We start from the raw sequence: 72,089 nt of genomic DNA on the forward strand, positions 1-72,089 counted from the left end.
ATATTAGTGACGAATTTGTAATTCGTCACTAATACCCTACTATTAGTGACGAATTTGAGTTTACCCGTTCTATAATTTATAGTAACGTTATTAGGGTTTTAGTGACGATTACAATCCGTCACTAATACTCCATTATTAGTGACGAAATATTTAATTCGTCACTAAAAGTTAGTAGTAACGTTACATATAGCAACTATTCTAAAACCGTCACTAATACTACTAGTGACGAATTGATGGGTATTAGTGACGGATTTAATCCGTCACTAATACCTTAATTTTTTGTAGTGGTAGGGGGCTTTTGCAGAAATCAAGTAAGGGGAATATACTATACTAGTAAATCAATTATTTTCACTAGAAAAATATAGTATTTGTTTATGATTTTTCTAGAGCAGGAGTTTTATTGATTATGGTTCATAAGTGTTATTTATCTGTGTGGCATGAGAAATACTGGTATAGTACAATGTTCTACGCAGTTTTTACAGAATTACAAGTATACAGATTTATAGAATTATTTTTCATAGAATAAACGATTTTGAATTATAGAATTACAATTATTCAGATATACAGTTTTATTCAGAAATATAGTCTCTATAGTTTCATAATTTACAGTTATAGCACAGGAAGATGTTTTTACAGTTTTCATAAGTACCATGATTATACAGTTTTACAGAACCATGACATACAGAATTACAGTTCGTACAGAAATATAGTTATTTATAACGTCACGGTTAATACAAAGTTTTACAGAATCATGGTTAATACAGTTGATATAGAATCATGATAAAACAGATATATTTTATATAGAGATGTATTATATAGTATCAGACCCTGATGAACCATTACAAATCAGTTTATAAAGCACGGTATTGTAACTATTTACAGTTTAGAGTGCAACCGCATAACTTAGACAGAATGTGGATTTATAGCAGTCGATCGAGCTTATGTTGTGGACAGGCTCCCTGTCAATTAGGGTTAAGAAGGCTCATCTGACTTTCATAATATAGTGATTTATCCTAGTAGGCCAGCCAGTGATAAGTCCAGCTTACAGGCCACACAACCCTGTCATAAGGGGTTAAATCATGACATACGACCATCTAGGGAATTTTTATTAATTATTATATGTATAATCAGATTTACAGAAACAGTGGATGTACTTATGAATATTAGAAGTATTATGAATATAAAATCATGGAAATAGCTTTGTTAAGTATCACATATATGAACTATGCAGTACTTTATTTATACACGTTTTCTCAGATTTAGTTATTTATAGTATTTCTAAATCAGGTTTTACGAATATGTAACTCATTTGCCACACACTAACAATAGCATATTTCGTCTTATTGAACGTTGTCTCATCCCATTACTTTAACATTTTTCAGGTGAACCAGTTAGGCGAGCGGATCAGGCTCGCAGATAGAGGGGGCTACTATTTTGCCCCATCAATAGGGTGAGTATTTTGGGAGGTTATTTTTGTATTGCCCTAGTTTCAGTTGAGGGTATTTTTGGGAATAGTTGTATATGTATATTTTGGGAAATATACTAGTACACTGGTATTGTATATTTATGGTTATGGTTATATGAATTTAGTTTCTCACTGCTTAGGTTGATGGTTTGATTTAAATTAAAAGGTATTAGAGCGGTGGAATTTCATAGTATTTATTATAAGGAAAAAAATAGATAAGGGATAAATATGGCAGTTAAATCAGGTTGTTACAGTTTGGTATCAGAGCTTAGGTTGTTAGTTTTTGTAGACTTTAGAGTGCAGCGGAAGCAATACCAGAGTATAGGAAAGGATTGAGGTTTTGTTCCGTAGTCTGGGTACATGATTTTGGTGATGGTTTTTGTGTCTTTCTTGGGGTGACGATTTCAGGAAAGCCATAGTAAACTATTTCTGGGTCGTGTGTCTGGGTTACAGGATTTGATTTTGAAATTTAGTATGAGGGGAGACAATTAGGTGTGAATATGGGATTTCAGTTAAATGGAATAGTATAGGTTTGCACGGGAGATAAAGTCTTTAAAAGGGTGCTCTTCGTTTTTTCATGATGGAACTAGGAAGTAGTGGCACAAACACTGGGGAAGATAGACCAGGACCTTCCAGTATGGGAGGTGGAGATATTGATGCAATACTACGCAACGTCACCCAACAGGTGATGGCTGAGATGGCCAGGAGCTCAGGGGAGCATAGCTGCACGATCGAGTAGTTTACGCGGATGAAACCCCCATTTTTTGCCAGAGGAGATAACCAGATTATAGCTGAAAATTGGGTCTAGAACATTGAGGAGACATTGACAGTGCTTCCATGTACAGATGAACCAGAAGGTGGTATTTGCGGCGTTTAAACAGACATAAGAGGTGAAACGCTGGTGGAGATCAGCGCAACTGATTGAGGAGCAGAGGTCGGTTCCAGTGCCGGTGACGTGGGATCGATTCAAGAAGCTGTTCTTCAAGCGATATTTCCCTGCTATTGTTCGAAGCACGAAGGCAATAGAGTTTGTGCACCTAGTACAAGGGCAAATGACAGTATCTCAATACATAACTCGATTTATTGAGTTGTCTCGATTTGCCCCACATTTAGCACCAGATGAAGAGAAAAAGGCAAGAAAGTTTGAAGAAGGTCTAAGGACGAATTTGTTTGAGTAGGTGAATGGTTTTAGGGCCCAAATATTTGTGGAGGTCATAGATAGGGCTACGATTATTGAGAGTAGCATATAGAGAGATATCGCAGCTCAGAGTTAGAGAAAGAGACTCGCACCTCAGGATTTTCAAGCAAGTTCTAGTCAGGGCCCATGGAGAGGAGGCCATGATAGGGGAGATCAGAAATGGACGGTAGGACCCCATGAGAATCAGGGTGTGCAGACCTACCCAGTATGTCAGACGTGCGGGAGACGACATTTGGGGGAGTGCCGAGTAGGGAATGATATATGTTATCGTTGTGGGAGACCCGGCCATAAGACACGTGCATGCCCAAGACCGCCAGTTCAGGTCCCAGCTCCCAGACCCTATCGAGGAGGTTATTAGGCGGCTCGTGGAGGCCAATAGAGGAATGCAGCCCTGGCAAGGGTTTACGCTTTCACCGGGTGACGCTGAGACTACCGCGGATGTGGTGACAGGTACTTTTACTGTTCTATCATATCTAGTTATTGTTTTATTTGATTCAGGTGCTACTCATTCCTTTGTTTCTGCGACCTATGTCAAATTTTCTGGAAATGAGACCCAATTATTAGATGTGGAATTGTCAGTAGCTACACTATCAGGATCAGTAATGAGGTGTCAAAGGGTACTTAGAGGCTATCCAATAGAAATTCAAAGGAGGGTGTTACCAGCTGACCTCACCGTATTGGATATGTGTGGGTTTGATATAATACTGGGTATGGATTGGTTGACAGTGAATCACGCCAATATTGATTGTCATTAGAAAGAAGTGATTTTTAGACCCCCTAGAGAGAAGGAATTTAGATTTGTAGGTTCACGTGTGCGTGCTTCGGCGCAGTTAGTGACAACCATGCAGGTAAGCAGACTGCTCCTGGATGGAAGTTAGGGGTTTGTGGCTTTTGTAAAGGAAGTGTCAGAAAATGATTCGAAGTTTGACAGTACACCAGTGGTACGAGAATTTCAAGATATTTTTTCAGAAGAGTTACCTGGGTTGCCTCCCGAGCGAGAGGTAGATTTTGCTATAGATTTACCTCCATGGACAGCGCCGATTTCTAAGATTCCTTACCGTATGGCTTCAACTGATTTGGAAAAATTAAAGGATCAGTTGCAAGACTTGCTGCACAAGGGATTTATATGACCTAGTGTATCGCTGTGAGTAGCTCCAATGTTGTTCATAAAGAAGAAAGACGGGTCTATGAGGATGTGTATTGATTATAAGGAGATAAACAAGGTTACTATTAAGAACAGATATCCTCTACCCCGTATAGATTATCTATTTGATCAGCTCCAGGGTACACGAGTATATTCCAAGATTGACCTTAGATCAGGTTATCATCAAGTAAGGGTAAATGCAGAGGATGTTTCGAAGACAGCCTTCAGGACTAGATATGGGCACTATGAATTCCTCATTATGCCATTCGATTTGACAAATGCGCCAGCTGTGTTCATGGACTTGATGAATAGAGTCTTTCACCAGTATCTAGACCAGTTTGTAGTGGTTTTTATTGATGATATACTGGTTTACTCGAGGAGTTATGAGGATCATGAGGTGCATTTGAGATAGGTACTGCAGACGCTCAAGGAGAAGAAGTTGTATGCCAAGTTTAGTAAATGTGAATTTTGGCTAGAAGAAGTGTCGTTTTTGGGTTATGTGATTTCAGGGGATGATATTTCCGTGGATCCCTGTAAAATTGATGTGGTAGTGAATTGGGCCAGGCCGAAGAACGTTCAGGAAATTAGAAGTTTCTTGGGACTGGCAGGTTATTACCGTCGATTTGTTGAGGGGTTTTCAGCCTTATCAGGGCCTTTCACCTGTTTGACAAATAAAAATGCTAGATTTGTGTGGGATAAAGGATGTGAGAAGAGTTTTTAGAAATCAAAGCAGCAGCTCGTCACTGCACCAGTACTAACGATTCCATCAGGAGGTGATGGTTATGTAATTTACAGTGACATGTCTTTGAAAGAGCTCGGTTGTGTATTGATGCAGCCTGGTAGGGTGGTAGCGTATGCTTCCAAGCAGTTGAAAGAGCATGAAAAGAACTAGCCTACTCACGATCTGGAATTAGCTGCAGTGGTGCATGCACTGAAGATTTGGAGACATTATTTATATGGTAAGAAATGTGAAATATTTTCTGATCATAAGAGTCTAAAGTATTTCTTTATGCAAAAATCATTGAATATGCGACAAAGGAGATGGTTTGGAACTCATCAATGATTACGATTACACCATCAGCTACCACCCAGGTAAAGCAAATGTGGTGGCTGATGCACTAAGCCGTAAATTAGATAGTACAGTGCAGTTAACTGCAGTAATTCAGCACCCGATTCAGATAAACTTGGAAAGGCTTGGGATGGAGTTAGTGGAAGATGATCCTCGGGCATTTATTGTCAGCCTGATTTTACAGCCTACTCTATATGAAAGGATTAAAGCTGCTTGGGGGAAAGATCCAGAATTAGCAGAAGTAATAGCCAGAATACAGGATGGTCAGGGAGAGGAATTCAGCATTTCTGACGACGGGGCTTTAAGATTTCGCACCAAATTGTAAGTGCCTGCGGATGATAGCATTAGGAGAATGATTTTAGAGGAGGCTCACAGGTCACTATACATAGTTCATCCTGGTAGTATGAAAATGTATAGGGATTTACGAGAGTATTTCTAGGGGAGTGGCATGAAGAGGGAAATTGCAGAATTTGTACAGTAGTGCTTGACGTGCGAGCAGGTTAAGGCTAAGCATTAGAGGCCGGTAGGACAGTTGCAGCCACTTTTCATTCCTGAGTGGAAGTAGGATCACATATCCATGAATTTTATTACTGGGCTACCGCCGGTGCCGCATGGTCAAAATGCAATTTGGGTAGTTGTGGATAGGCTGAAGAAAATAGCTCATTTTTTACTCATTAAAATTAGCTATCCTATGAACAGGTTAATAGAGATTTACATACATAAGATGGTTAGATCCCATGGAGTGCCAATATCTATAGTCTCAGACCGTGATCCACGCTTTACATCACGGTTTTGAAAAAGCTTGCAGAAGGCTTTAGGACCTCAATTAGCATTTAGCACTGCTTTGCATCCTCACACAGAAGGACAGACAGAGAGAACGATCTAGGTACTTGAGGATATGCTGCGAGCATGTATGTTGGATTTTGGGGGTACCTGGACCCAATATTTGCCACTGGTGGAGTTTGCCTACAACAATAGCTATCAGACCAGCATAGACAAGACACCTTATGAAGCGCTTTATGGTAGGAGGTGTCGTTCTCCTTTATACTGGAGTGAGCTTGGTGAGAGGCAAATTTTGGGGCCAGAAATAGTGCAGTAGCCATACGATAAAGTCTGACTTATTTGAGATAGAATCAGTGCAGCACAGAGTCGGCAGAAAAGTTACGCAGATACTCGCCATCGAGAATTGGAATTTCAAGTAGGTGACCATGTATTTTTGAAAATAGCAACACTGAATGGAATTGAGGTTTGGGAATAAAGGTAAGTTGAATATTAGGTTTATTGGTCCATTTGAGATACTTGAGAAAATTGGGCTAGTTGCCTATCGGCTAACTTTACCACCAGCTTTATCCAAAATATATGACGTATTTCATGTTTTTATGTTAAGGAAATACGTTCCAGACCCTTTCCATATTATTAGTTATGCAGAATTGGAATTCAGTGATGCTCTAATATATGAGGAAGCTCTAGTGCAGATCTTAGATAGAAAAGAACATGAATTGCGCAATAAAAAGATACCACTAGTAAAAGTCCTGTAGAGGAATCACGCGATAGAAGAAGCTTCTTGGGAACTTGAAGATGAGATCAGACAGAAATACCCCCACCTGTTTAGTGGGGTATAGTTATGACTTGTAAGCTAAAGTAATGGTAATTTTATTTTGATTTAGTCCAGTGTAATTGTAATGTAGAGTATAGGATTGGTAGAGTATTCGGTTTTGGGAGATTTTTTTTTTCTTTTATGGTATAATTATAATCTCTCAGAACTACCTATGTAGTCACAGTATTCCTCCGCCATAAGTGAGGATAAGTAATAAAATAAGTAGACCGTTTATATTAAAGGATGATGAATCATATGGATAGCAAATTTTGAGGATGAAATTTTTATAAGGAGGGAAGAATGTACAAACCTGAATAATTATCATAGTTTAATAACAGAAGGAAGAGAGGAAAGAAGAATTAAAGAAAGAATATAACCCTGTTTGCTCTGCACTTTATCCCTAATCTTTACCAATTCTGCATCTTGCATCTGAGCAGTCTTAAATATATCTAGTATAGTGGGTTGTAGTACTACATTAGTAATAAAAGCCTGGTGATTACCCTCTATCAGTTCCACACCAAGTCCTTCTAAATCCCTTATAATTTGATGTTGCGCAACCACTGCTGATACTGAGGTAGTTCCTGACTTTCGGCTTAAGGCATCAGCTACCACATTAGCCTTCCCCGGGAGATAACTAATGGTACACTCATAATCTTTAATCAATTCCAGCCACCTCCTCTGCCTCATATTCAACTCTTTTTGCGTGAAGAAATACTTCAAACTCTTATGATCTATAAATATTTCACACTTTCCACCATACAAATAATGTCTCCAGATTTTCAATGCATACACCATTGCTGCTAACTCCAAATCATGCATAGGGTAGTTCTTCTCAAACTCTATAAGTTGTCGAGAAGCATATGCTACAACTTTTTCCTGCTGCATTAGAACACACCCTAGTCCTTTTTTAGATGCGTCACTATAGATCATGAAACCATCATTTCCTGATGCTTATCTTGGAAAACTCATCATATTTCAGTATAGTATATTTTTCATAGAAATATTTTACTTATGGCACACAAATGTACTTAGTCTTATAAACTCATAATTAATTCTGAAATCATATTTCCATATAAAATGTGTTAAAATCATTTCCCTATTCAACAACAGTATTTCCAAACATAATTCTATATCATACATATCTTCCTGAAAATAAATGCTCTTTAATTCATAATAATTTCATGAAAAATACTGACTTAATTTATCCTCTTAATTGACTTACTGAGAAGCCTACAAAATATTCCAAACCTACACCCATGTGTTTCACAACTCAACACTCTGAAATTGTATTTTCCCCAACTAAACCTCAGTATTATTCTATCTAAAGCATTTTCCTCAGTCCATAAATACTAAATACCCTATAAAACTTAAAATACTCAACTTATCCAGATTTTGGGATGGTGCCCAAGTTGGCCTAACCAGCGAACTACTCCAGCAGATTTGAAGAGAATCTTCCCAAGAGTAGCATGATGGCTCCCAATCATCAAACCGGTGAAGGATGAAGCCAGAAACTTAGAGAGAAGGAGGGGGAGACGTTTGAGAGAGAGAGAGAGAGAGAGAGAGAGAGAGTTTCCTAAAAATTCTAACGTTGAAATCCCAAATTTGACATATTTATACAGGTGAATTTGTCGATGAGACACGTCACCTCATAGACGAGTCCATGAAGGGAGTTCGTTGACGAACACGTACTCCTCGTCGATGAGTTTTAGGCCCCGAAAACAACCCTCTCGGTAAATTCTCGTCAACGAGACACGCATCCACATCAACAAGCACTCTGCACTCGTCGACAAGACCCTGCTGAAACCCCTTTTTGAAAAATCTTTTTCTCTCATTTCTTTTATTATTTAATTACTATAATTCTTTGGGTCTCTACACCAAAAACAGCGGTTTAATTATCTCCACCATTTATTTAACTCAAAATATGTATTTAAAGGAAAAACATAGATAACCAACCCTACTCACTTTAATTCTTTACAAAATACGTGTAATGACCTGAAGAATAATTGTATTTAAATAATGATGAGATAGGAAAAATGGAAATAATAAAAGGCAGCATCAAACTTCGTCGACGAACACGAAAGGCTCGTCGATGAGGGTACGCTTCGTCGACGAGAAAATATCGAGAGGATGTCTTTGGCAAATCTAAATTTCATCGACGAGAGGGAGAGTTTGTCGACAAGATGCCTTCTTGACCTCGGCGATGAAGCCCATAGTATAAATGGTGTTAAACTCAGATTTTACGCATGAATTCAGTGGAACTCTCTCTCTCTCTCTCTTCTCTCTTTACGGTTCCTCTTCCCTCTCTCTTAGATTTCGGCCCCGTCATTTGCCAGATCGACGATCTGAGGCCACCACGATGCTCTTAGAAAAGTTCTCTCCAAGTCTGCTGGAGCAGATCGTCAGTGGGACAGAGTTGAATTTCATCCCAGATTTAGGGTAAGATCTTTTTGTTAAAATTTGGTTTCCCAGCAATTGTAGAAAATGTAGTAGACAAGGAAATAATCATATTTTGTTTTGGGTTATATGGTTTTCAGGGTGTTGAGTGGGAAGCCCTGCGGGTGTAGGACCCATCACAGTAAGGGATATTAGCAAGAATCAGGTAAGAGAAATATGATATGCTAGGCAATTTTATTATGATATAGTACAAATCATATGTTTTTAGCAAATTATTATTTAGACCATATATACAGTTTTTAGAGCCTGATAATATTGATATTTAAGTTGTGTGGCATGAGTTTAATATTAGATCAGTACAGGGTTTATATAATGTTTAGAATACCATGATTTATAATATACGTATAGAAACTTGTATTTTACAGTATTTTTAGAATATTATGTTATACAAACCTTAGAACCATAACTGTAACGACCTGCTTATTTTAATATAAAATGAAACATAATAAATAAAATGGTCAACCCGAACCCGTGGGTATCGAGGACACCTGTCAAACACAGCAGAAACCTAAGCAATAGTAAATTTAAATCACATTTTCATAACCATAAAATCCAAACACCAAAGTTAACTACATTCCCAAATATCTGTGTGTATATACAATCTCCCAAAAATACCAAAATAAACCTAGGATCTCATAACAAAAATCTCCTGATCCTAGATCAGAACTTACCCTTCTAGCAAGAAAGCTTAACTCACTCAGCGGCGCCCTTGACCAGCTGGTTTCTCCGGTTTCCTAAAAAATTAATTAATATTCAGGTGGGTGAGACACCTCTCAGTAAGGGTAGATAAATTAAATTCAGCTGTGTGGTAACAAGAATATTTAATGTTGTAATACATATACCATACATTTCACATACCATAAACATAAATCATAATATGATTAGATAAACATATAATTTCATACTTTCAAATAATCATACTAATCATGTGTTATTTGATATAATCTATAATACTGAAAACTACCTAGGATGTATAGCTAGCTGATGTCATGTATTACCCCCCATAACGGGTTGTGCAGCCCGAAGGCGGGACCCGACAATGGCTGGCCGACCACTGCCGAGTCAAAAATATCTGTATGTACGATGGGCCCGCCACACCTTGGTCTAGACTGCCAGGTGGACATCTACACTCTACACTGAAAGCCACATCGACTATCCATTTCCCACCCCTTCGTGGGGTGGTTAGCACCAATATGATCATAAATATCTGATCTATAAGCTACGGTACTGTGCTCTTGAAACTGTACTAAACTAACATCTGGGTTCTGATAACATATAGTACATAATCATATACTGTTTATCGTAAATCAAATAATGGCATTTTCTGAATTCTACTTTAACATAATAATTACGGCCTAGTGCCGAAAACATGAATAAATACGGCCTCGTGCCGAATAACATAAGTAAATACGGCCTCATGCCAAATAACATGAGTAAATAGTGCCTTGCGCCAAACATCAATCATGGCCTTGCGCCGAACATATCATATATCTCAAAATTATAATTTACTATGTTTATGATGTTATTCCTGAAAATATCTATCAACATGCTTTATATTGTAAATCTAACTTAACATGGTATAATATATACATAAAATAATATTCACCCCACACGAATTAATTGAAACCATAAATTCTGTTTTGAAACACATTTCTTGTATAATTGCAGTATTTTCCCAAACTTACATTTTCTCAATTATACTCATATATACTCGCATGCTTTCTGAAAATTATTCTACTATTAAATAATAATAATTTTAATAAAAAATAACTGTTTTAATTTATCCCCTTACCTGGCAACTGAAAAGCCCCTCTATAATACTGGTTTTACACCCATAGGAAACCCTAAGCAGTACCCTGAAAATGATAATTCCCAAAACTAAAGTTTAGTATTTATTCGAGTGCATCATTTCCTTCAACAGTGGATAAAAGTTTTACCTCAACTCAGGGATGAATTCCAACTTGCTTCTACCAACGATCTGCTCCGGCGGATTTGGAGAGAACTTCCTCGGAGCGTCGTGGTGGCTTCAGATCGTCGATTCGACGAACGATGAAATCGAAATCGAAGAGAGGGGAGAGAGAAACCGTAGGGGGAGAGAGAAAGAGAGAGAGAGTGATTTCTATTTTTCTATGTTAAAAATCCAATTTATAGCTATTTATAGGGCTGGATTCGTCAACGAGATACGTCACCTTGTCGACGAGTCCTGTAGAAAGTTCGTCGACGAACCTGCACCCTCGTCGATGAATTTCAGACTTCCAAAAATTCTCTCTCGGTATCTTCTCGTCGAAGAAACTTGGCTTCATCGATGAAACCCTCTTCTATCCTCGTCGATGAATCCCCTGTGTTCGTTGACGAGGACTTGATAAATTTTCTCAGTTATTACTCCCAAAATGCAATGTCGTCAACGAAGTTTGCTACCTCTTTCTGTTTCTGTTTCCATTTCCCTTTCTCTCTATTTAAATACCATTTTTATTATTCGGGTCATTACAATAACATTTAGCTACTACAGTTAATCAGATATTTCAGTTATTATAGTTTATTCAGATCAGTTTATATAACATTATGGTTATTTCAGTTGTTACAAAATCATGTTAAAAGCAATATTTTAGAAATATCAGTTGTATATATATAGTATTAGACACTGATGGACCATATTTAGCCAACAGAGCACGGTACCGTAGCTATATACAGTTCAGAGTGCAACCACTACTCAGACAGTATGTGGTATTCAGAAGTCAATCGTGCCTATGTTGTGGACAGGGTTCCCATCAGATATGGGTTGAAGGGGCCGATCTGACTGTCGGAGTTCAGTTGACTTACCCTGGTCGGCCAGCCAGGTTAGGTCCCACCTTCAAGCCACACAATCCTGTCATGAAGGGTTAAATCATGACTTTCAGTTATCCATCTAGGGAATTTTCTCAATTATTATACATATTATGATCAGATTTACAGAAAACAGTTATACTTATAAATATTATCAATATTATGAATAGAACATCCTTATAAATCAGTTTATGTTAAGCTACATTAGCATGTTTTATATTGTAACATGTATACATGTTTTTCCAGTATTGTTATTTATGATAATTTCTAATCAGATTTTACAAACATATGACTCACTTGCTACAAACTAGTGATAGCATATTTCGTCTTTTTGAGCATCGTCTCATCCTAATAAATTGACATTTTTCAGGTGATCTAGTTAGGCGAGCAGATTAGGCTCACAGATAGAGGGGGTTACAGTGCAAGCTTGTCAGTAGGGTGAGTCTTTTGGGGAAAGGAAGTACTATTTGTGTAGTCTTGTTCAGTTATGTATGTGTATCTTGAGAATAACCTAGCACTCTGGTATTGTAATGTAAATATATATATATATATATATATATATATATATATATATATGGTTGTGGATATATGAAATCAGCTTCTCACTGCTTAGGTTGATAGTTAGATTTATATTAGAAGGTATCAGAGCAGTGTAAACTTCAGTTATATATATATATATACGTATTGTAACGACCGCCTGCTTCCTACTGTGTTTATATATATGTATAATAAATCAAACCAATAATTTTAACTAGTCAAATCATTCAGAAAATCCACTAAAATAATCTAGAAATCAAATACTCTAATTCAATCCATTAAACTTTGAAATATAATTATTATAAAATTCCTAAACTCACAAACACCAGTTTAATCAACTAATAATAATAATAATAATAATAATAATCCAAAATTCAATTTTCATATGCCAAAATATTCAGGAAAAACATGTATATAATTCCTGTAATCTTATATTACAATTTAATCGATTAATTTATATAAATTCCTGACATAATCTATTCCCCCGACCTCACCCTAGGAGTGGTGCCTACGACGCTTCTACGAAAAATTCACTCTGATTAAAATGTTGGTGGTTGAAAATGGAATTCAGTGGTATTTTCCGTTTTCAAATCAGCCGAGAATCGGAGAAGAAATTGAAGAGAGAGGGAGACGGGCGGAGGAGAGAGAAAGAGACGTGAGAGATGAAGAGAGAGAGAGAGAGAGCTCTCTGCTCTTTGGATTGAAAACAATCCCGAAGGAATTTGATTCCTTCAGGTGTAAGTTTGTATATATATATATATATAATATCATTTTATTATATTATATTATTTAATTAATAATTATTATTAATTATATATATATATATATATATATATTGGAATCACTACATTCTCCCCTCCTTATAAAAATTTCGTCCTCGAAATTTGTTAATTTCGTTTACTAACCTCATCGCCCCACATTTAAACAAGTTTTTCAAATTCAAATCCTCAATTTAAACATCAAACATCTAACTTGACCACAAACCGTCAAATTACAATACCTAAATTACCAAGATTCTCCTTCAAAGACTTTTCTCCACAAATCAACCAACCTAACCTTCGGGGTTTAAATTCCAAGTTCCAATTTCTCTACTTGGAAACATCAAAGTCGTTGGATTTACCATGATTTTCTAAAACTTGCGACTGATTCAAAAAATCACAGAAGACTATCAAGGGGTTTTTTCCTCCAGGCCACAAAACAAAACTCAAAATTTTCTACCAGTATCCTAATCTACCCATTCCTATCCTCGTCCTAGTTCGAACCTATACTCATACTCTAATATTAATCCACCTTGGAGTCTGCAAAATCTATTTCCTAAACTCTGATACCATTTGTAACGCCTCGAACCTGAAACTAGGGTCCAGAGTGTTATTTAAAAAAAAAAAATCTTTGATATCAAAATAATTACACAGCTAAAGATCTTAATATTTATATACCAAAGTACTAAAAACCTTCTATTACAAGAATATTTCCAATAACAAATTTAATACATCCTTGGAAATTTTAAGATAAACCATAAATAACAAATTTAATAATTAATCTAAACTACTATTTCTAACCCCACCCATGCTTCAGCTGTGCACTCTAATTACTGTCATACTCCACATGACATCTGAAAAATATTTGATAATAATGAGGTGAGACACTTCCCAGTAAGGATGAAATAAATTATCATCAGTGTGTGGCTAATGAGTTTAGTGTATACAAAATATAACCATTTATTAATCAACAACAACAACTGTTAATACATTTATAGACTATACTCACACATACATCCTTATTTATAAGCGAGAGTTTCCGAGAATTGGGGAGATTACAAGCCCATAACATGTAACACTCATTTGCTCTGATACCTTATGTAACCTTACCCATTTAGTTTGTGCGTGGCTACAATTGATACCTATCAGGACACTCGCCTTACTCAGCAAGCCCTCGGGCGGAGAGTTTACTTCGCCCCAATCACACGTAATGCCACAGTATATAATACGTATAACACTTTGCTAAAAGTAACTTTCACATGCAAATTATAACTCACACCTATATAAATACTATAAACTGTATGCTGTTAATACTTTTACAACTATAAGTTGTATACTGTAAATATTTTGCAACTATACTCTGTAAATTGTAATCTCTGGAATACTCTGCTCTGTTAAATTTTGTTAAATATGCTCTGTTTTCATATTATCTACTCTGTTATATTTTGGTTAAATCTATAAATATGAATATAAGAACTTACTCCCGAATGGATAAATGACATGCTTCCCCCCATGACAGGTTGTATGGTTTGTAGGTTGGACTTAGCCCTGACCGACCTACCACTAGGCTAAGTCAACTATACTATATGTCTGCTAGTACGAATGGTCATCCCATAGCTGGTCTAGACTCCAAGTGGGAACTCTACACTTCACTGGCCTACTCGACTGTTCAATACCAACACTCTCCCCGAGACGTGTGGTTGCACTAAGCTCTTCATTACTGTAACTGCGGTACCGAGCGATCTATGGTCCATCAAAGTTCTTAAACTATACATTGCAATTTGATAAAACTACCCGTGGTCTATACTCCACCATAATTATTTACCATACATGCATTCTTTTCAACAATTACAGAAAATAATATATTATCAACACATTTCCAGTATATCATTATATTAAACTATAAACTCATAACTTTAATCAAGCAATAAAATTCTTTCTCATGCCACATGATTTGAGTGTTTCTCATAATTATATAAACAATTGGAAAACAGGTCATTTTATACCCAATACATGTTTTACCGAAAATATCGGTTTAATTATCTCCACTATTTATTTAATTCAAAATATGTATTTAAAGGAAAAACAGAGATAACCAAATCTACTCACTTTAATTCTTTACAAAATACGTATAATAAATCAAACCAAAAATTTAAATCGGTCAAATCATTCAGAAAATTTACTACAATAATCCAGAAATCAAATGCTCTAATTCAATCGGTTAAACTTTGAAGTATAATTATTATAAAATTCCTAGGCTCACAAACACCAGTTTAATCAACTTATAATAATAATAATAATAATAATAATAATAATCTAAAATTCAATTTTCATATGGCAGAATATTCAGAAAAAACATGCATATAATTCCTGTAATCTCATATTATAATTTCATTGGTTAATTTATAAAAATTCCTAACATAATCTATTTCCCTTATCTCACCCCATGAGTGGTGCCTAAAACGCTCCTATGACAAATCCACTCCGATTAAAATATTGGTGGCCGAAAATGAAATCTAGTGGTGTTTTCTGTTTTTCAATCGATCAAAAATCGAAGAAGAAATTAAAGAGAGAGGGAGATGGGTGGCGGAGAGAGAGAGAGAGAGAGAGAGAGAGAGAGAGAGAGAGAGAGAGAGAGAGCTCTCTACACTTTGGATTGAAAACAATCCAAATTCCTTTAAGTGTAAGTTCGTATATATATGTGTGTGTATATATATATATATATATATATATATTGGAATCACTACATTAGTATTTTGGTAATTTGAATTTGAGGTCTTTCGCTGTCTGTATTAGTGATATATTCAGATTATTACAAGTGGTATCAGATAAATTGAACGAAAATTTCAGGTCATCACACAACTCGTCCAAGAAAATATAACCAAAACAAAAAGGATATAAATTTTCTCAATGGAAACACTAAGAAAAGGTTTTACCAATTTAAAAAACCTTCAATTTTTATCGAAATTACAGATGTAAACCAAATTGGTTGCACAAAAGGGCATTTAATAAAAGGAATGGATAATGCTCTCATTCTCCATTTTACAAAGGTGGCAAATAGAAGCAAAGTGAAGTTCTAACTTAAAACAAAGATCCTAATTAAAATCTTAAAAAAAAAGAAAAAAGTAATCCCTGAGCTCATCAAATGGAGGGTAACTTGACTCGACTTTGATATGATCATTGGTAGTATGATACACCTGGACCTTTATACTCGTTATTACCTTCATTTGGTTCGATATTCACATTTTTTTAGCCTTAACATCAACATTTGCTTCAGACAATAAGTCGACATCATCTTTTAACTCATCATAATCACTATTCATTAAATTATATTGTATTCTTATTTTTTAATCCTTACCATCTATGACAAGCAACTTCAAAAATCAGAAGCATGCATAAACCACTATTATTCGCTATGAATTAATCATATCTCAATTCGTTAAAGAAATTAATTAAAATTTTATAGTAAGTAGAAGTGTTTAACTTTTCTTAATAGTTGGTAAGTAACTCTTTTTAATTACTGAAAAAATGGTTAAGAAAATACATAAAATTAAAATTCTTTATCAATAAAAATCACAAATCATTTGTTTTTTGCAAAATATATAATGACATTGTATAAAATTAATTAATTCGAAATTATAACTATGCTAATAGTAGGGAATTTAACTTATTTTTATTTTTTAAGTTGAGGTTTAATCTCCTTCTTCGTTAGAAGCTGTACGAGCAGGATCTCTTTCTAGTTCTCGCACCATACCTTCAAACAAACCCTAGAAGTACCAAAGCGCGAGGGGCAGCAGATCTTTTAGGGTTAATCGAGCGAACTCTGACATGGTAGCGATCTAGGGTTTTCTTCACGTTCACCCTATCAAACCTGAACATGTCGAAGAGAAAGTTCGGCTTCGAAGGCTTTGGCATCAACCGCCCCGCCACTTACAGCTTCGAGCGGTCTCAAGCTCCGCAGAGACTATATGTTCCGCCGTCCTCGCGCGGCAGCAGCCACGACAACTACGAGGACCATGACCTCGACAACATCGAGTACGACGACGACAGGGAAGACGGTGGAAACGACGCGGTAAAGGACGGCGGCGATGAAATCGATCCTCTCGATGCGTTTATGGAGGGGATTCACGAGGAAATGAAGGCGGCGCCGCCCACGGCGGCGAAGGAGAAGGCAGAGAAGTACAGGGACGACGACGACGACGATCCGATGGAGAGCTTCTTGAGGGCGAAGAAGGATTTGGGCTTGACTTTGGCTTCGGAGGCTCTTCGAGCTGGGTACGATTCGGATGAGGAGGTTTATGCGGTGGCGAAGGCTGTTGATGCTGGGACGATTGAGTATGATTCAGATGACAATCCCATCGTCGTTGATAAGAAGAGGATTGAGCCGATTCCAGCTTTGGATCATAGCACGATTGACTATGAGCCATTTAATAAAGATTTTTACGAGGAGAAGGCTTCAATTTCAGGTGAACTTAGCACAGAATTACAGTTTTTCTCTCGTTTTGGTTTTTTTTTTCCAGAATTAAGATGGTAGTTAGTACTCAGCCTCTTTTACTCTGCACCCCTTCTTAGAACAAGCCAGTTTTTAATCAAAAGCTAATTTTCTTATTTTTTGGCACATGGGCTGTTTATTATAGTTCTCTTCCGTTTCTGTTATGGTTCCAAAATGAAATATGGAAAAGGAAGTATGGGGTCAGAAAATTGAATTCAAGCCATGAAGTTGCCCTATGGCCCTGGTTGAACTGAAATTCTATGGATAAGGATACCTGCAGTTTCTCAAGAATATGAAATTTTCTTAAAATCTTAACTTTAGAAAGTGAAATCAATGGCTGTAAAATTGTCAACAAAGCATTTCAAGTTTGTAAATTTTTTTTTTGAATGACAAATCTTGTTCTTAAGTAACCAGAGTGGATCTGAATCCCCTCTTCTGTATCATTGTCTAAATCTTGTTTCCTTTTGGTTAAAGTGATACTCTCACTCTCTCTCCCTCTCAATCTCAAAAATAAAGGCTCACCTTGCCATCCGTTAGTTGTACAGTCTGAGAAAGGGTGAATTTGAGACTTATGGAAGGTTCAGACTTCACCATCTCATGATGCATCATGTTACGATCAATCAGATGACAATCAGGCAAGTGCGTTGTTGAAATGGGCTGGTATGTGAAACTTGCTAAGAATAGAAAATTCACATTCATTCCTTAACTCTGTAACTGACATTCATGTCATGCTGTGGAATGATGAGGTGGAAGTGGAATTGAAAAAAAAAAATTGAATGAAAATCATGCAAAAATCAAGTGACAATTTCAACTCTTTTCCATTCCTACACACCAAACATATGGTTAGAGACTTAGAATGGGGAGTTAGGAATTCCGCACTATTATATGTTGCAGTGTTAAACAATGTTTTGAATTTTGATCCATTACTTTGTAGTATTTGTTGATTAATATATAGTACACTGCGCATGCTCCAAAGCTTTCTGTTGTCATTGATAATTATTAACAAAAATGTGAGAAAAATCGAAAAAGAGTGTAATTGTTGTTAATCATGTGTAGTTATAGACTTATAGGTAGAATTTATATTTACTAAATTGCCAATTTAGTGAAATTTTAATTTCAAGTAGGAATTTGTGAAAATAGGACTTTTTTTGGAATATTAGGAGCAAACTAGGTAGTTCAAAACTGCCTCCATTCTTCCAGTTAATGGTGGGTGTGTCTGTATGTTTGTTGCTATTATTATTAATTTTGTCTCTCCTTACCAGGGATGAATGAGCAGGATGTTGTCGAATACCGGAAGAGCTTGGCTATTCGTGTTTCAGGTTTTGATGTTCCAAAGCCAATTAAGACGTTTGAAGATTGTGGCTTTTCAGTCCAGTTAATGAACGCTATTGCAAAGCATGGGTACGAGAAGCCTACGGCAATACAATGCCAAGCTTTACCAATTGTATTTTCTGGGAGAGATATCATTGGGATAGCAAAAACTGGTTCCGGGAAAACTGCGGCTTTTGTGCTTCCCATGATTGTCCACATTATGGATCAGCCTGAGCTTGAGAAAGAAGAGGGTCCAATTGGGGTAATTTGTGCACCTACTAGAGAATTAGCTCATCAAATATTTTTGGAGTCCAAAAAATTTGCAAAGTCACATGGGATACGTGTATCTGCAGTCTATGGTGGAATGTCCAAACTTGATCAGTTCAAAGAACTCAAGTCAGGATGTGAGATAGTGGTTGCTACTCCTGGCAGATTGATAGACATGCTAAAAATGAAGGCGTTGACAATGTTGAGGGCAACTTACCTTGTACTTGATGAGGCTGACAGGATGTTTGACCTTGGGTTTGAACCGCAAATAAGATCTATTGTTGGTCAGATTAGACCGGACCGGCAGACACTACTCTTTTCTGCAACAATGCCGCGCAAAGTTGAAAAACTGGCTAGAGAAATTCTTACAGATCCTGTTAGAGTTACTGTAGGAGAAGTTGGGATGGCAAATGAGGATATTACTCAAGTTGTTCATGTGATAGCTTCTGATGCTGAGAAATTGCCTTTGCTTCTTGATAAGCTTCCTGGAATGATTGATAATGGTGATGTTCTTGTATTTGCCTCAAAAAAAGCCATAGTTGATGAGGTTGAATCGCAATTGGCTCAGAGGGGGTTTAAGGTTGCAGCTCTTCATGGTGATAAAGACCAGGCCTCTCGCATGGACATCTTGCAAAAATTTAAGTGTGGAATCTATCATGTTCTAATTGCAACCGATGTTGCTGCTCGTGGTCTTGACATCAAGTCCATTAAGTCAGTGGTCAACTTTGATATTGCTAGAGACATGGACATGCATGTCCATCGTATCGGTAGAACAGGTCGTGCTGGTGATAAAGATGGGATTGCATACACTCTTATAACGCAAAAAGAGGCACGGTTTGCAGGTGAATTGGTTAACAGTTTGATTGCCGCTGGTCAGAATGTGTCAACGGAGCTGATGGATCTTGCCTTGAAGGTAATTTTGTTTAGTGCATGGTATATTGAATTTGATTCTCTGTAAAATGCAATTAATTGATGCAAGCTTATACTGCATCCCTATTTTATTTCTTTCCTGAGTTATTACCTTCCAAGAATGTCAATTTAATTGTTTTTTTCGTTTATGGTTTGGTTGGTCCTAGGGGCATATTTTAAGCTGAAATCATGATCTAACTTGATTGTAACAAAAATTGCTGGTCATGTTTGAAACAGTAGTCCATAGTTTTAAAGCATAAACAAGTAGATTTGAATTTGCTACCACCTCAAATCAACATTGATCTTAGCAGGCATCTTTGTAGTTTGATATTGGTGTTTAATTTTCTTAGTTTCCACTAGGAATTACTGGAGTCATTGAGACATAGGTTCTCAAGAAACTCTCTTTTAAATGAATGAGAGTTTTAATCTTGTTTATTTTTGTGCATTTCTTTCCTAGTTTTAATGAAGCCAATTACATTGTTGATGGTGTCTGACTTGTATAGGATGTTTTGACATAAATATTAGGCATTGCTTTCCTATGTTGACTGCATGTCATGTGTTTGGGCATGGGTGTCAGGGTGATGTTGAAGGATTGTTTTCCTGATCAATGTGCACTTAACAGGGTAGAATGGAATTTTGACACTAATGCACTTTATGTTCACTCTTCTATCTGGGATTGCTTTCTGGAGAAACCTAATATGCCCTACATGTTGCCTACAATATGTGGAATATAGTGGATGTCCAGCAATTCATATTGGAAGATATCAAGTGCTGCATTCTGTGGAGAATTTCTCCATTCTTGGCATTGTAGTAAAACTGAATAGAAGTTGGCCTTTTTTTGCTTTGCATGCAGGGGATGGTGTGAGGTGGGTGGGGTTTTCTTTCTTGGAGGACATTTGAGGGACTGAAGTTTTTCTTGGAGAATGTTGAGAATTCTAGTACCAATTTTTGGCTTTTTGATAGTAATCTATGGTGCAGTTTGGATTTAACATTGGGCAGGGCGTTGTAGACCTAAATGGCAAAAAAAAAAACATTTTTGTGATAATCCAGGCAGTTGAGATCGAGGTGTGCATGTGGCGGATTAGAGGATCTATTCTATGAACATTTATTTGGGTTTCCTTTATGCGCATTGTTTCTTTGTTGCAAGGGCCAAAGCTTAGTGGTGGTTGTAAGAAGTTTAAGATCAATCTCCAAAGTTGAATAGGATTTAGGGTTAACACTAGTACAGGAAGGCAGTGATGTAGCTTGATGATTAAGCAGGAGCAGTTCTATATGCTTCTTTTTGGTCCCTAGAGTCGGCTGAATGAATCTGATTCAGGGTTCATAGTCATTTCATTACTTCATTATATTGTAGTGATTTTGACTTTCTAGCTGGAGGTCCATGTCAAAGTGGTGAACTCTAGGACTGAATTAAGCATAAGTAGACACATTATACATCAAAGTGTGGTATTTTGCGTAGGACAAACTTGCTGCTTGCTAGCAAGCAGTCCACTAATTATATAATAAAGAGAGAATATGCTAGTGAACTTGATGCGTAGCGATATAAACCCCAGTGAACACAACAGGCTGAAGTTGTGAGAGAAAAATATTAGCTTTACCCACTTTATTGACACTTATTGTGGGGGTCTGTTCTTCTTTTTAACATTTATGCTCATGCCTTTAAAGTTATGTTTCGTGTCTCTTAATATTTTCCAGCTTATATTACTGCATGGCAATCTCATGCTTGAAACATTTCCTTCATTTTTTCTTTTCTTTGCCCTTTTTGTGGGTACATAAGATGCCCATACATTTTCTTAGATTTGACACAAACCTTGTAAATCATTAGGATGGGAGATTCAGGTCCAAACGTGATGCTCGAAAAGGAGGTATGTGTTTTTCCTCTGGCGATAAGATGCCTATGCAATTGCTCTAAATACCTGGACATTTTGTATATAATTTATTATGATCTTGCTTTCAAAAAATGCCAAACATGTCCAATACCCTTCCCTATTGCTTTTATTTTAAAAGAATGCCAGAAAAAGAACAAAGAAACTATTGTGCTTTAAAGAAGTTTGGAGACTATTATTTCCTTGAAGATGCATTTTCTGGATAATAATTTCAAACTTTAATTTTTTTTTAAAAAAAATTATGTAAACCTCAATCAAACTTTTCACTGGATGAGTAATGTCTTGTGCAGGTGGCAAAAAGTGTAGAGGGAGGGGAGCTGGTGGAGGTCGTGGTGTTCGTGGTGTGGATTTTGGTTTGGGTATTGGATACAATCCGGAGTCCAACAATACACCCCCATCTCACACCGTTCCTGGTCGATCTGCTGCAGTCAATTCATTGAAAACAGGGATGATGGCACAGTTCAAAAGCAACTTTGTAGCTGCTTCTTCAAATTCAGAAAGCCAAGAATTGAGCAACAGTTCAAACACATATATGAATAAGAGGCCTGCATTAGCTGGGTTCGTCTCTGGCGGTTCCATAGGAGGGGATATAAATGCGGTTCAGCCAAAGAGTTCCCTTGCTACTGCTACATTAGGAGGGAACTCCACTGGTCATGACTTCAGAGAGCATGCAAGTCCAAAGACTTCTGAAAGGTAATTTTCTGCTGAGGCTTCCATTATTTGCTTCAGAGGTATTGCATCTCCCATTAGGATCATTACTAATCTGTATTAATGCTCATCTGGTTTTTGTTACCCTTTTTGCAGTTCCAGGGACAGAGGGAGAGAGAGGCGGAGACCCTCTGGATGGGACCGATGATTGATACCGCAAGCAAGCACAACGCTGTTCTTGTATGGGAATGATAACTTTTATGGGAAATTTTGAAATGATCATCTGTAATAGTATTTGTCTTCTTGTTCCATTTTCTTCCTTCTAGTCTACTGCTGATTCGGTTTGTGGTTATAGCACATTCAGTCTATAGGATTTTTTTTTTTTCTTTTTTCTTTTTTTTTTTAAAATTTAAGTCTGAAGCAGATTAAAGTAATGTACCTGAAATTTTATCAGTACCATCAAGTTTACAGCACAATGTGTAGATGCTTTGCCCATAATAACATTTTGTAGTTGAGACATTGTGGAAATTTCAGTTCACAAGCTGTCATAAACTATTTTCTACCGAATTGGCTGAAAGTATGCACAAAATCGAAATTATTCTGTTTGGAGGAATTTGTGACTGAAAAATAAATTTGGGGTTACCAAGTTGGGATTTCTTTCCTGTTGTCCTGAAAATCCATGAGTAACAATTGGTGCGAGTTGGCTGAATTATCTTCTCCTTAGACAAACCCCTGCATCAGGCGTGAGACCAAAAAAGGAAGCTACAAAAATTACTACGTTATATTTGAGGAATAAATTTTTATTGTGTTTTAACTTTTCTATACTAATGTTGGAAAATTAGAAAACATGGTGCCATTTTTGCAGTTCTTTGAAAAAGTGAAAAATAGAAAGCATATATATGTATATATATATATATATATATATATAGAGAGAGAGAGAGAGAGAGAGAGAGAGAGAGAGAGAGAGAGAGAGAGAGAGAGAGTTTTTATTTTTCATAATAGAACTCAACTTGCTATTGAATTTGTGATGAATGACCTGAACGTCCTTTTCTGTAAATATATATTCTTGGCATGCCACTTGATCCCAGATGAAGCCTTGGGCTCTCTTAACATTCTTTTCCCAATGAAGAAATACAATGGCTAGTGGATGAAGGATAAGGACGTCCTTTGGTGGTGCATCCAATGCGGAAAAGGGGGTGGATTCACAGCAAAGAAAATTTTGAAGTCACCAATAATGAAATGGTGTCGTCACAATCACACGACTTGGTAGTGAATGAATGAAATAATATGGACTTCACATTTTTCATCCATTCAATTATTGACACCTGCATTCATAATGACATTACTTCACCGACAATACTACTAAATTTGAATTTTTTGTATACATAGTTTGGGAGCTTGTAAAGAAATGGAAGTAAAAGAGTTATTTTTATACTTACTACACTAATAAACCGTTTAGGTTTGAGAAACAAAAAAAAAAAAAAACCAAAGGCTCAGCCTCAGCTAAACCTGTTTACAGGAATGGAGCCTCTATCTCTGCTTCGGCCTCTCACCACCCTCTCTCCAATTTCTCCTTTCCCTCTACACCAATATATCTCCCAATCCCACAAACCCTACCTTCATGCCCATTGCTTTCGCGTCTCATCCTTTTTCTCTCAGTCATCAAATTCGGTAAAATTTCTCTATCCTTTTCTTAGTCCCCCAAATTGTAGAATTGTGCAGAGCTTCTCGAATTCATTTGCACATCACAGTTGTCTTCGTTTGGAACTGATAAAACGTAGAAATGTGTTCTCTTAAATGAATTCCGCGAAATGGGTATTAAAAAACTTTTTTTTTTTTTTCTAACGAATCGAGCTTCAAACAGGGGGGTTCAGTTGAATTCTACAGCTGAGCTAAACGCACGAATTCTTTTGCAAACGAATTCCACTCAAGAATATCTTCTTCTTTTCTCTGAATCCGGAACGGGGGGTAAATTTTCTCTATTGCCTTTCAGATCAGACCCACAACGAGTGCAGCTTCGAGGTCTGAATATAAGCCAGCAATCTTCGATGGGTTACTCCTCAACTTGTTCAGGAAAAAAATGGTTCTGGTCAGTTACTCTGTTATATTAATTAGTTTGCCTTACCCTCCGTTTGGTTGCTGAGAAATCTGGGCAAAAGAAAAATATTTGGAGAATTTCTTTTCCTCAGCTGAGTTGCATGGTTGTACATATTAGGCTCCCTATGAAGGTTTTTGTAATCTTCTACCATACTTTCTCAGGAACCAAACACAGGATTTGTTCCAATGTGAATTTTGAGAATAGCTTGTTTGCTTATTCTACATGTTCTTGAATCTCAGCTGTTTTTCTAAAATAATATTTTAAGGGCTACAACAGGAGGTTGGTTGGGATTCAGAGAAGTCTGGGTATGATGGACTAATTGAAGTGGCAACCCGTCTCACGATGAAGGGGAAAACCAGTTCTGAAACCGTAGAAGCAGCTGTAAAATTCTAAATCTTTTCTTATCAAGAGTGAAATTAGGTTGATTGCATATTTTGTATATTACATGCAGTGTACAAGGGCATGTAATTTATGGTGAATAGGTGTTCATGTTATTGGGTTCGGATTTATCAAACAGTGAGTTGAAATTTGAAAAGCAATTGTACACATTTGGAATCATGTTGAGTTGATGTTTAACAAGATATGTAAAATGTTATATCATAACTTCCAGAAAAATAGATTTTTTGATCCTGCTGATCCTTCAAACACAGTCTTAGCAGGTTACTGTTTTGGGTCCATGGCAGGTCCGAATACTAGAATCACTTTTTCCTCCAATGCTGTTAAAACTTTATCGAATGCTCATAGCGCCTATAAGAGAGGGAAAATTTGCTGCTATAATGGTTGGTGAGTTAATTCTACCTGTTGTTGGGATTGGATTTGTATTGCTTGTTATTTCTGACAACATTGAGTCTGTTCCTATTAGTTTCAAGGCTTGAATGCACAATTGCTGCTTTGTGAGCACAATATTTGATATAGATCCCCCAAATCTTCTTTATTTTGAACTTGAAGCAAGGGTGACTGCAGTATCCTGTCAATGGCTCATGGGCCCATGCACAGTTAATTCAGTCGATCTTCCTGATGGGTCCTCATGCAGTAGTGGGGTATGCCATTCCTTATAATGTGAAACGATATAAGTGGTTGTATCTTCTGGCTGATACTGATAGCTATGTGGGAAATACTGATTCTTATTTTGGGGCTTGCCATTATTGCAGGTGTTTGTAGAAAGGTGCAAGTATTTAGAGGAAAGTAAATGTGTTGGTATTTGCATCAATACTTGCAAGCTCCCAACACAGGTTAGAGATTACCCAATTATATATTTTGGGACTTAAATGAGTGAATCAAGTCCCCCTCCCCCACTCAAATTAATTTTGTAGGGCTCAAACATATATATTTTTTGTTCAAGGCCTACATTGGCCTCGGCTACACAATGGGAGGTAGCTCATCTTCCATCCCATACTTATCCTTCCCTTCACAAGTTTTGAAATCAAGATCTCCAATGTGAAAGCCCCAAGCTTTAATCACTACGATGTTTCCTAGAAGACAATTTATAAATTCTTGAAAAATAAGTTTCATGCTTACACATTATTACACTAAACTACTGTAGAAAGGTAATCTTTGCCGGGAAAATTTTAAAATTGATTGCCTAATTGAATGGAAGATGGTTACATGATTGATTGCGTGATCATAAACTAGGGGTTGATGACTCCCAGTCCCCCCCCCCCACTACACACACACACATTCCCCCATGTACAATAAAGAAAACATTATTTTTTTGGTATGTTGCTGAAATGATTGAGTGATATTAAATAGGATTGTGATTTTATATACCTTTGGCTTCTTTATCAAGGTGATATTAGTTCCCATGGTTAAATTACTCCACACAATGTCATTTATTAACAAAATGTAAATAAAATAATGTAAATTTAAATTTATAAAATTAAATTGATGGAAAAGAGGATACCTACCATGATGGGATGGGGAAATTGCCCATTTCTTAATGGTAGTAGGGTAGGGCTAATCGTTTTCCTTTGTAGGAATGGGATGGGGATGGCTTTCCTTTGTGAGGATGGAGATTGGGAAGTGGTAAAAACTGGTTTACTCTCCCTCGCTAAGAGGTATTCAAAATGAGTTGATTGTTGGATGACTCTAAAACATGAAATCAAGGACTGTTGTCAAATATATCAGGTTTGGGAATTTTGGTAGTGAGAAAACTTGCAATGCCCATTTTTATGAAACTTTTTTGTCGTGCAAATATTAAGTATATATCTACTTATTTTGGATTGTTTGGAGTGAGCATATTTATCCCTTTGTTTATTTATTTATTTACGTTTTGATTACTCAATCATTGCAACTAAAGATGTTATGGTTATAGTTATAAGGATTGTGCTTTTAAAAATTTAATGTTACAAAAGGAAAATCTAATCATAAGAGTGATTGTATCCCATTGTCAAAGGTCTTACCTTGCCACTGCTCTTATAGTTGGCTCACATTCAATATCCATTAAAAGTTTCACTGTTATAATATTTCGTGCGCATTCAGTTTTCATTTTTTATTCTTCTGAGTTACTTAGGGATGTTTCTGATGTGGCACCATCACACTTGAAGGTTTCGAGGCCAATTCCATTTTTTAGGAGGATGGATTTTGTAAGGATGAGTAATCAATGTTGGGTGGAATTTTTCCCATCCCTGTGAAGGAGATTAGTGGGAAAAGTATCGAAGCTGTTGCTGATGGATAAGTTGGGAAGTGGATGCCTTCTTCTTCTTGCTTTTTTTTTTTTGGTCAGTTAGAGGCCCAGGCTTGGGCTACACAATGCCCTTCTTATCCCCTTGTAAAATTCAAATTTTAGAATCCCAAGTTGGGATAACAGATGTCTAATCCTATGGGACAAGAAGTTCACCCGGATGGTGGTTAAAGTAAGGTGAGGAAAGGGCAGCGTGAATTGGAAAATTTACAGTGTTTTGAGGATTATGATGGCAAGGGATTGATGGGGGATTTTCTTATTTAAAGCGTTGTTTTTTTTCTTTTCTTTTATTTTTCAGTTTTTTCTTCTTTTTCGCTTTTTCTTGCCTTGTGTAATGGCTCTCCTTTCTTTCTTACTAATTTTGTTTTATCATCTAGAAAAGGTTCCTTTATTATGAATTACAAGAGAAGTGAATAAAGCATTCTAGTTTTAATGTTTTGGTGCTGTACTGATAAATGAGGTGACTGAACAAATAAATATTACCATATATGCCAATGGCCATTTGTTTTTATTTGTGCTACAAATTCCTTTGAGTCCGTTTGCTTCCAACGTCATGGCAAAATTTGGATTGTTAACTCCTAGGTGATAGAAACAAGATCGGTTAGAAATAGAAATAACTCTGGTACTCAGTGTTCATCTTAATGCTGAATTTTAGTCCAACAAAATGGACAGTTGCTGCTTTGGAATTTGTCAGGCCAAACCTCAAGAATCAAGATAGAATGAGGAAATTATTTCCAGCTAGGGAGCTTGGATAAATTATTCATGGCTCCAAGGCTGCTACTTTAGGTTTTATATCAAACAAATGTATCATGTAAGGTATAAGAGAGACAACAAATAATTTTTTGTTGCTTCTCTCAGAAGCAGTGAAGCATACAGTGCAATATCAATGGGTCGGCTGCACTACATTAATTCTAAGGGTAAGCTCCCTGGTTCCAGGGTGGAATCTTTCACATTTTTCACCAAGTTACATTTTTCCACTGGTGAAAAGTTATAGCACTTGAACAAAATGCCTGTTTTCCATTGCAATCAACATATTCTTGTGATGATATTTTGATACAGTACATTGACATACAATGTGGATGCTCCATGCACTAGCCTTTTGTGTGAAAAAATTTTTATTTATATTTTTTTATTTTCCCTCTTTGTCGGTTAAAGCATGTCTCTTGTAATTGGTTTCTCAGTCCATTTTTTGACTTTCAGAATGCATAAAAAATATGCTTATTATATATGATATCCTCTAATTGTTGCCGTATGATTGCTCATGCCAGACATTTTTTAAAGATTACATGGGTGTTCCTTTGCTGATGGAGCCAAATTTCGAGGATTACAGCTGTCAGGTAACATGGTTTACTTCATGAATAATGTTTCAGGGTAGATACACTTTAAGCATCCGATTATGATTGGGCATATGTTTGAACTTGGGACATGATTGTTATATGTATGCATGGTATTTAGAATGGAATAGAATCAAATTTTCCATTTGATTTTTTCCATGTTCTTGATTCAAATTTTTACTGAATCTATTCCATTTCAACCCGATTTCATTCTACAAACTGAACATGACGTAAATTGCTTTTGCATTTGATGGTGATGTTATCCGGGTTCTCAACCCGGTTATATTACTCAAGTCATGTGCTTGCACATCCTTGTTTTTAGTCTTTTGACTTGTCTGGAGAGGCGCTTCTCCTATTCCTTTGTTGATTGAGTTTAAATTGATGGTGTAAACTCATTTATTTTAAAATTTTACTCAATCACTGGTACTAGATGCTAGGTCTTTTGCCCGTGCAGCTTCTACAGGAAATGGACAACTTAGAAAGTAAATTGGTTTATCTAATATTAACAAAATTGTGAACTCAAATTCCTTCTCTTAGCTTGATGTTCATTAGGTGGTTCAAATTGCAAACATCAACATGTAGGTTGAGGAATGAGGATGCATTCAGATTTTTAATTGACTAAAGCATTTGATGAGAATAATGACTATAGTGGTGACGATTTTAATGATGGGATCATCTCAATGATGTTAAAGAAGCAAATACTGTCTTGGGTTTTGGCATTAATGTTAATGAGCTAGCGTGATGGTTCGGCTTTTGTTATTTTTTTGCTATTTTTAAAATTTTAAATGTTCATGTTGTATGGTGTCTTATTGACTGATTCGTCCCAAATTATGTTTTTCTTTTTCTTCTTTTCCCAAGCACGTCTTCCTTTTTTTCTACTAAAGCTGGTTTGGTTGATCTAGGAATGCTACAATTTCGAACACTCTTTCTCGTTGTTATGTAAGACTTTTACTATGAGCTAATTTTTATTTTATTTTTTTGACGTGGGCTTCTAGTTATTTTCCTAGTCTTGAACTTTGTAATATTTAATATATGTAAAAAACATAAAATATATTTTTATATTTATTGTATATTTTTAATAGAATCTCACAATCCTCGTTTTGGTACTGTGAAAATACTGAGGAACCTACAAATCTTTTTGGTTATCATAAAAAATAGAACAAAAAAAAGCATGAAATATGTAATAAATAGATAAAAAAGTGATGACAATTTTTTTAGCATGCCATTAGCCTATGAACTCTATTTATTTATGCCCGTATTTGAATGAATTATAATTCTTAATGCTATTATTTGAGATAACAGAGAAATACAATGGGAAATTGATTATTGTCTTATTTCCTTTTCATTTATTTGCCTGTCACTAAATCCTAAATAGCTTCAAAATGGGTTTGGCAGTTCAGTTTTGGTGTTCATCCTCCCCTGCCCCTAGATGATAGCACCCTGAAGGAGCCTTGCTTGGAGATATGCCCAAATGCCAAACAGCGCAGAGGATCAAAGCAGTGCCCCAAGGCATAAATTGAGTAAAGTGGCTCGCTTTTCTTCCCGCTCTTCACTCCTCCAGTATCCCCTTATTAGCTGATTCAATTCAATAGGGTGAGCATAATTTGGTTACAATTGAATTAACTGAGTAAATTTCATCGGTTCAATTTGGTTAAAAATTTATTCAGTTTGGTTCGATTTTCATTTTCATTGAATTTTGATTTTTGATTTTCGGTTTACTTTTTTGGTTTGAATTAACTGAATAGTATAAATTAATTTTATTAAAATAATTATATATATAATCTATATTTTATATATATTAAATGATTAAATCGGTTATTTGTTTCGGTCGATTTTGAGTTCAGCTAAATATGGAATTTCGGTCGGTTTGATAATGAAATTTTTTAACCAAAATTTTTTGATTAATTAACCGAACCGATTGAATGAGATTCAACTATTCATTTATTTATTTTGAAAATCCATTCCCCAAGAAAAACTCACGAACCAAAGAAAAAACAAAAAAGCAAACAAAGAACAAAGGTGGAACATGAGAAAGATTTGAAACTTACTGTTCTTTCACATAAGATTTGAGATTTTGTAATTGTTGAGTTTCTTTTTTTTTTTTTTGAACTAGGTTGAATAAGATTGGATTGGATAGAAGAGATGCACAAATTAAAATAGTTCCACTCAATATGGAATAAAATACAAATAGATATTTAGCTGTGAAATTTAAGAAGAATTATTTTTCTCCCTATTTTAGTTGATGTATCCTATTTTTTTTTTTTTCTTAAACAAGAATCATATCGTTGTGTTCATGTCACATCTGTGTCAAGTGTCAATGATGGTGCTTGCTTCTACTGCTATCCCCTCTCTTGCCAACAAATCTGATGCTATGTAGTTTTATAAATGGGATTTAAGTTTAAGAATTTTAAGATCACCGCGTCAATGTCATGAGTGATGTTCAGAAATTATTTTTGTTTTAACATGTTTAATATGTGAATCCATTTTGTTTCTTGTTTAAGTGACCAATAGAAACATCTTACAATTAAAGATTGTTGGTCGAGAATATTTAACCTGGATTAGATTATGGATTTCTAACGGCACAATGTTTTGCCATTTGTGGCCATTCTCATTTCACAAATATGGGATCTTTGAACCACAGTGAGTTTCCAAAATGAAGCCATTAAGCCGAATAAGTGTTTGCTCTCCCGTCGCAAGTGGACATGAGCTCAAAATTGTGTGACTTTTTTCTTTACCTTAGATTTTAGCAGAACTAGTTGTTTTTGACATGTTTAGTTGGAATTCAGGTTTGCCACAATTTGCGGGATGTTTTCTTTGGTTTTTCACATTATTTTTTTCCAACTCGTTAACCGTTTTTGCAAGATATTACGCAATTTTTCAAAAGGAAGGTCGACGTTCTAGTAAAAATTGATGAAATCTATAAAGATAAGATCTTACATATGTATGCTTCCATGGGTGAGAACTTCGAGGTATAATCTATTATCGATGTTTTATCACATTGAAAAATCATCACAAAAAATGGTTTTAATGAGTGTGAACAATAATCAAGCAAATTCTTCATTGTCTGCATGTCAACTTAATAGAATGATATTTGTTTATTGTGTGATAGAGAGAAATTGTACATAAAAAAAAAAAAAAAAAGCTAAGTTGCAATTGAGAAAATTAATAATGATAATAATAATTTTTTTTTTGGGTAAAAAAAAAAAGAGGGATCTCAATTCGATCGGGATCAATTCGGGACTATGGTCACAACCTATAAATGAGATGAGTGGCTGATAAATTTTCTACAAAATCTATCTCAATAATACAATCATAGGGAGCATGGAAAGTACACAAAATAAGTATGCACCTTTCACCAAATAATCCATTAATGTGGCTCTCCATCTGAGGTCTTCAGTGCATATGCCCACCAGAGTGAACTACCCTCTTCTATCTTCCTCTAGTCTCGGCTTGATGGAGAATTATAATAGCACCACATTAGGGGGAAGAGAACTTCTTCTCGCAGTTATAATATTTCATCCAAAGTTATATTCATCATGGACAGCTAATAACATCACAGGGTCCACACTAAATCTAGATTGTGCATAGGCCCAATTGACAATGGTGATTACTTACCATAGCATACCTTGTTTTTTGATATTCCAAAATATTTGATAACGTCCACCCATATAATTCAAACATTCCCATGTCATAAATATAAGATCTTTGAAACAAATGGTCTTTCATAATGAAGTCATGAAGCCAGATAAGATGTATATCATTTCTCTCTATTTAGAGAAAGTTAAGGACTCCGCCCACCTTCCATTTTCGGAGTATTTGATATGAGATTAATTGTTTATCCAAATAAGTGTGGAATGAGCTGATATATTGAATGATGTGTTTTGTGAAAAAGCGTATCGGTTAACTACCGTAGGCTGTGAGTAATTGAAATGAGATATAGGAACGGGAGTTCCAAATTGTTCTAGGTTTTGTGAAAATGCCGAGTCAGAATAAAACCGAAGGCCTAGGACAATCGAAGTGTGCTAGTTAACTACCGAAGGCTGAGATATGAGGCGTGTTGGAATAATACCGCAGGCGGACGAGTCGGTTAACTATCGTAGGCTCAGATATCCGGCGTGAAGCCGAGGGTGTGAAATACCACCTATGATTTCGGTTGGTCACCGAAGGGTGTGAGTTTCGCCATGTTTGCACTTGTTGAATGTTGTGGGGCTTAGGCTATGCCAAGTTACCAGGGGTGCCATGTCGTGCGACTGGCTTAGGCCGAAGAGTGTGATGACACTAGACCGAGGTGTTTTGTAAGATATACTGGAACTGTGTTGTGAAAATACTGGAATTGTGAAATGTTTATGTTTTACTTTTGAAATAACACTCATGTATCCATACACTGATATAACATGTTTCTCCCTTACTGAGAGGTGTCTCACCCCTATTATACAAATGTTTTTCAGGTCCTTCGAATAGCCGACACTAGCATCCTAGTGTTTTAGGAGCATGGTTGTTGGTTAGCTTTGTAGAAGTACTTGTGTAAGTACTGATCTTTGACCGGGTTGTCATTTTGGGTTATATAGACACCCAGGGTATGTTATGTTTTTTGGGAATTAGAATATGGTTTTGTATAGACTCTTGTATGGTATGATGGTATGGTATTATGATGTAATCGGCTGCATATATTGTGAATGTGTTTGTGGATAGGGTATACGTGAACCCTACGGGGTCGAACCCTTATATTGTGTAGTATCATGGATGGTTGTATGATACAGGGACAAGTTAGGTTACTAAATCACACCCTGGGGCCCATTTTCGGATTCGGGGTGTGACAGTCTGGACACAGGGTCAAACGACTGAACTTCAGGTTCAGTCTTCTGAAGTCCCAGCTCAGATGACTGAACTAAGGGTTCAGTCTTTTGAGGGTGTTCTATCAGTTCTATGTTTCAACAAATAAATTCTCAGTTGACTGAACTAATTATTTGGTCTTCTGAAGAAATTCTTCAGACGTCTGAAGTAAAGCTTTAGTCGTCTGAGGGTGCATCTTCAAACTTTTGAGGGTACACCTCAGTCGTTTGGGCAGACCAACTTCAGAATTTTCATTTTAGTTTTCAAAAATCAATTTTGCTCTCTTACTTTGATTTCTTATAAAACATTTTCCGAATTTTGAAATAAGGTCTCTAAGTCCATAAGTAATCCTAGAAGAGCTTTCAACATATTTCACAAAAATATTTAATACGAAATACTTACATAAAGACTTCTTATGACATTTTGACATTCTAAACACTTAAGTCTTCATGCTTGTCTTTCTTTGAGCTCTCTTACTTTGTCTTTCTTGAGCTTTATCTTGTCTTCAAGTTTCAATATACTTTAAGCTTTGAGCAAATCCTCTTTAACATTCACGTTCTCATAATCTTCAAGTTTTATTAGATCATCTTTAAATCCATGCTTTGACTCTTTAAGTTTTATTTGATCATCCTTATGAGCATTTGACTTTGTATTCATATACTTGAGTCCTGAAATATTATCATTTAACCAAATATGTTGAGTTCATCTTATTTGTTATTATCAAAACAAGATTTTAAACCTTGTAAGACTAACAATTTCCCCATTTTTAATGATGACAAATAAGTAGCAAAAAATTCAATAAGTCTTAAAAAGGTTTCCTTTTTCAATAAGCATCATCTTAACAATATTTGTAATATCAAGATCAAGTTCAATATTAATTTTAATATCATGCTCATATATCAATAATCATCTCATTCAAGATCACGATACCAATATATCATCTTAAGTATGCAGTATCATGCTCAATTTTTGCCAAAAATTTTTACCCCTTTTGACATCAATCAAAAAGAGTAAGATATTAATAAAATATAAGTATTAAGGCATTGAGCAACTGTAATCAAAAGTTTGCATTCATCTTGCATGAAAAGATAGACAACAGGATCCAAAGTAGCATGAGAAAATATAAGAGATTGTACATCATAATTTTCATCATAATAACATTATTTAACAAGTCTAACTCCCTTTGAATGAAATGTATCTTATATTCAATAAATTTAGATTTTTATTTGTAATACCAATTAAAAACTATGTATTCATAAAGATACCAATTGTGTTTTTAAATTTATCATGCCATACTCCAAAAAAAAAAAATTTTATTTTCATGTTAAGTGCTTATGGATACCAATATCAAGAATAGTACCAATATTATTTCAATATCATCTATGTCATAACATGCTTATGTTTACCCATTAGTCCATCATGCAAGAGATATAAAAAGTTATTCATCATTTAGCATGTAAACTGATATGATCAAGAATTAATCTCATACTCATATATCAATATCATATCAACATCATCACATGCTCATGAATACAAATATGTTGTCATGCTCACGTATCAATCGACATATTCATGGATACCAATATGTTGTCAATCTCAAGTATCAATTAACATACTCATGGATACTAATGTATTTCATAGATACCAATACAAATATCATATCATAAGCTTCTTAATCATGCTCAATAATTTCATGATCAAATTTTCAATGTATAGTGAGCCATAAATTCACAATATGAGTCAAGTCAATATCATTTCTTTGCCAAAAAAAAAAGCATACATGTCAGCATTTTAGCATAGCATATCAGCATATAGTTCATATTAGTATCTCATCACATATGCATATTAGAATATTAGCATTTAGCATGTAGCATATCAGCATATATAAGCATGGAGCATATTATTGCATTGTGCATTGTGCTACAATTGTTCAAATTGTTCTTATATTTCTTAAGTATTTCTTATTCTTGAATATCTTTTCTTAATCAAAATACTTCATATTTTCTTTCTTTTGATTTCATAAGAATATTGTTTTTCAAACCTTAGAAATTTAAGCCTTGTACAAATCATCCTATGATTTTGGCCAACAATGTCATTTTGTTTGTGTTTGTTTCAATTGTTATAGTTATCAATAAGCTCTTAAACTTATCTTTAAGATTTTCTATTTCAACTAGTTTAATATCCTTGATTTGGATTAAGTAGCTTTCTTAATTTCAAAGGGGAATAACTAATCCAAACATCTTTGATGTCATTGGTTTATGAATTAGTCTTTCATTTTGGTTCCCATACTTTCTTGGGTTCGGATGGTTTAACAAGATATGTTTCTTTTACTTTCCAAACTTGTTTAACTTTCACATCTTTCCTCTTTAATGGACATTCAAACTTTATATGTCCTTTTTTTTACATAGGTAGCATATAGTGTGAGTATAGGCATTGGAGGAGGTGCTAGCATAGTTTTTTGATGCTTTCGTAAAGTACCCCATATAGAGGCTCTTTTTTTTTTTTGTATTTTCAACTCCATTAAACCCTATGCCCTCTTTATTTAAATACATTCTTTGTGCACCTATCATTTTATCAAAGTTTTCTTTTCCTCTTGTGAAATTGTAAATTATATTTGCTTGATCTTCAATTTTCTTCTTAAGATCACTAATTTCTAAGTCTTGTATATTTTTACCCTTTTCTTGCATCTTTACTTGGTTTTGAGACACTTTGCTAATTTTACTTTCTTATTCAGAAATATATATGTCTTTATTATGATTTTGAGATCTTAGGTCTTCTAATTCTTTTATCACCTTTTCATTCATTCTTTCTAGTCTATGGACTTTTAAATCTTTTTCACTTTTAGCAAGTTTTAAGGATTCTAATTCTTTCATTACACCTTCATTCTTGTTTTTCAATGATGTGTATTGTTTAATCACATTAACTAAGATCTTATGTACCTTGAATAATTCATTTTGAAGTTCTTCATAAGAAGACATACTTTCATCATCGGATTCATTAGATGACTCATTGCCAGAACTATGAAAAGATTTGGATGAGGAGCTTTCCTCATCGTCCCATGCCATATAGCAAGCGACCTCTTGGTCACTTGATTCATTCTCTCTAACATCTATGGTACCTTCGTAGGTTACCTCAAGTTTATCCCAAATTTCTTTGGCTGACTTACATGCCATGACCCTATTAAACTCATTATCATCTAAGGCACAATATAGTGCATATGGCACTAGAGTTTACTTGTAACATCTTATGGTCATTGTCGGTCATGTCTTTTTCTTCTTTGGGTACTTCTTTTCCATCTACAAGTTTTGTAGGAATTAAGTCACCATGTGTGACAACCTTCAATGTTTTCCAATCCATGGTTTGAATATATATTCTCATCCTTTGTTTCCAAAATTTATAATTTAAACCACAAAAATGGGAGGCCTAATTGAGGATTGACCCTCTCCAAAGGGAGATACTCCTATGTGTGCCATCTAGATCTTTATGTAGCTACTAGTTAGGATTTGCTGCGAACCTGCTCTGATACTAATTAAAAGTTAAGGAGCTGTCCCAAGAAGGGGTGGGGGGTGAATTGGCTTATTTAAATTTCTTTTAATTTTTTTTATGAATTCTTTGACATCTTGTTAAATTATCAAACACTCAGCAAAGAACTTAGTTTCTTATTTAATCCACAGACCAATACTTAAAACAACACAAATAAATCAAAACTTAAACACTCATTCAACCAATCAATCAATTTTAAAGTAATCAATCACAAAATATAATCAGTAGCACTTTAGCAATTTTTAGCTTTTGTATGTAGCCCTGTGACTTTATGTAAACCCTATGGTTAATGGATTTGATTTCTCAATTTGCTGCACAATCAACACTTTTCCCTTCCGCAAATTGTATATCAACTAACGTACTTCCTTTCGGTTTCCGCAAATTCCCAAAAATAAATTAAGCTTTAGTTTATTTAATATCTTATCCACGTAGTGTATATGATCAAAATTTAAAACAAACCACATAGTTAATATATGCTGGAAATTAAAGATAATAAGGAAAAAGAGTGACACCACGTTTTTGTACGAGGTTCGGCTTATCCCAGCCTACGTCCTCACCATGGGCCAATACCACCAAAGGATTACACTATACCGTTCCTTTCCGGGCGGAACAAACCTTTTACAAGCGATACCCTGCACTCAAACAATCCTTAAGTAAGTTAGAGCAATGCCTCTCCAAGTGATACCTTAGACTCAGTCACTCTTTCAATAGGTTAGAGCAAGACCTCTCCAAGCAATACCCCACGATTTGTCACTCCTTCAATAGGCTAGAGCTACACCTTTCCAAGTGATACCCTACACTTGGTCAACGATCCAACAACCTGGAATCATTAAGAAACAAGAAACAAGAGCTGCGTACAATAATACTCTCACAAAGAGCAGATTAGTACAGATTCAATCACTATGTACTTCAATAATTTAATATCAATATAAAATACAATGAAGTTCAAGAGAATTTATCATCGAGTTCCTTCTAGAGGAGAATTAGTAATTCAGAACTCAAAAGTAGGATGGATCAGTACTTTAGAAATTCAGCACTTCAATTGAGCAAAGATTTAAGCAAGAGAAAGCAATAAGAGCTTTCAGCTAACAAATAGATTTTTCAATTATTTTGTTCATGATTTTCTTGGTGTATAATTTGATTTGCAAAACCATGTATTTATAGGCTTCTAAAAGTGATTTCGTGTTGCCCAAGTTTACTTAGAGTGTCTTCCAAGTTTTCATTAATTTTGGGGCTCAAGAAACCTTTATTTGAAATTTAAAATATTTAAAATTTCTAATTGTTAACAGTGTTAAGACGACCGAACTATCGGGTTCAGTCTTCTGATGTTCCTTAAAGCACTGAAAATTATAGTCTAGACACAGGGTCAGACGAGTGAACTTTAGGTTCAGTCTTCTGAAGTCCTAGCTCAGACGACTGAACTGAGGGTTCAGTCTTCTGAGGGTGTTCTGCTTGTTTTGTGTTTCAACAAATAAGTCTTCGGTTGACTGAACTAATTCTTCGGTCTTCTGAAGAAATTCTTCAAACGTCTGAAGTAAAACTTCAGTTGTCTTAGGGTACATCTTCAGACTTCTAAAGGTACACCTCAGTCGTTTGGGCAAATCAAATTCAGAATTTTCATTTTAGTTTTCAAAAATCAATTTTGCTCTCTTATTTTAATTATTGCAAAATGTTTTTCAGGTTTTGAAATAAGGTCTCCAAGTCCGTAATTAACCCTAGAAGAGCTTTCAACATATTTGACAAAGATATTTAAATACGAAGTACTTACATAAAGACTTCTTATGATGTTTTGACATTCTAAACATTTAATTCTTTGTGTTTGTCTTTCTTTGAGCTCTTTTGCGTTGTCTTTCTTTAGCTTCATCTTGTCTTCAAGCTTTAATATACTCTAAGCTTTGAGCAAGTCCTCTTTAACATCCATGTTCTCATAATCTTCAAGCTTCATTAGATCATCTTTAAATCCATGCTTTGACTCTTTAAGCTTCATTTGATCATCTTTCTTTGGAACATAAGCTTTGAATGATCCTTATGAGCATTTGACTTTGTATTCACATACTTGACTCTTGAAATATCATCACTTAACCAAATATGTTAAGTTCATCTTATTTGTTATCATCAAAACAAGATTTTAAGCCTTGTAAGGCCAAAAACAGTGACACGTCACACAAAGGGCTCTGGTGTGTTCTAATGTAGCGAGGGAGAGTCGTAGCATATGTTTCCCAACAACTTAAAGAATATGAAAAGAATTACCTTACTCATGATCTAGAGTTTGCAGCGGTGGTTTATGCGCTGAAGATTTGGAGGCATTATTTATATGGAGGTAGGTGTGAAATCTTCACAGACCACAAGAGCCTTAAATATTTCTTCACGCAGAAGGAGCTGAACATGAGCCAAAGGAGGTGGCTAGGGTTAATTAAAGATTATGATTGTACTATCAGTTACTACCCAGGAAAAGCAAATGTGGTAACTGATGCATTGAGTCGAAAATGAAGGAAGTGCCTTAGTATCAATAGTGGTAGGGTAGCATCAGATCAAAATGGATTTGGAAAAGCTTAGGGTGGAGCTTGTAGAGGATAATCACTAGGCACTCATCGCTAATCTGGTTATACAACTCATGTTACAGGAAAGTGTTGACCTTATAGGTCACGCCCGGTTCTGATTATGACAAATACTCATTGTATTTAATGGGTGTTTGAAGTTATGTGCAGGAACCTAAATTATCAAGATCATAATGCACATGCACATGGAGCAAATGATGAATGAAGACCAATTTATATTCAGTGTTGTAATATATTTCAATTGTGAAAATTGGTCTGTAATAGTAATTAGGGCTCTAGTTTGTAATAAGCTCACACACATCACATGCATGATTTATTACGTAAGCTCAAACCAAAATGCAACCTAAAGTGACCTTAGAATGACCTTAGGGTTTACCCTTCGGTCAACCGAAGGTCGACCAACACCGTATTTTTTCGGTATCTTCAAAATTGGACCCGAAGTGATCTTAGGACACTCACCTTTGCACTTGCATGTATTAGGAACTTGAACAGGATGAATGTGTATTGAAACGGGACCGAAATGCACACTTTGTGCATTTTCGATCGATCGGCCAAGGTAGTTCATTCTGCCCCGGTCGACCGAAACAGGTCTGGGTCAACAGTTGACCAAGGCCCTGTTCGACTGAACCAGTATAGTTCAAAACCCCCCGGTGGATCAAAACCCCCTAAGGTCAACAAATTGACCATCTGGTCAACCGAGCCAAATTTGTATACCAACTACCTGGTCGACTGAGGGTCCTCGAGAGAAATCCCAACTGTCTGGTACCGAGGTTCCTTGAGAGAAATCCCAACTGTCTGGTCAACCGAACCAAGTCAGTTCAAAATGGTCCGGTCGACCAAACCACGGAGAAATGGAAAATCGCCCACTTTCAGTCGACCAAGTCTTCAGTTCAAAAACCTCCTGGTCGACCGAACCATATAAATTCTGGTCGACCGAAATGGTTCTGGTCGACTGGACCTCTCGGGTTGCCCTGATTTTTACCGTGGTTAAACATTTTTTAAACAGGGTTAAAAAATTTAAAAGGTCATTAAACTTTCCTAATAATTCCTAATAGGTCCTCAAAGGTCATAATTCATGGGGTGTCTATATATACCCCTTTATTTGGGAAAATTAGCAAGTTGATTAGCAAAACAAAAATCCAAAATTCTCTCTCAAGCAAAATATATCCTACTACTCATACTCTTTCTAAATCCACTCAAACTTACCTTCTTCACTTCTCTGTATCATTTGTAAGTGTATTGAGTATTATTATTTAGAGGTTTGCTCTCTCATTTCGTGAGTGTTTGAATCGATTTTTACGAGAGCATAACCTAAGAGGCTTTTCTAATAAGCCTAACTAAGAAGACTTGTGTTAAACTTCCGAGTGTTGCATTCTCATTGCAATATCTTAGGTTGTATTTGGTTTTGACTTGCAAAAATATTTTCAAACTTACTCAAATATCTTGTGGTATTCATATTGACATTTTTTTGGAAAGATATTTGTGTTTGTCATACTAATCTTTGTGACAATATTTATTCAAGTTATATATCATTTGCTGAATACAAAGATTGCATAGCTTTTGCAAACCAAGCAATTACACTATATTCGTGATTGACATATTCTGCTATTTGGAATATCTGAAACCTGATTGATATCTTTGTCTAAGTGCCTTGATTGAGAACATATTGAAATACAAAGATTACTTGTTGATACTCTCACGTACGCATTACACTGATAGAAAATATATTTTCGAGTTGAACTATTAAGACCACACTGAGCTTACATATTAAATCATTTGTGGTGTTTGTGATTGAACGCATTTGGGTACAAATCTGCTTTACGTGAAAGTACATTTATATTGCACCATTTGATTGTAAATTTGAGTGATTCCAGGCGTGGCCTGAGGGGGCAGTAATCCAGCCTGGTAAGGATTGTTGTAAAGGTTGAGGTTAGCCTTGTGCTAATTGACGTGGTTTGTATAGGTGCCACTCTACCCGTTTAAGTGAGCAAGTTATTGTGGTAATCCTTGTGCTAGTTAGCCAAGGCGGGGACGTAGGCAGTTGGCCGAACCTCGATAACATATCTGCGTGTCACCCTCTCTTTACTGCTTTCTGGTGCTTGTGTGATTGATTAAATGACTTTATTTAATTTCAGATATATTTATATTATTTGTACTAGATTGACCATAGAGTTGTAAACATACTGCTGTTAGGAGGAGTACCTAGGGGTTAAATTTTAAAAATACCAATTCACCCTTCCTCTTAAGATCATGGTAAAGCTAACAGAAAGAATTAAAGCTGCTCAGATGAAAGATGCTGAAATATTAAAGATTATGAATAAAGTGCGGAATGATCAGGGAGCAGAGTTTAATAACTCAGATGATGGAGCTTTGAGATTCTGCACAAGACTTTGTATGCCTGCTGATGCTAAGATTAAAATAATTATCTTGGAGGAAGCACATCGATCTCTTTATACAGTACACCCTGGAAGCACAAAGATGTACAAGGATTTACGAGAATCTTTTTGGTGGAGTAATATAAAGAAATAAATCTCTAAATTTGTAAAGCAGTGTTTGACATGCCAGTAGGTGATAGCTGAGCATTAGAGACCAACGGGATCATTGTAGCCACTTAATATCCCCAAGTGGAAGTGGGAACACATTTTGATGGATTTTGTTACAAGATTACTACCGACATTGCATGGGTAGGACGCTATCTGGATAGTCATTGACCGATTGACGAAGACTACCCATTTTCTTCCTATCAGGGTTAACAACTCCATAAGTAGGTTGATAGAAATATATATACAGGAGATAGTGAGATTACATGGAGTGCCCGTTGTCATCATCTCTGACCAAACCCCCGATTCACGTCACAATTTTGGAGAAGTTTATAGAGGGCTATGGGGTCTTAACTGACATTTAGTACGATCTTTCATCCTCAGACTGATGAACAGACAAAAAGGACTATACAGATATTAGAGGATATACTGCAAGCTTGTGTGCTGGACTTCGGAGGTAGTTGGATAAAGTTTTTGCCATTAGTTGAATTTACATATAACAACAGCTACTAGGCCAGCATTGGGATGACACCATATGAGGCGTTATATGGTAGGAGGTGCCGATCTCCATTATACTGGGATGAAATTGATGAAAGACATATTTTGGGACCCAAGTTAGTCTAACAGACTCATGATAAAGTCAAACTTATCAGAGACAGAATCAGGCAGCTCAGAGTCAATAGAAAAGTTATGCAGTTACTCGCCGATAAGAGTTAGAGTTTGGTGTGGGGGATCATGTATTTTTGAAAGTTGCATCGATGAAAGGAATTATGAGATTTGGGAAAAAGGGTAAGCTAAGTCCTAGGTTTATTGGACCATTTGAGATATTGGATAAAGTGGGTCCAATTGTCTACAGGTTAGCTTTACCACCGATTCTGTCCAGAATCCATGACGTATTCCATGTATCTATGTTGAGAAAGTACGTCTCAGATCCTTCACATGTGATGAGTTATTAATTACTGGAACTCAGAGATACTTTGTCTTACGAGGAAGTTCCCGTTCAAATTTTAGATCAAAAGGAACAAGAATTGCGCACGAAGAAGATCCCATTGGTAAAAGTACTCTGACGCAATCACGCAGTTAAAGAGGTTTCGTGGGAATTGGAGGAAAAGATGCGTCAGAGATATCCGCACTTGTTCGGTGGGACCCAAAATTGGACAGGCAAAGGTAAATAATGAGTTTTGGCTTTTGTTTTGTACAGTGTAAGATAGTTAATTATAGAAATGTATTTTGATTTTAGGATAAAAGCGGTTTTGGGAGAAATTTCCTTTTGTAATTGACTATAATCTCCCAGAACCCTATTGTAACCACGGTATTCCTTCGCCATAAGTGAGGGTAATTAATAAAATTACAGTAAGTTTTTCCTCAGAGATTGATGCATAAGATAGATGGCAAATTTCGAGAACGAAATTTTTATAAGGAGGAGAGAATGTAGAGACCCGAAAAATAATATTAATAAAATAATTATGGAAAAGAAGAATTTGGTTTGGTAAAGACTAAACCGTCGACAGTTTTATGGGAGCTCAGAAAACTGTCGATGGTTTCATAGAACACCAAGAAAACCGTCGACGGTTTTGCTCTGGGACAGAACACTATATATAGGCTGCAAGTCATTTCTTTTTGGAGAAAATTTTTAAACTCTCTCTTTCCTCTCTCTAGATTGCAAAGACTCTCTCTCTCTCTCTCTCTCTCTCTCTCTCTCTCTCTCTCTCTCTCTCTCTCTCTCTCTCTCTTTTTTTCTCTCTCTCTCCTCATTTTCTCACTCCAAAAACCCCAAATTGACAATCAGATTCCGTAACCAAGGCCTAGTGGCAACCCTCGTCATTTTAATTGGGGTAGATTTGGGTTTTGAGAATCCCAGGCACCACTCCAAAACTAGGGTAAGAGAGTTATTTTTAAGATTAATTAGTTATTTGATTTGTGAGGATTTGGGAATGTTAGGATGTTAGGCATTCTGGGGTTGAACTGATAAAGTTAGGATTTGTGAAATACAGGGTTTCGTGCAATCATTGCAGGCGCTGATTTGGGATCCCTATAGGTGTTCCCTTAGGAAATCAGGTAAGGGGGAATAAGTTATGCCAGTTAATTTTAGTAATTTTACCGGTTAAAGTATAGTATAAATTATAAATATCAATATATGATTTTCTGGGTATGACAAGACATGAAATTTTGGGCAGGGAAATTTATGATTTTTCAAATGATATGCATATTCTAGAAAATTTAGAAATTTGGGTTGCATGAAAAACCCTATAGATGATATACTATTTTCATATAGCAGGAAATATAATTTTCTCATACAGTAATAAAATACAGTTTTCCCATACAGAATATAGTATTATGAGCATTACTCAAATCGTGTGGCATGAGAAATACTAGAATTAGTACAGAATTTTGTTACATAATTTTATATAGCTTTTACAGAACCATGATATTACAGTTATTATAGAACCATGATATTACAATTATTATAGAATCATGGTATTACATTTATTACAGAATCATGGTATTTCAGTTTATACAGAATCATGGTAAAACAGTAATAGATAGAAATAGTATTATATAGTATCAGAACCCTAATGGACCAGAACAGAACACAGAGCACGGTACCGTAGCTAATACAGTATAGATAGTGCAACCACACATCTCAGAAAGAGTGTGGTGATGACAGTCAATTGTGTCTTAGTGAAGAGTAGAGGAGCTCCCTGGTAGTTAGGACCAGCTTAAGCAGGCCAATCGTACTACAGATGAGTTATAGTTAGGCCAGCCATGGTTAAGTCTAACCCATGGGCCGCACAACTTGATCATACGGGGTTAATTCATGATTACAGTTATCCATCCAGGGAAGTTTTCACAGTTATATATATATACATAGATTTACGAAAACAGAAACTATGAAGTACAATTGGAAGTATGTTCAAATAGAAAATGTGTATTTTAAATGGCGTGGGTGTGAGTTGTACTACGTGTTTGTGTTAAATTGCTATTTCAGTTACAGATTAAATTAACAGTTATGTTATTTGTGTAAAACTCATCGGCTATACACTGGTATAACATCTTATTGAGAGGTGTCTCACCCTAGGAATTTTAAACATTTCAAGTAATTCAGGTAGCCACACAGTGCGAGCTTTGAGATAGTGGAGGTGTATTTTCAAGAAGACAAGGAATGTTTTTATTTTGGGGTCTGAGGTTATGTTCGAAAATCCCTAAGATTTCTGATGGATTTTTGGAAAGTTTGTATGTATATTTTAGAGACTCTAGCACTCTAGTATTATATATAAAGTTTGGTGTGTTATGTTTGCCGCTATATAGATAGGACATGAATATGGACAGGAGTATCCCCAGTACCCGTCCGGGTTGACTTTGTTTATAGTTAGTGGTATCATAATTTATTAAATAAAATGAAAAAAAAATATAGTCAAAATTTTCGAGGCATTACAGATCAATCTCACTTAATGTCACTTATTGAGTTTCAAAGATAGAGTTGATGCCAACAATGTTAATATGATTATACCCCACAAATGGAGGGAATTATTATAGGTGGCAGACTCCCATGGCCAAAAGAATCACTTTTCTCTTGGTCTTCCAAATATTCAATAAAGCATACTTGTAGCGCAACAATACTACACCAAGTCTTATCGAAGCGTACTCATCTGAATACATGAAAACACTCATTGATCCATTTAGTAATCAAGTATTGTGTTAACTTTACCGTGATCTCAAGAGCGGGGGTGAATTGGTATTTTTAAAATTACCGCCCTAGGTCAGTATTCTAACATTAGTATTTTCACAACCCTAAAGACAATCTAGTGCAAGTAAAATAAATCAGTTGCAATATGCAACAGAAATTAAATAGCGCAATTTAATCAACTAAACATGCACCAAAAAACAGTAAAAAGAAGTGACACCCATAAGTGTTATCGAGGTTCGACAAATTGCCTACGTCCTCGCCTTGACTAACAAGCACAAGGATTACTACTATAATGCTCACTTAAACGAGTGGAGCGACACCTAAACAATCAGGTCAATTAGCACAGGGTTGACCTCAACCTTTACACAATCCTTACCGAGCTAGATTACCGCCCCCCTCAAGCCATGCCCTGAATACAACAGTATTTTCTCAATCAACTAGTACAGTGATTATGTTTTCATGTAAAGCAGATATGTACCCAATACGCACAATCACATACACATCAATAATATGGATATAGTGTAAGCTCAGTGATGCAAATAGTTGTGCTAACAACACTCAATATGGTATTCTTAATGAAATGCTCAAGAGTGTTCAATACAAGCAATATATTGGAATTTAAGCAAAGCACATTTCAATAGCAAATCAATATTCCAAAGATATCAATCGGATATTCAAACTAGTTCAATAAGATTTTTTTCAATGAAATAAGCACACTACTAGTTTGAAAATATTTTGCTTTTTGGAAATATTTTTGCACAATAAAAATCAAAACTATGGAAGCCTTATAACAATTATGCAAAGACCCTAAAGCTTGCAAGTTTATCCCAACAATGATTTATAATGTGAAATCAATAGGATAAAACTATGCCAAACTCCCCAAATATAATATCACAATCACACACACAAATGAGAGTTTCTAGCAAAATCTAGCAATCACAAGCACTCTAAAAATGCTATCACAATCTTAGAATGTATCAAGGGAATGAAAATTTGAGAGTATTTGGAAAAAGAGAGTGTTTTCAAAAGAGAGGATTTTTGGCTAATGAAATTGCTAATTAATTTGCTAATCCTCACAAATGAGCCTATATTTATGGGTAAGGGTAAAATTATAACCGTTTGGGACTTGTTGGGAATTCTTAGAAAAGTTCCAAAATGTTTAAATGTAATTAACCCAAAGTAACCCATATTTACCGTAGTTAAATTATTTTTAATCTGGTGAGGTTCGGGTGGCTGAACTGTAGTTCGGTCGCTTGAACAGATATAGTTATAAATGTCCTTTAAATTAGTTCGGCAGCCCGAGTTACAATTCGGTGGCCCGAATCAAAGTTATAAAAATTTCTTCGGATTTTTGGGTGCCCAGTTCGGTAGCCCGAACTCGTGTGTTCAGTCGCCCGGGGCTTAAATTGATCTAAATCGCTCGATAGCTCGAGTTGGTGAGATATCCTTTTCAGGTGGTTTAGCGCTCGTGGACGGTATGCACAATTTATGTCGGCCGCTCAAGAGCCTAAGTCAACTGTTGACTTCTTAACAGTTCGAGCGCCCAAGGAGTTTTGAACTCTTGGGTTCAGTCGCCCGAGCTCTCTCAAATTCCTTAAACATATTCAATTAAGTGCATTTTTAACGCTCCTGTATTTTGTATGATGTAAGTGCATGAGTGTTGGGACCTAGAGTCATACTAGGGTCTTACTAAGCTTACCATATATCCTATATGCATGATATGTAGGTAATTAATACAGTCCATATCCCTAGTTACTATTACAAACCCATATTTAATTAAATTTATAATATCAATTAAAATCTTTAGGGTCTTCAAGTCTTACTTCAAGTGTCATTCCTTGAGATGCTCATCTAAGCTTGCACAAGCACTTGAAAGTCATCCAATACCTAAGTATTTGTCATTATCAAAATCGGGTGTGACCTATAAGGTCAACATATTGTTGTCATGATAAATCTTGTCCCAACTATGATGGTCGCTAAGCATCTTATGGTGAGGGTTTTGTGTTCGCATCCTAGGCAGTAAGGGTCCCTCATGCACCCGAATAGAATTCTTATATTCAACGTACATGCCATTAAACATATATAAGTTGGTGCTCTTAATACAGTGGTGTCTTACTATATTCAAGACATACATTTTTCTTTGGTAAAAAATAAAATTCATATATTACAAAAATTACGAAGAATTTAATTAATCCATTCATCAAAAATAGCCAAACTTTTAAATTTTAGCCTATGAATTCATATCCTTTCATGTTTAGGCATATGAATTTTACATCCTTGATGATTTGTTGTGATATTTGTTCTCTATTAGCTTTGACATCTTTATAAAGGACTAAATTCCTCCTTTTCTAGGCATGGTATATTGTTGCATACCATGTCAATTTTACTTCATTTTTTTGAGTTACCTACATATTTTTTTTTTTTTGGTAAAAAATAAATGCATATATTGTTAGGAAATTATAATTTTTTATTGTGAGCTCATATATTTAAAAGCAATTATGTTACTAGGTTATTTTAACATCTATTGGGTATGGACTTTGTAATGTGTAGAAACCCAATACTAAATTAATTTAGGACTGATGGGCTTCTAAAATAACCTAATATATAAGGAAAACCTAATAAGGCTATAGTCCTCAAGTCAAATCAAAAATAGTTTCACGTTCTTTCTTTTCCCCATCTAAAGAGAAGAACACAAGTGAGACACTTAAGGATTTGACTATGGAAGATCAAAACTTTCTACTAAAGGCTATTGGAAAATCAAATCAGACACATCTATGGATCCAAGTATTTATTCCATGTTTAGTTTTTTTATTGAATAACATGATGATCTTGGGTTATTAGATTCTATGGATTAAAGTTAAATTTAACAAGTGGTATTAGAGCCTAATCAAATTGTTGATTAAGAAACTATACATGATCTGATGTAGGAATGATATTGATTGTATTAAAACTCTAGATCTAGGTTTTGCATGATAAAGTTTAAAGAAAACCTAGATTTGATGTATTGTTGCATGATTTTATGGATAAGCATGTTTTAGAGTTAAAGGAATTTTATTTTTCATGCTTAAAATCATGTTTTTTCAGCCCTAATTTGGGATTTTTAAGGTTTAGGATTGATTTGGAGTAATTCCAATCGAAATAAAAAAAAAAAAAAGGAGGCAAAAAGGGTGGTGCTTCACTTTTAGTGTCTGGGAAAGAAAAAAAATAAAAATAAAAAGGGACTTCAGCCTTCAAAGCCTATTAAAAAAAATTTCGAATGTAATTTGTGTATGTTTAGTGTTTTAGTATAAGTATATTGAAGTAATAAGTTGCCAAAGTAACCTCCATTATGTAGATGCATTTATATTGAAACATTAGGGACGTATGTGTGTTGTTTGTGTGAGTAATGATTGGCCCAAATGAAGGTCATTGGTAGGCCAAACAACTTGCATGTCAGTCCAAAGAAAGGCTTGTTGTTTGATAAGACTTATTGTAAGTATTTGATAACTGTATGAAGGATAACACTAACAAGCTAATAATTCTATCCAAAAAAAGAATATTAATGTTGTACTAGGTATCTTCAGATGGTACCCACTTTTATTTGTTAATATACTTGTCATGTATATATGGAACTGATTTAGGAATATAATATTACTTGTATATTATGACTAAGCATGTTGTTTGGTTTTGTTTTGCATTAAGTTACTGCATCTGCTACTACAATTTCTGCCAACATAAATTCCATTCTGGTGCTTAACGGCTCCAACTTTAAGAATTGGAAGGAGAACGTCATGATTGTTCTAGGTTGTATGGATCTGGATCTTGCACTACGGATAGAACGACCTCCTGCCCTTGCGGATACAAGTACCTCTGATATGAAAAGGGACTTGGAGAGGTGGGAGTGTTCTAATCGCATAAGCTTAATGATCATGAAACACTCTATTTTAGAAGTATTCAGGGGCGCAATGTCTGATGAGGATGATGCTAAGGTATTCCTTGAAGAACTACAGAAACATTTTGCAAAAAACGAAAGGGCTGAAACCATACCAATAATTTGCCTACTACTTCTGTAGGAAGGGAGGACACCTAAAGAGGGACTGTCCCGATTACAACGCTTGGCGGAAAAAGAAGGGTACGCTTCTAACTTTAGTTTGTTCTGAAGTTAATTTGGTTATAGTACCTTTACATACTTGGTGGGTAGATTTGGGTGCTACTACTCACACAAGTGTGTCAATGCAAGGCTGCCTAAGAAGCCAAAAGCCGGTTGATACTGAAAGATTCATCTACGTAGGCGACGACAATAAAGTTGAGGTTGAGTCAATTGGGATATTTAGATTGTTATTTAAATATGGTTGTGTAATGACCCGAAGAATAATGGTACTTAAATAATAATAGAGAGAGAGAGGAAAAATGGATATAATAAAAAGGCAGCAGTAGACTTCATCGATGAACGCTTCGCGTCCGTCGACGACGTGGTGTTTTAGGCTCGTTGACTAGGGTACGCTTAGTCGACGAGAAGATACTGAGAGGATGTTTTAGGCAACTCTGAATTTCTTTGATGAAGGGGAGAGTTCGTCGACGAGTTGCCTTTTGACCTTGTCGACAAGGTGACATGGCTCGTCGACGAAGCCCATAGTATAAATAGCCCTAAACTCGGATTTTTACGAAAATTATCAGCAAAATCCTCATTTTCTCTCTCCTCTATGGTTTCTCTCCCTTCTCTCTTGGATTTCGGCCCCGTTAGTCACTGGATCGATGATTTGAGGTCACCACGACGCTCTTGGGAAAGTTCTCTCCAAGTTTGCCCGAGCAGATTGTTGGTGGGACGAAATTGAATTTCATCCCAAATTCAGGGTAAGGTCTTTTATGCAATATTTGACTTTTCACCAGTTGTAGGAAATGTAGTAGTTGAAGAAATAGTGATATTTTGTTCTGATAAATATTGTTTCTAGGGTGTTGAGTGGGGAACCCTGCGGGTGTAGGACTCGTCACAGTAAGGGATTTTAGCAGGAATTAGGTGAGTGAAATATGCTATGCTAGGCAATTCATTATGATTCAGTACTAATCATATGTTTTAGAAAATTATTATTCAGACCATATATATAGTTTTCAAAGCCCGATAATATTGATATTTAATTGTGTGGCATGAGTTTAATATTAGATCAGCACAGGGTTTATAAAATTTTCAGAATACCATGATTTTCAATATACTTACAGAAACTTGTATTTTATAGTGTTTTCAGAATATTATGATTACGAACCACAGAACCATAACATTCAGTTACTATAGTTAATCAGATACTTCAGTTATTTAGTTATGCAGATATCTCGGATATTCAGTTATTACAGTTTATTCACATTGATTTATATAATGTTATGGTTACTTCAGTTGTTACAAAATCATGGTAAAAGCAGTATTTTAGGAATATCAGTTATTTATATATAGTATCAAACCCCGATGGACCATATTTAGCCAGCAGAGTACAGTACTGTAGTTATATTCAGTTCAGAGTGCAACCACTACTCAGATAGTATGTGGTAATCGTGCCTATGTTGTGGACAGGTTCCCCATCAGATATGGGTTGAGGGGGCTGATCTGACTGTCGGAGTTTAGTTAACTTACCCTGGTTGGCCAGTTAGGTTAGGTCCCGCCTTCGAGCTGCACAACCCTGACATGAGGGGTTAAATCATGACATTCAGTAATCCATTTGGGGAATTTTCTCAGTTATTATATATACGTATGATTAGCTTTACAGAAAATAGTCTTACCTATAGATATTAGCAGTATTATGAAAATAATATTCAGAAAAATTAGTTTATGTTAAGCAACCTAAGTATGATTTATTTTGCAGCAGGTATATGAGTTTTATTCAGTTGTGTTATTTATGGTATTTTTTCTAAAACAGATTTTACAAGCATGTAACTCATTTGCCACACACTAACAATAGTATATTTCGTCTTACTGAGCGTTGTCTCATCCCAATAAATTGACATTTTTCAAGTGATCCAGTTAGGCGAGCAAACCAGGCTCGCAGGTAGAAAGGCTACAGTGCTGTCCAATCAGCAAGGTGAGTCCTTTTGGGGAGGAGAGTATTTTTGTATAGCCTTGTTCAGTGGGATATATGTATTTTGAGAATAGTCTAGCACTCTGGTATTATATTGTATATATGTGGTTGTGGATTCATGTGAACTCAGCTTCTCGCTGCTTAGGTTATAGTTAGATTTATATCAGCAGGTAACATAGTAGTGTAAATATAAGTTTATATGCATATATAAAAATTTTATTAGCAGGTCGTTACAGGTTGTATTTTGGATTTGGAAGAGACATATGTGGTACTGTCTTTTAGAAGGAAGTTGGTTTCAATTTATAAATTGGACAAATTTGGTTATCCTTGTTCTTTCATAAATAATAAATTTTGTCTTTTTCAATATTCAAATATGGTTGCAACAGGATCTTTAGTTGGCAATTTATATATGTTAGATACTATTGCCTCTAATAATGAGTCCTTGCATAATAGTTCACGAGGTACTAAACGTAAATTAACAGAGGAGGATTCTGCCACCTTATGGCATAAGCAGTTAGGAAATATCTTTAAATAGAGAATGGAAAGGATTGTATCAGACAGAATCTTGAGATCCCTTAACTTACCAGAATTTATTGTTTGTGTCGAATGAATTAAGGGAAAACTGACAAACAAAAGAAATTTAGGTGCCAATAGAGCCTTAGGTTTCTTAGAAATGATATATACTGATATATGTGGTCCATTCCTTTCAGCTTCTTGGAATGGACAACAGTATTTTATCATGCTCATAGACGATTACTCTCGCTATGAGTACCTTTATTTGATACATAAGAAGTCACAATATTTGGACGTGTTCAAGGCTTTCAAAGTCGAAGTTGAGAACCAACTAGGCAAGAAAATTAAGGCCTTCAAATCTAATCGTGGGGGTGAATACTATGGTAGATATGACGGATCAGGAGAACAACATCCAGGACCCTCCGTTAAATTCCTAGAGGAATGCGGTATCATCCCACGGTACACCATTTTAGGAAAACCTAGCATGAATGGTGTTGTTGAGAGATGAAACAGGACGCTTAAGGACATGGTAAGAAGTATGATTAGTCATTCTTCTTTACCAAAATCTCTCTGGGGCGAAGCACTAAAGACTACAACATATATACTAAATAGGGTGCCAAGTAAGGCAGTAGCTAAAACTCCTTAAGAACTTTGGAGTGGAAAAAAAGTCAAGTATTAGGTATTTACACATTTGGGGTTGTTCGGTTGAGGCTAGGCCTCATAGGCTTAATGAAAAGAAACTGAACCTAAGGACAATTAGTTGCTACTTTGTTGGGTACGCTAAAAGGTCAAGGGGTTATAAATTTTATGATTCCTTGACAAGGGCCTTCTTTGAGATGGGAAATGCTATGTTTCTTAAAGAAGTTGAGTTTGTGGGGGAGATAAGGTTAGGGATATTGTTTTTGAGGAGGAATTTTTTTCTTTTCATAGTATTGTTATTGAACCTGTTCAAGAAACAGTACAAGACAATACCATTGTACTCCTTATACAAAATGAGGATATTGCTCTAGAAGAGCAAACTCAGCAATCTCAAGAAGTGATGCCATTAAGGAGATCCACTAAAGAAAGGAGAAGTGCGATTTCAGATGATTATATTGTCTTTCTCCAAGAACATGAGTTTGACATAGGTGTGGTGGAAGATGGTCTAATCAACTTCCATCAAGTCAAACAAAGTTCTAATTCTCAGGAGTGGATTGATGCCATGAATGATGAGATTAATTCCATGAAAGCAAATGACGTTTGGGATCTTGTCAAATTACCCGAAGGTGTGAAGCCCATTGGTTGCAAATGAATATTTAAGACCAAGAGGGATTCAAGGGGTAATATTAAGAGATATAAGGCACATCTAGTTGTTAAGGGATTCACTCAAAAGGAAGGCATTAATTATAAAGAGACTTTCTCTCCGGTTTCATTGAAAGACTCTTTCAGGATTATAATGACATTGGTGGCTCATTTGGACTCAGAGTTTCATCAGATGGTTGTAAAGACAACGTTTCTCAATGGTGAAATTAATGAAACAATTTATATGGTGCAGCCTGAAAATTTTATTCATGGAAATATGGAAAATATAGTCTGCAAATTAAAGAAATCCATCTATGGGCTCAAACAGCTTCTCGTCAATGGTATCATAAGTTTCATCAAGTAATAATCTCGTATGATTTTAAGGTACATTCGATTGATGATTGTGTATACCATAAGGTCAGTGAAAGTATTCCTGGTTTCATATATCGATGACATATTACTGGTGAGTAGTGATATATGCTTATTGCACAAAGTCAAGAGATTTCTGACCAAAAATTTTGAGAAGAAAGATCTTGGGGATGCCTTTTTTGTATTAGGATTTCAGATACGTCAAGATCGCTCTCTAGGTATACTTGGGTTATCACAAAAGAGCTATATCGAAAGGGTACTTGCTAGATTTGGCATGAAAGATTGTCACCCAGGAGATACATGCACAGCTAAGGGAGAAAGGTTCAGTCTTAGTCAATGCCCCAAGACTAAGGTTGAAAAGAAGGAAATACAGAAGATTCCTTATGCGTCAGCTATTGGGAGTCTTATGCATGCCAGGTATGAACGCGTCCGGATTTGGCCTACATAGTTGGAATTTTAGGCATATATTTGAGTAACCCAGGATTGGATCATTAGAAGGCAACTATGAGGGTTATGAGGTATCTTCAGAGAACAAAAGACTACATGCTCACTTACAGGAAATTAAATCAACTTGGGATTATTGGGTATTCTGATTCGGATTTTGCTAGACGCCAAGACAGCAAGAGATCCACTTCGGGCTATATCTATCTGCTGGCTGGAGGTTCTATTTCCTGGAAGAGTATTAAGAAGACTCTCATAGCTCCTTCGACCATGGTAGCAGAATTTATAGCATGCTACGAGGACTTTAATCAAGGAATTTGGTTGGGAAATTTTGTCACGGGGCTGCATATCTTGGACGGGGTTGAAAAATTGCTCAAGATCCATTGTGAAAAAAGTTTGAGGTGTTGTATTCGAATAACAATAGAAGCTCCACCAAGTCAAAGCATGTTGACATCAAGTTTCTGGCGGTTAAGGAAAGGGTTCAGAGTTGTCAAGTGACGATAGAACATATTGGGACAAACTCCATGGTTGCAAATCCACTAACCAAGGGTTTACCACCCAAGGTGTTTCATAAGCACATTGCTCATATGGGTGTTGTCTTTCTTGATGATGTTGCAGTTTAGTGGGAGTTTGTATTTGGTTTTATTTTTTTTTGCAGAAATAAAGTAATAAAGGAATGCATTTTTATGTATTTTTGACTCTGAATGTTATCTTCCTTTTGGAAGAGCTAAGGACTAAGGAAATAAGGTTGATCTCATAAGGAATAAGGTAGGACCAGTTGGGATAAGCATATTAAGGTTAAAGAGCATGCATATTATCATGCTACACATCCATACTCGATCTATGCTATTGAGTGTATTAGTGTGGTGACCATTGATGAGTTTAATTACGAATATAAGTGTAACAAATGCCTATTTGATCCCATGCTAGTATATGAGATGAACAAGATTGAATTAAGGAGATATTATAAGGATAATAGCCATATTGTGTATAGTTAATGTTTGGGTAATATAATTGTTTTCGATATTTATGCGTCGCCCAAGTGGGAGATTGTTAGGGAATTTTAATTTCCTATTGTGGGCTCACATATTTAAAAGCAATTATGTTACTGGACTATTTTAACATCTATTGGGTATGAACTTTACAATGTGTAGAAACCCAATACTCAGTTATTTTAGTACTGATGGACTTCTAAAATAACCTAGTACATAAGGAAAACCTAATAGGCCTATGGTCCCAAGTCAAATTAGAAACAGTTTCACATTCTTTCTTTTTCCCATCTAAAGAGAAGAACACAAGTGAGACACTTAAGAATTTGACTGTGGAAGATCAAAACTCTCCGCTAAAGGCTGTTGGACAATCAAATCAGACACATCTATGGATCCAGACATTTATTCCGTGTTTAGTTTTCTTAATTGAATAACATGATGATCTTGGGTTATTAGGTTCTATGGATTAAAGTTATTTTTAACATATATTACCAAAATTGGGAAGAATATAATCAATTCAACAAAAGATGACAAAAATAGCCAAACTTATAAATTTTAGCTTATGAATTCAAATCATTTCACGTTTAGGCATATCAATTTTACATCCTTGATGATTTGTTAAGGTATGTGCTCTGTATCCGCTTTGCCATCTATATAAAGGACTAAATTCCTCATTTTCTAGGCATGGTGTATTGTTGCATACCATGCCAATTTTATTATATTTTTTGAGTTATTGACATTCTTTTATTGGTAAAAAATAAAATGCATGTACTACCAACATTGGGAAGAATATAATCAATTCAACAAAAGATGACAAAAAATAGCCAGACTTCTAAATTTTAGCTATGAATTCAAATTCTTTCATATTTAGGCATATGGGTTTTACATCCTTGATGATTTTTTGTGATATGTGTTTTGTATCAACTTTGGCTTTATGAACATGCTTATAAAGGATTGAGTTCCTCATGTTCTAGGCATGGTATATTGTTGCATACCATGCCATTTTTACTACATTTTTTGAGTTACCGAGGCTAGTTAACTAATCTAGATTATTGTTCCAATTCATAAACCGTTTGTACTATGAATTTAGAACATATTTTGTTATAGATTTTATTGAATTAATTTGCAATAAAAGAACATAGGCCTTCTTATTTCAATAGTAGACGCACACAATATGCATGCAAGATCATTTTTTTTCCCTTCACGATAGATAAATGAATGTCTTGGTATAACATGTTCGGTCTAGAGTAAATTTGCCCATTTGTCTTTAGTTGATTCACAAGCCAAAGAAATTGAGAATTTGTCAATAGACTTAGTATCCATATGATCTTGTCTTCCTTTCTAGCATCTTTAATAAAAGTGATGACACTCTTCATTGATAATATATCTTGAGATAATCTCCTTGAAAAATTCCATTATTGACTCTTAATTATTTATTCAACATCATAAAATTTTGTGATTCCCCAACTCTATCTGCAAGTGTGGGCCATAGTGATCAAGCAATGGATTATGTGGATGCCAATTGTCATGCAATATGCATTCATCCTTTCCATTTCCAATTGTAAATTTGATGAATGAATATTACTGAAGATTCAATTTTCAGTATTTTCCTCCAAATCCAAGAGTTTGCGAATGATTCACACAATGACTAGATGGGATAAACCCAAAGGACAACAAATGCGAATCCCAACCTTTTTTCAAGGGTAATGAGCAATATCATACTCCATATAATGTCATTTAGGGGCTCCTAATTTCATATGGAACTCCAATAAATCCTTTAGGATGTTGAGAGCCCGCATGGAGCTTTTTTGGTGGGGCTTATTTCATTGAATGCCCTGTTAGGATACACAGGGTGATAACACAATCACTGGGTGTTCCCTCTGTAGAAAGCTTTCCTATCATTCTCGCTCTAGTAAGAGGAACAATCAATATGTCCAAGAAACCTTATTCCCCTTCTTTCTAAGATTGCCACTTGAATATGTGTTTAGATACACTATATGGTCAAAGTAACACTCAAGTATGTTTATAACATCTCCATAATTGAATCAATGTTTTATAAGAGCTTCAAGCATGGTATGTTCATATGCATATTATGCCCCTCCAAGGTTGCCTTTTAGAGCTCTTTTGTATATGTTATGTATGAATACAAGAACATGAGATCGTGATAGCGATACCCAAAATATGTAATGAGTAAAAATATCTCATTTAAAGACAATCCATTTCACTTAACCTACATTAATATTTTGATATCATATGAAAAATATCTTAGCATGCAAAATATCAATACCATACACATTGCATTTGAATCATCTTCTCTTATCATTTTCTATTCTCTTAGCCTTATTAAAAAGTTATAATCTTTCCATTTAAGATCTATTCATATTAAGTGTCGGATTCACCAAACATAAAACCTTTGTCCTATTTAGTTTTGTGTCTTGCATTTAGATTTCCTCTATTCTTGTCCCCCCAAGCAAAAGGCAGTGAGAGCATTAAAAGATTAAAAAAATAAGAGAAAGACTGAAAGGGGTAGTTCTAACGTAAGCTGGAGGGCGCATAGAGTCTTAACCTGCGCACATACTTGCAGCAAAACCGTGCGTAGAGGAGGGAAATTGGAGAAGGTCGAAGAGGGAGGAAGAGAGAGAGAGAGAGAGAGAGAGAGAGAGAGAGGGTGACCTGGGGGGGGGGGGGTGACCGCATCGACAAGGCTGTCCAACAAAAAACTCACACAGGGTCGTCCTGCTATATCAAAAAAATGGTGAAGATTAATATTTGCCCTTCCACAACTAGTACTCTCTTTATCCCAATCTCTCTCTCTCTCTCTCTCTACCCGTTCCTCTGCCCCACCTCTATCCGCGGCCTTTCTCGATCCAATCCTCTTTCTGTCGTCTCCCTCTTCTCTTCTTACCTCTACCTATTTCTTTCCTTTGCTTTTCTTTTCTCCATTTGTTGGTTCCTTACAGGGGCGTCTGGCTTCGAAGTTTTCTTCCCGCTACGAGGTAACGTTTCGATTGCGGAAGCTTTTCTGTGCGAATTTTTCAATTTATGTGCGGTATGCTTTCTGGGTTTCCTTTGTTTGTGGCGATCGATGGAATTTTGTTTTGGTTTTGCTTGTTTGTTTGCTATCAATTTCTTTGTGTTTTTGTTATGTGGTTTGGTGTGCGCGCTTGCTTTCAATTTCTTGTAATTTTTGTACTACATTGATTTGGGCCGGCTGATTTTTGCGAAATTAGGGGTTTTTCATTTAAGCGCTTTTGATTTCTTCTTTTTTGATTGATGGGTCTGTTTGGGTGGATTTTCCCCGTTTGTTTCATTCAATTCTACTACCTTTTCTCCGTTTATCTATGCGTTTGGAGATTTTTTTTATTCAAAATGTAAAGATAAAATTTTTAGTTTTATTATTATTTTTTCTTATGTACATGTATATTTTTTATTAGTTTTTTAAATTTCTGTGTATATGTTTGTCCCGGTGGTCTTGCCTGTCTTGGACCTTGGTTCTCTTGCGGGCATTGGGGTTTATGTTTATTTTGAACTGGTTTGTACTTATTCACAGCATGTGGGTTGTAACTCACTTGCATATTCTTTTACATTGCCCTGTATTGTTCAAGTTTTTTTTTTTTTTCATTTAAATAAGCTTTTTAATTTTGTCACTTAACTATTCTAGTGATTTTATCTCTTTTTGTTTTCTTTCTCTTTTTGGTGGTTCCGCCCCCTGCACGCCCCAAGGTAGTTGGATGTTACTGAAAAATTTTCCCCTAATTACCTCTGCTATTAATTATTTTACTTTTAAAATGATAACATTGATTGTTGGACTTGTTGGTAACAAGGTATTTATAGTTGCCTTTGGTTTCTAAGGTGGGGGTGGGGGGTTTGGGTGTTTATATATAATTTTTTTCCCTGATTACCTCTTCTATTAGTTATTATACTTGTAAATTGATGACACCAACTGTTGGACTTAGTTAGAAACAAGGTACTTACACTTGCTTGTGGTTTCTGTCACATTTTTTTGATAGGTCTTTTCCTGTGGCATATCCATTTTAGACGTAGTGCAGTACATTGCATTGTGGGCCTACTCAATTTCATTGTGTGAGTAGCAGCAGCATTAACCTGGGCTACAACATCCATTTTTAACCTAATGGAAGAGTTTGTTAGTCCGCGCTTTGATGGTATTGGGAATGCTGTAACAATAAGAAAAAAGAGGAGCCAAACATTCCGTCGCCCTCGACCTGATTCACAGTTAATTACTGAAAGGCATGATCATTCAACCTCCTCGTCAACACCGCCTTCAGATGATGTGAGTAAGCTCTCCAGTGATGAGAATGGGGGTTATGACACCATTTCTAGGCGGAAAGAGTTCAATCTTAATCATTGTGCATCTAGAGCTGTTTCTTCTAGCAAAGTAGAAGATGAAAAAACTGATAGAAACATTAAAGGGGAGGATGGAGGGTTGAAAGCCTTGTACAGCAATGGTGGTTTGAGAGATGGCACTGAGCAGAGACAAAGTTCAAATAAAAAACGTTGTAGTGAAGGTGTCCTTGCCCCTGCTAATTGGAAAAGCACAAACAAGATGAAGAAAAGTTTGGAATCGCTGTCAAAAAATGTAGATATTAGTGGAAACAATTATGAAAATCAGAGTTTTAGGCAGTCAGATATTCATTTTGATGGATCAGGAAATGAAAGCAAGGTTAAAAAAGTAAAACTTAAGGTTGGTGGGGTTACGCGTACTATTCAAGCCAACTGTACAAATAATGGTGCTATGGGGGATGGATCTTCCAGAAAGAGTTCTAAATCTTCAGACGCTTCACATGTGCAGCAGAAGCTGATTTCTCAGGTATTCAGCTGTTGCTTCCTATAATTTTTCCTACGGTATTTCTCTTGCCCAACCAATGAATCACGTGGCCCATGTAGTAGAGTTTGAAGAATCCCATGCTGGGTTCTTTAAGGAAAATTATATTTTAGAGATGCTAATGGCATTTTAAATTGTCTCACCCTTGATTATATATGCGATCGTTGAATTGCTATTAATGTAGATTTTGTGACTAAATTAGATTTGGCTCATTAATTGGATGAATAGACAAGTAATTCCATGCTCTGCTTCTGTGGGAAAAGAATCTTCTGTATTTATAGCTTTTGTATTTCAACAATAAATGGTCTCGTCATTAAGTAACTCTTGGAACCAACAAAATCTTCCATTTAAAAGCGCTTTTATTGCAGGAGAATTCAGACGATAACCATTCCCCTCTTTCAAATAAAAGAAGTGGCTTGCAGGGAATACCATGGAAGGATTTCTCAAGAGTTGGTTTTAATCTTGGGAAAGAGGATTCTTTGATGGGGAGGATAAAAAATGGAGACAAGTTGGAGCCAGTTCGTAAGAGCAAGCGGGTCCCTAAGAGGCGCATAATGGATGGGGCATTTGATGATGACGATGACGAGGATGATGAGATCCGGTACCTGGAGAAGCTAAAGACATCAAAACTTACTGCAGTGTATAAAGATGATGAGGAAGAATTAAACAAAAAACAGCGAAGGGTATCTAGGGTTTCAAGGACGGTTGAGGGGAAGCATGATGATAAATCGAACGATATTTCAAGGTTGGGCAAAGAAAGTAAGAAGTCTAGGTCAGTTGATGTATCTGAGGATACAGATTATGAGGAAGAAGATGATCCAGTGTCTGATTGTGAACTTGAAGGTAAAAATAGGAGGAAGAGACCAAGGAAAGAATCTGTTGAAGTTTTGATGGAAGGTAAGAGGGAAATGACTCTAACGACGCGTCAGCGGGCCCTTCAGTCCGGCAAAGATGCTTCTGCACCTGGTGCAAGCTTGATCGAGTTTCCAAATGGGTTGCCTAATGCCCCGTCTAGAAGTGAGCATTTATAACTATTTGCCTTTACCCTATAAAGATTGCTTAAAACTGCATTTATTAATTGAACTCCTTCACCTACGAGTTTTTTTCCTCCCTTCTGTTGATTGAAGAGCAAAAGGAGAAACTCTCTGAAGTGGAGCAGCAACTAAAGAAGGCTGAGGCTGCTCAGAGACGTAGAATGCAAGTTGAGAAGGCAGCTAGGGAATCTGAGGTTTTCCACTTGTGCTCTGTGTTTCCAAACAATTTTCTTGATTATCCCTAGATCTTCAGAAATTAAAACATGCTTGTCTGGACTGAATTTTGTAGGCTGAAGCAATTAGAAAAATACTCGGTCAAGATTCCAGTAGGAAGAAGCGGGAAGATAAAATGAAGAAGCGCCGGGAAGAATTGGCTCAGGTATTGGGATGTGCCAGATGATTTGTATTTTCTACATCCTGTTTAATTGTTTGTTTTATTTTGTTATTCTGCTGTTCCATATAGGAGAAGGCTGCCAATGCTCTAACGCTTGCATCAAACACGGTCAGATGGGTTATGGGTCCTACTGGCACTACTGTGACATTCCCCAAAGATATGGGCCTGCCTAGTATATTTGATTCCAAACCTTGCAGGTACTTCCCCCTTTCAGATTCTAGGTAAATAGTCAATAAAAAATGCAGTAGCATAAATGGTATTGATGTTTGTTTGGTGATGATTTGAGGATTTCTCATCTGGATTTTCAGTTACCCTCCTCCACGTGAAAAATGTGCCGGTCCATCTTGTACTAATCCGTACAAATATCGAGATTCTAAGTCAAAGCTCCCTCTTTGCAGTCTTCAATGCTATAAGGCAATTCAGGGAAGGGTTTCAGGCTGAAGGTACCTGCTTAATCGCAACATGTCTTGCCCCGGTGGTACATGCTGGTAATCCTGATTTTCTATGTTAGATTATATTGTATTTAGAGGTGGTTAAAAATTTTCTTTTTATTGCCATATTTTTGTGATAGAAAAATAAATTTATTAAGTATAATGTACAAAGAGGATGAGGAATCATCAAAAAATGGAGGAGAAAACAAAAGAAGCTAATGCAAAAAGAAATCAAAGACTCAGCCAAAAGAATCAGCCAATTGCATTGAATATCAGGAAAATATGTATTGCAAAAACCCAACACTTTGTAATGAGCAACCATATGGATGTGGAAAACACAATCCTGTCTCAAATCTGCTACCCGAAAAAGCAATCTTATCTCGAATCGAATCTACAGATAAATCATGATCTTGAAAAATCTGGGCATCTCTCCAGCCAAATAACCCACATAACAATGAGAATTGCACACCACCAAAATATCCTTATTTTATTCTTCACCTTCCAAAACCTCTAAAATCATCAGCCAGAAAGCTTTTAAATGAATAATGGCACATGCAACACTGTCCCAACAAACCAAATAGTTTGTTCCATAATCACCTAGCTATTGGGCAGTGCAGAAGCCAAAACTCTCTCTAATGAGCAACCATATGGACACAGAAGACACAATCCTGGCTCATCTGCTATGAAAAAACAATTCTGTCTCAAATAAAATCTACAGATAAACCATGATCTTGAAAAAATCTAGGCATTTCTCAATAGTCAAGTAATCATAGTAGTCCAAGGTTCAAGGCGCACTGAGGACCAAAGGGTACCTGGAGCCTAGGTGTGAGGCGCAAGTTGCAAAGCAAGCCGTGAGGCGCACATTTATTAAGATTATTTGTAAAATACCCTAAATATAGATTCTTTGATTTTTAAACACATTAGTACTCATATTTGGATATTAAAATATCAAAAACACTCAATGCTAGGACATAAAGATGAATACTATAACAAAAATTTTCAATAATATGCGCTGGTCATGCCATAAGTTCCACAAAATAGAAGCAGAAATAAGCAGCAGGGAAATTAAAAAACAGCAGAAGAAGCAGCAGTGCAACTCTGACTGAAATGCCAGAAATTCCATAACACAGAAGCAGAAATGCCGAGAAAAAGAAATGCTTCCTGGGAAAAAAAAAAAAGGAACATCAAAGAGGTGGTGCAGAGCAGTAGAGCTTTCAGAAGAAGAAGAAGAAGAATGAGGGGCAGCAGAACAGAAATTTCAGGAAAAGAAACATAAATTCCAAAAAAACAATAATGAAAGAAAGACAGCAAAAGACAAAAAAAGGGGGTGGGGGGGGGGGGGGGTTTGGTTTGCAGCTTTGACTGGGAGCATCACGCAGGCCAGAAGAAAAAGAAAAGAAGAAAGAAGTCTGAGAGCAGCTGAGTATATATGTCAGGAAAAAAGTGGCAGAAATTCCATAAAAAACCAAAAAAATAAAGAATAAGAAAACAGATGGCTGAGATTAAAAGGGAAGAATAAAAAAATAAAGAAACAAAGTATAATGTGATTAAGTGTGAGCCGTGTCTTGCTGTGCCTCGTGCCTCACTGCACCTTTTAAAGATCAACTTGCCTTGGCCTTGTGAGGCACCAGCCTGATCACCTCCAGTGCACCTCGTGCCTAGGTGCACCTTTCACTATGCAAATAACCCAGATAGCTGTGAGAATTGCACACCGCCCCTTATGTTCACCTTCCAAAATCTCTAAAATCAATCAATGAGGAAGCTTCCAATGAAAAATGGCACACACCCAACATTGCCCTAACCATAGTTTCTGAAAAAACACTGACACCCTAGCATACCATGGATTGGTATGAACGTTTTAAAATTTGGTACATTTTCGTTTTGGAATTCTAAATCTAATGATCCAAAGTTTTAATTCATGTCTTTTCCATAGCATATTATTTTATCAACTATTACATTGTAATTCTACCCTTGGTCATTATTAGTCTATTTCAGAAAAGAAAAACTATTCTGGATTTAGAAACATCTCAACATCCTTGCCAAAATATACAAGTACCCATCACACATTTTTGACCAATATATTTATTGAAGTAATGTTTGATGTTTTAGAGCATGTACTGTACTTCGATCCTGTTCCTGTTCCTGTTCCATGAGTCTTGAATGTTCCATGTTCTAGGTACTTGGTCCCGACAAGCCAAGCTACTGGGCCGTGCAGAATGAGCATCATCCTCATTACTGCCACAACACATAGCACACAGTTATGGAGGGAGAGTGATATATGGTCTTCAAACCTTGCAAATGATTGTTGGTTTAAACTGTTTATGAATTGCTATCCACACAAAAGCCTTTACCTTTTGAAGGAACTTTGGCTCTCCTCAATTTCTTAGCGAAGGGAAACAAATGAAATACTGACAGATATTTGCAAATTTGCACAAAATTTTCATTTTCCTATAACGTACAGCTGAAATACGGCAGCTAAAATATTAATTGACTGAGATTTTCATTTTTATTTGCTGAAATTAATGGGCTTAAACACCATTTTTTAAATTTGGAAAGGCGAGGATGAGTGTAAGGAAATAATTAAGGATAATTGTGAGAGGGAGAGTGCTTGAGAGGAGATATAAGAGAGAAGATGAGAGATGGGTGGAAGAACCAGTGAGCCATCGAGCAGGCACACATCTTTGCATTTGGATTAAGTTAGCTGATTTCCATCAAGATGAATAATGGCTTGCTAGAATCTCTAACCTATCAGCCTAGCTGAACTCTGAGCTCATTTAACATTGTGCCTCTTTACCGCAACAAAATAAATGAAAAGATTAACATTCAATCTGAAATTGACTGTTTGAGATTCTTCCATTGCATGGACTCTGCTTTTCATGATTCATGCATTCTTGCTGGCTGTATAGGAATTGTAAGTTTTGTATATCTCAAGCATGTGTTGTTCGGGCATTTATTTTTAGTCTTTTTCCATCTTGCAGTTCTGGTAATTGAAATAACGATGGCCCAAGTGCCTGTGCAAATGCATCAAGATGGTAGAACTCAATTGGATTTGTTTTGAGGTGGGTTTGCATGTTAAATACTCAGTAGCACTTGTCCGCTCTGGTAGTTAATCATTGATCCCAGTCATTGGATTCTGAAAGATCCTGACTAGCAACAAGTGAGTAGAACTCATGCTTGATGGCACTTGCTGAATTATTATTACTTATTGCATTGATTGTTAATAATAACAGGAGATTCAAAGGAATTATAAGCTTTTCTTGTGTTTTTCTTCAAGCGTTGAAGTTGAAATGAATATTATTTATAATCAGGTGTTTTATAATTATCAGCATCCTTTGTTTGTGTTCAATTTCAATGTGTGATCATCGTCTTCCAAACACAATAGAATAGACATGGTGATCATTCTTGGAGATATATTCCTGGGTCCTGCAATCCAATGCTGGATAAAACAAAATAACATATCCATTTCTGAGGGCTCATTCCTGCCTTCCAAATGATGCATAATTTGTTCCACTGGATAGCCCACCAACAGACTCAAACCGAGATGTAGATGTATTGCGGGTGAACTGAGTTATTTCATCATGGTCTACTGGCAATTATAGGCTCATGTGACAGTAAAAGGGAGAGCAGGACACATGACCCACGACTCCTTCCTTCCCTACTGTCTTGCTGCCATGTGTGTGGGCTTGCAATATTATGGCCCATGATGTTGCAGGTGAGTGGAATTTAATTTGGGAAGATTTATCTTTATTTTGCGTTTGAAAGCATTGGTTTTAAGTTTTAGATCTAGATTTGTGAATTTAAATAATATGCAATATAAAATTATATTGAGTTTTGGTTCAATTCATGCAAATTTCGATTCAAGCTTGAAATTTCTGCTCCCTCAGTAGTCATTGTGTGAGGATTGAGAAATGAGAATGCACTCAGGCAGTGATGAGGACACAGGTATTTAGGATTGAAGCAATGACTATTTACGCCACCAAGTTTTGACTCTCATGGGAACTTCCTGTGCAATTAGCAGAAAGGTGGAACCATATGTAAACGACACTCTGAAAATGAGCAATGATAGGACGGGACCTGGTGGTCCAAGTAGTTCTAAGGTTTGCACAATCTTTGTTCCTGAGAACAAAGTAGTTATATTAGAAGATTTTGATGACTAGGACATGTAAAAAATACTTATTATTAAAGAATTTGATGGCTTACATACTAAACTATATTGTTGTATGGCGAAAAAATGCACTCAAGCATGGTCTAAGGCCAAGGGTAAATAGTAAGATGCTCAAAAGTTAATCGGGTATTTTTGTAGTTCAAAGCAAAGTTATGGAGGGGTACTAAGAGTTTATAACCGCTATATAAAGGTTACAACTTCTAAATCAATGGGGAACATTCAACTATATGGACATTGAAACTAGGAGATGCTCGGAGGAGATTTTTTTATATTGTTTAGGACAGACTTTAAGATATTAGAGAATTATGATTACATTGCTTATATAATATATCGATACTGACTTAGAGCTTGAAAAGGTCCTCGACTTGAGATTCAAAAAAGGTCCTTGGAGTCCATTGAGGGATCCTTAATTAGTACTCCAATTAGTCCTTTAGATTGAGGAATACCGCCCTACCAGAAAAAAAAAAAAAAAATGGAAAACAATAAGTCCGTCCACAGCTGTGATCATCGAGGTACCAAGATAATTATAAAATGCAAAGTGTCTATTATCTCATTTGGATAGACTACGCGTTAATTCAGTCACAACATGATAGATGTCTTTGATCTAGGACCTTGATTATTTTAGTAGTTCTCCTCTCTCCAAACTCCTAGCCATACTCATGTAAACTTAATTGCTGTACTTACACTTCTAAATATAAATACAAACACTTACGCGAATTGAAAGGTTTAATGTGGGCAAGAAGTATGCTCCCTCATGTAATAGTTTGTCGGGAAAATGTAATTTGCATATTTTATGGTAAAAATCAAATATTAATGTGGCCTCTATTATATGAGGTGTTGGTATGAGTTGTTGATTGTGATAAAAACTATTCTAAAAAAGGAAACAAAGAAGGAAGAGGGAGACCTCGGTCCACCATGTGTTCACTATAACGCTCTTTAAGAGTTATTTTGCTACTCAAATTGAGCGTCGACTTAAATGCTAAGTGTCGGGTCTAATAATAATGATAATAATAAGAAGCTATATTGAAATAATGGCAATGACCCTTTTGTGTGTGAGAATTGCATGCTGCTCACATTGAAATTAAAATACAGGCTGACAAATTCAATGGTATCCACTAGCTCCCTATTGTATTCTTTTTGTGCCATAGTATTACTGCATGAGTTGTCACATTTAACGTATTGGTTAATTGTAATGGTAGAATATGAGAAGTGGATTGCCTAAGGAAAATAATTATTTATTTCATTGATTGTTGGTTGTGGATGCATGACTTAAATGCCATATTTTTGAGACCTCAACTTGCATACATATGCACTACCTTTATCTAAGAGTATGTCACATTTTTAATGCATTACCAAAAATTGAAGAATTATTGGGGTTGATAGAAAGATTTGAATTATTTTGTAAGACTCACTGGGCTTGTCATTTAATAATTATGTTTGTGGACATAGCGTCCACAATGTTGTTTGATAATGAAAATTGTAATATAGCAAAGAATAAGAATTATTATTATTATTTTTTGATAAATGAACATAAAATAACATGCCTAAAAATTATTCTTCTTTTACAGTCTGTTTGGAATTGAAAAATATTAGGGAAAGGAAAGTAAGATAGGAAGGATTCTGCTTTTCATGTTTAGTTATCAAGGAAAGTGAAAGAAAATAAAAAATATAGCAAATTAGAACAAAATTTAAATTTTACGCATCCTTAACATGTGTTTTTTTTTTAATTTTTAATCATAATATACCAAATTTTTATTTTTAATAATATTTGATATAGAGAGAGAATATAGTAAAAAATGAAGTTTTTTCTTATTTTCCTTTCGCTCTCTTTTCCCAAACAAAATCTTTGATCTAAACTAATCCTTAGTGATTTATGTCTGGGAAAATACTTCTTTAGAGAATAATTTGAAGGGAAAAGAAGACATATACCTATTAGAATGACAAGGTTTAAAATGCTAAAGAGGCCTACACAAAGAAAATGGCAGAATAATTAGGTACAAGAGGTCAAATAGTTCACTTGAAGAAACTTAACAGATTGACTAAAGTTCAACAAGTGAAATAGATTCATTTGGCAGAATGACCAACTACAAAAAGCCAAAGAAGCCCACACAAAGAAAAATGCTAGAATAATTAGGTACAAAAGGTTAAATGTTAAATAGTTAACCTAAAGAAACTTGGTAGATTGGCTAAAGCTCAATAGACAAAATAGGCCCTTTTGACAGAATGATCAAGTACAAAAAATCAATATAGGATTGTTTTGTAGAAAGATTGAGTTTAAAAAGCCTATAGACCAATTTGGGCAAATGATCCCAAGAATCAATAGACAAAATTAGTCAAGGCGAATTGTTTTGGAGGGCAGGTGACCTCCTGAGGTGGCTATAAAAGAGAGAGCTACTTTCGTCAAAGAAAATGGCCCAAATCTCAGTTCAATCCAAGGAATTAAGGAATGAAATATATATATATATATATTGAAAGGGGAAAAAACTGCCCTTTTATGAGTTAAGCTATGAAAAATGTACTCCCAAACTTGAAAAGTGCTTTCTAAGACTTGGGAGTTCTAACTCTATGTTTGGAAAGACTTTAGATTTGGATTTGTATTGAATTTGAATGAGATGCAATATAAAATTATATTGAAATTTGTCTAAATCCATTCAAGTTCAAATCAAAGGTTCAAAATCCATGCTCCCAAATACATCATAAGACTTGGAAGTAGGGGGTATCTAATTGGGTAAAAATACATCCATAGTCTAAGGTAAAAAATACTTCAATGGGAAGACTATTAATTTTCAAGAGTTAATTAATAGAGTATTTGTGCAATCCAAAAGAAGAGTTATGGAGGGTATTAGGGGGTTGTAACCTTCACATAATGGTTATAAACCCCCAAATCAATTGTGGGGAGGGAGGGGGAGCATTTAACTATATGGGCATTTTAGGTAAGAAATGCTCATTTATGAAAGGTTCCTCTTAATTTATGACTCTCTAGCACACACTCAAACATATTCTATTAGAGGATTATGATTCAATTACTTACATGCTATTTCAATACCGACTTGAGCATCAAAGAAAGCCCTAGGAGGCCACAGGGGTCTCCCAAGCTCTTTTCTTTTCTTGGTTGAAGGTGATTGCCTTAATTTATGGGCGTTTAGATCGATATCTTATTTTAACCTCAACAATCATAGAACAAATAACAATGCTATATATATATATATATATATATATATATATATATATATATATATATATATATATATATATATTTTATAATTCTACAATAAGGAACATGTAAAAAACAACTATGTCCAAATTTTATCATGTGAATATTTTTTTCTTTCCTATTTCATCTTGGATGAATAGTACACGTGCATTTTCACAACAGTGACTTTTTATTTTATTTATAATATTACATCTTCATACTATTTTCATGAGAAATTATGCAGGCGACCTCCCCTTCCACGTGTTCATGTGTTTGTTTCCTAAACTATTAACTTATTGAAAGTGAGTTCTCCTTTTTACATATTAATATTAATGAATAAAGAAATTCAGAGTCTAGAAATTCATAGAGGGAAGACAAAATGAGAAGGAGAATTGAGAATTGTATATTTCTTGGTGTGAAGATTATACTATATAGAGGCTCCTATTTATACACATTTTCTACAGACGAATTACACTAATTTAGCCTAATCAATTACCTACAATCAAGTCAAATCAATCAATAATATCAATCTCAACCAATCAACCCTTATTTGCTTCTTTGACCAATCTCAAGAGTGATTCTCTCTCATCAATCTTTAATGCCAAATCTCGCATATCCTTAACACTCCACCTCAAGTTGGAGCGGATATTAATGACACTCAACTTGTTCAATAGATAGTTGAATTGAGTAGGTCCAAGAACTTTGGTAAATAGATTTGTTGACTGATGACTTGTAGGTAAGTGAATAGTTTGAATGACTTGGTTCTGGAGCTTCTCTCGAATGAGATGACGATCGATCTTTATATGCTTTGATCATTCATGGAATACTGGATTCGATGCAATGTGGATAGCTACTTTGTTATCACAGTATAACTTGACTAGTTGTGGATGTGCTATTTGGAGATCTGTCAGAAGTTGCTTTTAACCAAGTAATCTCACAATAGGTTGATGCCATAGATCGATACTCTGCTTCAGCCAAGGATCGTGAAATTAGTGTTTGCTTTTTGGTCTTCTAAGAAATTGGTGATTTTCCAAGTATAATACGGTATTCGGTGACTGATCGCCGAGTATCTCTACATCGAGCCCAATCTGCATCACAAAATGCATGCAATTAAATATTACTGGAAGTTGATAGGAAAATTCCTTGTCTAGATGTTTGTTTGAGATTTCGTAAGACTTGATGTGCTGCATCCAAGTGAGATGTTCGAGGTTTGTCCATGAATTGACTCAGAATGTGTGCGACATATGCTAAGTCTGGCCTAGTGATGATAAAATATATCAGCTTCCCAACCAATCGTCGGTATGAAGATGGATCTGAAAGTGGTTCTCCATCAATCTCACTAAGAGCTAGATTTGGTTCCATGGGTAGGTTTCCTAGTTTAGCACCAAGAAATCTAGTTTCTTCAATTATTTCCAAGGCATATTTCCTTTGTGATAAAAGGATGCCAGTTTTTGAGCGGGCCACCCCTATACCCATAAAATATTTTAGAATGCTGAGATCTTTGAGTTTAAAGCATTCTCCTAAGTATTTCTTGAGTGCATCAATTTGTTCCAAGTTGTTTCTAGCCAAGATGATGTTGTCTTCATATACCAAGACAATTGTAAAACTTTTTTCGTAGGATTGGACGAACATGGAATAATCGGCTTTAGATTGTTTATATCTGGCACTAATGAGAGTGGAAGAAAGCTTGGCATATCATTGTCTGGAGGCTTGTTTGAGGTCGTATAGGGATTTGTTGAGCTTGCAGATTTAGTTCTCTCCCTTTCGTCCAAAACTAGGAGGAAGGTGCATGTAGACATCTTCATCGAGGCCACCATGTAGGAAGGCTTTGTTGACATCAAGTTGATGGAGATGCCAATTTTGTGCAGCAACAAGGGCGAGAACAGTGCGAATAGTAACCATTTTTGCAACAGGATTAAAGGTTTCATAGTAATCGATACCTTCCTTTTGATTATAGCCTTTAGCAACAAGGCAAGCCTTATAACGTTCCATAGAGACATCTGGATTGTGTTTGATTTTGTATACCCATTTGCAACCAATGGGTATCTTTTGGGGTAAAAAAGGATTCAAAGTTGAAGTATGGTTGGCTTCCAAGGCATCAATCTCAGCACACATGACATCACACCACTTAGGATCCTACATAGCCTACAAGAATGACTAGGGTTCTTGTGCAAGGGAGATGGCGGTGGTGAAGGCACGGTGTGTAGGAAAAAGAGAACCATAAGAAAGAAAATTAGAGAGAGGATAAATATTACCTTAGGAGTGGACCAACGCCGAGATAGATGGTGGGATAGGTCGAGACAGGAGTGCTTGTTCAACATGAAAATCCTGTAAGTAGACAAGTGGCTAAATCTAACGTTTGGATCTCCGAACTTGGAGAGGTGGGGTAGGAGAAAAGGGAGCATCATTAGATGGGGAAGTATGTGGCTGGGTAGAGGGTTCATAAAGAAGATCTAGAGAGTCAATGGGATGAGGTAAAATAGTAGAGGGCGACTCCGAGGTAGTTTGGCTAAAAGGGAATTGATCCTCCTAAAAGACTACATCATGGTATACAAAGGTT

The 72,089-nt window shown here is 35.8% G+C and overlaps 3 protein-coding genes across 8 annotated transcripts; all 3 read left to right on the forward strand.

Annotated features, from left to right (window-relative positions):
• Nucleotides 1–16,711: 16,711 nt before the first annotated feature.
• On the forward strand, nt 16,712–23,086 carry LOC131156779 (DEAD-box ATP-dependent RNA helicase 24). Of its 2 annotated transcripts, XM_058110726.1 has the most exons (5): nt 16,712–17,511; nt 18,800–20,028; nt 21,850–21,889; nt 22,201–22,603; nt 22,715–23,086. In XM_058110726.1, the coding sequence occupies exons 1-5, from the start codon at nt 16,923–16,925 to the stop codon at nt 22,764–22,766; spliced, it is 2,313 nt and encodes a 770-aa protein (XP_057966709.1). In that variant the 5' UTR covers nt 16,712–16,922; the 3' UTR covers nt 22,767–23,086. The 2 variants fall into 2 exon arrangements, with proteins under 2 accessions (XP_057966709.1, XP_057966710.1); XM_058110727.1 differs by lacking the exons at nt 21,850–21,889; nt 22,715–23,086 and having other exon boundaries at nt 16,721–17,511; nt 22,201–22,415.
• Nucleotides 23,087–23,922: 836 nt separating this feature from the next.
• On the forward strand, nt 23,923–30,353 carry LOC131156780 (beta-carotene isomerase D27, chloroplastic). Of its 3 annotated transcripts, none has more exons than XM_058110729.1 (8): nt 23,923–24,229; nt 24,552–24,647; nt 24,933–25,037; nt 25,340–25,439; nt 25,605–25,696; nt 25,808–25,888; nt 28,605–28,673; nt 30,046–30,353. In XM_058110729.1, exons 1-8 carry the CDS (start codon nt 24,080–24,082, stop codon nt 30,097–30,099), a joined length of 747 nt encoding a protein of 248 aa, XP_057966712.1. In that variant the 5' UTR covers nt 23,923–24,079; the 3' UTR covers nt 30,100–30,353. The 3 variants fall into 3 exon arrangements, with proteins under 3 accessions (XP_057966712.1, XP_057966711.1, XP_057966713.1); XM_058110728.1 differs by having other exon boundaries at nt 30,066–30,353; XM_058110730.1 differs by having other exon boundaries at nt 30,071–30,353.
• A 27,796-nt stretch (nt 30,354–58,149) lies between these two features.
• On the forward strand, nt 58,150–65,499 carry LOC131156781 (uncharacterized). Of its 3 annotated transcripts, none has more exons than XM_058110733.1 (8): nt 58,150–58,518; nt 59,480–60,297; nt 60,681–61,329; nt 61,440–61,540; nt 61,636–61,725; nt 61,810–61,937; nt 62,049–62,228; nt 65,150–65,499. In XM_058110733.1, the coding sequence occupies exons 2-7, from the start codon at nt 59,602–59,604 to the stop codon at nt 62,179–62,181; spliced, it is 1,797 nt and encodes a 598-aa protein (XP_057966716.1). In that variant the 5' UTR covers nt 58,150–58,518; nt 59,480–59,601; the 3' UTR covers nt 62,182–62,228; nt 65,150–65,499. The 3 variants fall into 3 exon arrangements, with proteins under 3 accessions (XP_057966716.1, XP_057966715.1, XP_057966714.1); XM_058110732.1 differs by having other exon boundaries at nt 58,150–58,465; XM_058110731.1 differs by having other exon boundaries at nt 58,241–58,465; nt 62,049–62,183.
• Nucleotides 65,500–72,089: the final 6,590 nt, after the last annotated feature.

This window comes from Malania oleifera, chromosome 5 (assembly GCF_029873635.1).
Source record: "Malania oleifera isolate guangnan ecotype guangnan chromosome 5, ASM2987363v1, whole genome shotgun sequence".
Classification (NCBI taxonomy): domain Eukaryota; kingdom Viridiplantae; phylum Streptophyta; class Magnoliopsida; order Santalales; family Ximeniaceae; genus Malania; species Malania oleifera.

Bases quoted from the DNA above. Each gene is read 5' to 3' on its own strand.
- LOC131156779 (XM_058110726.1), top strand. From the start codon at position 16,923: ATGTCGAAGAGAAAGTTCGGCTTCGAAGGCTTTGGCATCAACCGCCCC. The intron at 17,512-18,799 runs GTGAACTTAGCA...TCTCCTTACCAG, and splicing joins GGAGAAGGCTTCAATTTCAG to GGATGAATGAGCAGGATGTT. The intron at 22,604-22,714 runs GTAATTTTCTGC...CCCTTTTTGCAG, and splicing joins AGTCCAAAGACTTCTGAAAG to TTCCAGGGACAGAGGGAGAG.
- LOC131156781 (XM_058110733.1), top strand. From the start codon at position 59,602: ATGGAAGAGTTTGTTAGTCCGCGCTTTGATGGTATTGGGAATGCTGTA. The intron at 61,726-61,809 runs GTATTGGGATGT...TGTTCCATATAG, and splicing joins GCCGGGAAGAATTGGCTCAG to GAGAAGGCTGCCAATGCTCT. The intron at 61,938-62,048 runs GTACTTCCCCCT...CTGGATTTTCAG, and splicing joins TTTGATTCCAAACCTTGCAG to TTACCCTCCTCCACGTGAAA.
- LOC131156780 (XM_058110728.1), top strand. From the start codon at position 24,080: ATGGAGCCTCTATCTCTGCTTCGGCCTCTCACCACCCTCTCTCCAATT. The intron at 25,038-25,339 runs GTAAAATTCTAA...GGTCCATGGCAG, and splicing joins CTGAAACCGTAGAAGCAGCT to GTCCGAATACTAGAATCACT. The intron at 25,889-28,604 runs GTTAGAGATTAC...TGCTCATGCCAG, and splicing joins CTTGCAAGCTCCCAACACAG to ACATTTTTTAAAGATTACAT.